Source organism: Oncorhynchus nerka, linkage group LG2 (genome assembly GCF_034236695.1).
Source record: "Oncorhynchus nerka isolate Pitt River linkage group LG2, Oner_Uvic_2.0, whole genome shotgun sequence".
Classification (NCBI taxonomy): Eukaryota; Metazoa; Chordata; class Actinopteri; order Salmoniformes; family Salmonidae; genus Oncorhynchus; species Oncorhynchus nerka.
In genome coordinates, this window is record NC_088397.1 from 66,709,959 (window position 1) to 66,765,693 (window position 55,735).

At 40.6% G+C, this 55,735-nt stretch overlaps 2 protein-coding genes and 2 pseudogenes across 2 annotated transcripts; 3 read left to right on the forward strand and 1 right to left on the reverse strand.

Annotated features, from left to right (window-relative positions):
* The first annotated feature begins 6,972 nt into the window (after positions 1-6,972).
* On the forward strand, positions 6,973-10,738 carry LOC115140116 (ER membrane protein complex subunit 3). Its single transcript, XM_029678231.2, has 9 exons — positions 6,973-7,081; positions 7,793-7,949; positions 8,091-8,148; positions 8,277-8,370; positions 8,570-8,674; positions 8,945-9,026; positions 9,158-9,237; positions 9,660-9,742; positions 9,852-10,738. Exons 2-9 carry the CDS (start codon positions 7,795-7,797, stop codon positions 9,978-9,980), a joined length of 786 nt encoding a protein of 261 aa, XP_029534091.1. The 5' UTR covers positions 6,973-7,081; positions 7,793-7,794; the 3' UTR covers positions 9,981-10,738.
* A 462-nt stretch (positions 10,739-11,200) lies between these two features.
* Positions 11,201-44,510, forward strand: LOC115140123 (ubiquitin carboxyl-terminal hydrolase 4-like). The gene is made up of 22 exons (XM_029678245.2): positions 11,201-11,375; positions 20,679-20,806; positions 20,990-21,120; positions 21,196-21,322; positions 21,449-21,594; positions 22,177-22,238; positions 24,422-24,568; positions 25,778-25,895; positions 27,453-27,626; positions 27,870-28,028; positions 28,161-28,385; positions 30,432-30,515; positions 32,112-32,206; positions 33,828-34,010; positions 34,182-34,399; positions 34,627-34,839; positions 35,043-35,113; positions 35,252-35,367; positions 35,503-35,652; positions 38,220-38,323; positions 39,604-39,692; positions 42,652-44,510. The coding sequence occupies exons 1-22, from the start codon at positions 11,224-11,226 to the stop codon at positions 42,775-42,777; spliced, it is 3,018 nt and encodes a 1,005-aa protein (XP_029534105.2). The 5' UTR covers positions 11,201-11,223; the 3' UTR covers positions 42,778-44,510.
* Positions 44,511-46,595: 2,085 nt separating this feature from the next.
* Positions 46,596-48,245, reverse strand: LOC115140130 (glutathione peroxidase 2-like; annotated as a pseudogene).
* Positions 48,246-51,586: 3,341 nt separating this feature from the next.
* On the forward strand, positions 51,587-54,078 carry LOC135572676 (general transcription factor II-I repeat domain-containing protein 2-like; annotated as a pseudogene).
* The last annotated feature ends 1,657 nt before the right edge of the window (positions 54,079-55,735 follow it).

The following is a 55,735-nucleotide window of genomic DNA, read 5'->3' on the forward strand; positions in this document are numbered from 1 at the left end:
AATCTTTGGCTACATGAAATCTTTATTCACATAGCCAACATACTCATATTTTGCCTATTCCGCTTTGATTTAGAAAATACAGTTGCACAAACATGCTGATTTAAGCCTCCACCAGTACTTGCTAGCTACATTTGCTCTGACTCAGTACTCAGCTAGCTAACACAATTTAGCTTAGCTTGCTAAGAAAATACAAACTAGCTGTTTGCTGATGTAAGAAACAAACTAATATTGTAATTATAGAACGCTTGTGGATTGATATTAAGATCAAAGTGGAAACATAATTGTCATCAACATTGTTGCATGTGTTGCATTGACCATGCAGACTGAACGAAAGTGTCTCATGGTCAAGCAACAACAAATCAAAGTTTATTTGTCTCGTGAACTGAATACAACAGGTGTTGTACAACAGGTGTAGACCTTACAGTGAAATGCTTACTTACAAGCTCTAACCAATGGTGCGGGAAAAAAAGGTGTGTGTAGGTAAGTAAAGAAATAAAACAGTAAAAAGACATCTGGGAAAAAAAAAAAAGAGTAAATAAGCTATATACAGACACCTGTTTGTCAGGCTTATTGAGGTAGTGTGTACATGTAGGTATCGTTAAAGTGACTATGCATATATGATGAACAGAGAGTAGCAGAAGCGTAAAAAGAGGGGTTGGCGGGTGGTGGGACACAATGCAGGTAGCCCGGTTAGCCAATGTGCGGGAGCACTTATTGGTCAGGCCATTTAGGTAGTATGTACATTAATGTATAGTTAAAGTGACTATGCATATAAGAAACAGAGAGTAGCAGCAGCATAAGAGGGGGGGGGGGGGGGAACACAATGCAAATAGTCCAGGTAACCATTTGGTTAGATGTTCAGGAGTCTTATGGCTTGGGGGTAAAAACTGTTGAGAAGCCTTGTTGTCCTAGACTTGGCACTCCGGTACCGCTTGCCATGCGGTAGTAGAGAGAACAGTCTATGACTGGGGTGGCTTGGGGTCTTTAACAACTTTTAGGGCCTTCCTCTGACACCGCCTGGTGTAGAGGTTCTGGATGGCAGGCAGCTTTGCCCCAGTGATGTACTGAGCTGTACGCACTACCCTCTAAAGTGCCTTGCAGTCGGAGGCCGAGCAATTGCCATACCAGGCAGTGATAGTAAACTATGCTCTCGATGTTGCAGCTGTAGAACCTTTTGAGGATCTCAGGACCCATGCCAAATCTTTTCAGTCTCCTGAGGGGGAATAGGCTTTGTCGTGCCCTCTTCACGACTGTCTTGGTGTGTTTGGACCAATCTTGTTTCTTGTTGATGTGGACACCAAGGAATTTGAAGCTCTCAACCTGCTCCACTACAGCCCCGTCGATGAGAATGGGGACGTGCTCGGTGCTCCTTTTCCTGTAGTCCACAATCATCTCCTTAGTCTTGGTTACGTTGAGGGATAGGTTGTTATTCTGGCACCATCCAGCCAGGTCTCTGACCCGGTCTCCTTGAGTGATAGGGGGTGGGACTAGGTCTGTATGGAAAGCGACATGGAGAGAGAGAGCAGAGAGGGATGACTCAAGTAGCGGAGTAAACTATAAAAATGACGTCACACACAGCACATTTAACACACCAAACATTAAAAATACCGTTATAAAAAGGTAAAGTAAAAACCCAAACCGGTCCTGCATCAATTCTATTATATAGTAAAATACAGTATACCGCCCAGCCCTAGTTCCAAGTACTCAACAATGATGTTGAGCATGTCTTTGTCTGAAAGTCATGTCTCCATCGTAAGTACTATCAGATCGCTGTGATGCTGAATACCTGTTGTGGATATAGAGCAAATTCACCTTCAACTGCGCTAATGTTTCAAGATGCACCTCAATGAGAACTTTCTTCAACAGCCTCCTCCATTCTTCAGCTGCCGAGGGACCTGGATCTTCCTTTTCTGCTATGGTGGATGAGCAACCTTTTCTAGTAAATACAGGGGTATTTCTCTTTCCCACCGGAAAATGGAAGCTGCAGATCCGAGTGTTGTCACTGGGTTTCCGGTCTAACCGGAAAAAAAAGTCACGATTTCTAGGGTAACTTGGTTGACTACCAAAATGGAAACATATTTAAATACCATAACCCACAGAATTGACTATAGTAACAGTTAAGTAGACTGGGCTTTGGTCTATCAGCACATCTAATATTGTACTATGTGGATGGGAAATTTCTTTGGGATGGAGGAATTATCTGGAATGCTCAAACAAGATGATCAGGACAGTCTAGGGTACCATTTGCCCGAAGAGGTTAAGTATTGCGATGAGCTATACAGCTGTACTTATTCTAATTCTCAAGAAAGTTAAAACCCTCTTCTGTGAGGTCCCTGAGGAGGACCAACAGTGGTAGGGGGAAAGTCTGAAAGGTACTGAGATGCAGGGATGGAACATAAGGATTTTGGGCACTGGCCAGAAGACCACCATTTTTCTTCTAGCCCAGGTAACATTCAGGTCATAAGTCTGTGGCATGCAATGTTTGCAAAGGCAACATTTCACTGCTGTGCCACGCTAGTTTGGCATAGTCTACTAGCCAATTCTGAAAAGTACTAGCCTTGGGCTAGCTTACTTTCAATCGCGGGTTGACATTTCTAATGGACTTCACAAATCAAATCAAATTCATTTGTCACATACACATGGTTAGCAGATGTTAATGAGAGTGTAGCGAAATGCTTGTGCTTCTAGTTCCGACAATGCAGTAATAACCAACGAGTAATCTAACAATTCCAAAACTACTACCTTATACACACACAAATGTAAAGGGATAAAGAATATGTACATAAAGATATATGAATGAGTGATGGTACAGAACGGCATAGGCAAGATGCAATAGATGGTATCGAGTACAGTATGAGATGAGTAATGTAGGGTATGTACACAAAGTGGCATAGTTTAAAGTGGCTAGTGATACATGTATTACATAAAGATGCAGTAGATGATATAGAGCACAGTATATACATATGAGATTAATAATGTAGGGTATGTAAACATTATATTAAGTACCATTGTCATTTGATTAGTCATGTACAACAGATGCACTCGTGGAACAAAACCATTTCTGTATTTTGTATGGGGAAAATATTGAGCCCACAAGTCCTTTGTGAGCCAGCTAGCCACTTTTCCACGTGGTAACATGCTAGCTAATTTTAGACCACTAGGGTAGGGATAATTAGCTAACGTTTAGCTAGCTAGTTACGTTTGCTCATCATTCGTGTAGTCAGTCTTTTCCCCAGAACCCACGGGTGGTGACACGCTAGCTGGTCCACAATGTTAGCACTAATCGCTCATTTTAGGCACATTCCCTAGTACGCCTGTCAGGAATGTCCAAATACACCACTGAGATACAGTGCAATGTTAGCTAGCTAATGTAGTGTTAGAGTTGCGTAAATTAAAATCTGGTATCAGGATAAATATAACAATGAGTCACCGATTTTATACTATGTATTTTTTATTAGCTAAGTAATAAATGGCAAATGCAACTTTCGTATATACGGGCTCACTGTAATACCACGCAGGGCAGAACAGAGAACTGACAAGACATATGTAAAACAGTATTCTTTATACTGTGATAGACATAGTTCCGACCCGTCTGTTGGCCTATCACAGTAGAGACTGGGCGTGGTTTAAACTTGCTCAGCCTATTGCAGGCGCTCAGGCGGGTCCCCGCCTCTTGGCGCTTCTGTTGATAGATGTAACTTGCTTGTGAAGAACATCCAGGCTCTCATGCTCCATACCGTTATCTCGCACCTGGCTCCTGTTATCTAACAAAAGACCGCTTGTTCTCGCAACACCCCGCTCTGAATGTGCCCCCCTCCCAACTCATTTGAACAGTTCGTCTTCATGCTACTCTGTATTTTTCCATCATGAGAAAGGCCCATGGCCCTGATACTTTTAACAATGTTTCAAATCAGCTAGGTTGCATAACACATACATACATCCACACAAGCCAACAGCAGATAATATTCAATCATATATATGGTAATGGCTATAATGTAAAATACAGGATCCAACAGTAGCCAACTAGTCAACCAAGGTGCCTAACTACCTAGCCCAACAAGCGATATTTAGCTAGGGGGCTAACGTTAGCTAGCATGTCACCATGTGAAAAAGTATGACTCCACAAACGGTGAGCTAACGTTAACTAGCTGGCTAGCTCACAAAGGACATGTCAATAATAAGTTCACAACAGTCATTATGCTAGCCTATGTTGATAAAAAAAAAATAAAAAAAAGTTTTACTTTTAAGGAAGGTTACTTAACGTGAGTTAAGTACATGTACAGTTGAAGTCGGAAGTTTACATACACTTAGGTTGGCCCCATTAAAACTTGTTTTTCAACCACTCCACAAATTTCTTGTTAGCAAACTATAGTTTTGGTAAGTCAGTTAGGACATCTACTTTGTGCATGACACGTCATTTTTCCAAGAATTGTTTAGACAGACTATTTCACTGTATCACAATTTCAGTGGGTCAGAAGTGTATATACACTAAGTTGACTGTGCCTTTAAACAACTTGGAAAATTCCAGAAAATTATGTAATGGCTTTAGAAGTTTCTGATAAATTATGTCAATTAGCCTGAGTCAGTTGGAGGTGTACCTGTAGATGTATTTCAAGTCCTACCTTCAAACTCAGCGCCTTTTTGCTTGACATCATGGGAAAATCAAAAGAAATCAGCCAAGACCTCAGAAACTAATTGTAGACATCCACAAGTCTGGTTCATCCTTGTGAGGAATTTCCAAATGCCTTAAGGTACCACGTTCATCTGTACAAACAATAGTACGCAAGTATAAACACCATAGGACCACGCAGCTGTCATACCGCTCAGGAAGGAGATGCGTTCTGTCTCCTAGAGATGGATGTAATTTGGTGCGAAAAGTGCAAATCAATCCCAGATCAACAGCAAAGGACCTTGTGAAGATGCTGGAGAAAACAGGTACAAATGTATCTATATCCACAGCAAAACGAGTTCTATATCGACATAACCTGAAAGGCCACTCAGCAAGGAAGAATTTGTAAGTCGCTCTGGATAAGAGCGTCTGCTAAATGACTTAAATGTAAAATGTAAATGTAAGCCACTGCTCCAAAACCACCATAAAAAAGCCAGACTACAGTTTGCAACTGCATATGGGGACAAAGATCATACTTTTTGGAGAAATGTGCTCTGGTCTGATGAAACAAAAATAGAACTGTTTGGCCATAATGACCATCGTTATGTTTGGAGGGGAAAAAAAGGGGAGGCTTGCAAGCCGAAGAACACCATCCCAACCGTGAAGCACGAGGGGTGGCAGCATCATGTTGTAGGGGTGCTTTGCTGCAGGAGGGACTGGTGCACTTCACAAAATAGATGACATCATGAGGAAAGAAGAGTATGTGGATATATTGAAGCAATATCAAGACAGGAGTCAGGAAGTTAAAGCTTGGTCGAAAATTGGTCTTCCAAATGGACAATGACCCCAAGAATACTTCCAAAGTTGTTACAAAAATGCTTAAGGACAACAAAGTCAAGGTATTGGAGTGACCATCACAACGCCCTGACCTCAATCCCATAGAAAACTTGTGGGCAGAACTGAAAAAGTGTGTGCGATCAAGGAGGCCTACAAACCTGACTCAGTTACACCAGCTCTGTCAGGAGGAATGGGCCAAAGTTCACCCAACTTATTGTGGGAAGCTTGTGGAAGTCTACCCGAAACGTTTGACCCAAGGTAAACAGTTTAAAGGCAATGCTACCGAATACTAATTGAGTGCATGTAAACTTCTGGCCCACTGGGAATGTTATGAAATAAATAAATAAATAAATAAAAGCTGAAATAAATAATTCTCTCTACTATTATTCTGACATTTCACATTCTTAAAATAAAGTGGTGATCCTAACTGACCCAAGACATGGAATTTTGACTAGAATTAAATGTCAGGAATTGTGAAAAACTGAGTTTAAAATGTATTTGACTAAGGTGTATGTAAACTCCTGACTTCAACTATACCTACAGTCAGTGTTAATCTAGCTAATTTTCTAAAGTATCTACCAAACAACAGCTCTTTGACCTAAACAAAATAGCCTGTAAGCAGCTAGCAAACAGGGCTGACCTTATCGCGACAAAATGCATGTGTGCTTATTGGAATAGTGGTTACAACCCGCTACATAGCACAGAACCACCCTTGCTACTAATCGACGGAGATACCCGAGGTTAGTTACAAGTCCAGGGCAAAACTTTTTTTCATGCAAAAGGTAGCTAGATAGGTAATTTGAAAAAATGCTAAACAAGAATACTCACAAGAAATACACTACCAATTATTTACATGAGAAAAAACTAAGGCTATAATATCTACTTGCTATGTTACTTATCGATGAGTTTGCATGGAGAAATTGATGTTTCTCCTCACCCTGCACTTTAATAAATATTTTTTCTTCTGTTATATCATGGAGGTCACGTTTAAGGTGTATGCCTCCCCCTACTGTGCTGGAGTGTGCAATTAATACCAGTCTTCCTAATTCTACACTACGAAGATAGAATGTCAAAGTCAAATAAATCCCTACTATTACCGCCATCATTCCACACTGTAGCTCCACCAATCTGTTTTACAGCCCTTGCATACGATATAGATCCAATCATGATGCATCTCTGAGCCTCTCTCTGCACCTGGCATCCACTAAATGTTGCACTATGTTCCCCCTCGCAATAACAAGACTTAACCTCCACATTGCTCCCACATTCACCGAGAGTTCTGTATTAAAGTCACATTAGCGGTTAATTAGCGGTACATTTTTTAGGGTTAATTACAGGGGAATATATTGATAAAAGTTACCTTGTCCCATAGAAATGTGCACGGTTAAACAAAACGTCACGCCTGGGTAAGCCTACACGAAACACAGACCTTGCATGAGGTAGTTCTAAAATCCGCTACGGAAAAATGAATGGTGGAAAACAATTGGAACCATTTTTCGGGTTTTGCCGCTAGGTTTTATGGGTATTATGACGCATCCACTGTGCCGGACTATAGACATTACCCTAATTAGCATAGCAACGCCCGAGATATGTAACCACGACACAAGTCTTTGCCAAACGAAATAGCTACATTTGGTAAGATAAACATCAAACACGGCAGCGTTTTGTTTCCTAACCGGTTGAATCGTGTATTATTAGCTAGCTGTAGCATCTTTCAACCTACTCATTCTCTCTCGGCTAGCTAACAGTCAGTAGTAGCTAGATAGTTGCTAGCCAGCCAGCTCTTTCTAGCAGCTCTTCTAGCTAGCTAAAGTACTGTTATTCTGTTTTTGGAAATTGGCAAGAATGCCACGATGGTACATGTTAACAGTATAAGTTATATAGTTAGCTGACTAGTTGTGCATTCACACGTAGCTTGCTATACGACCAAATTGACAGTAACGTACTGACAGGTATTTGATCTAGCTACTGTAACTAGCTAACGTTAGCTCGTAGTAGCTAGCTAACATGGTGGTGCCAGTGAATCAGTCAGTAAGCTAAAATATGCGATTCATTGTTCGCTAGCTAGCTAACGTTAGCAACTTTGGAAACAGGAGTAACGTTATATTGCTGCACTGTCCAGTTTGTTAGACGCCAAAATGCTTGTGCAATGCATTCACCAGGGCCCTGTTTCCCAAAGGTGTCTTATTAAGTTAAGGATAAGTTCGTCGTTGGGAAACCGGGCCCAGTTCTCTTGAAACATAGTGCTGATATTAACTTACTTCCATTTTCAAGATTTTGTCATATCAGAAGTTATTCCTATGAAACCTGTTCTTACACATGTTCTCTGTCTTATCACCTTGCTAGATATGGCTGAGCCTGAGCTTCTGCTGGATTCCAATATCAGACTTTGGGTGGTCTTGCCCATTGTCTTCATCACTTTTCTTGTTGGGGTGATTCGACATTATGTCTCCATTTTGCTTCAAAGTGACAAGAAGCTGACATTAGAGCAGGTATCAGACAGGTAAGGGTATTGTAAGCATGTAGCCTAGATGGTCTGTGCATTGCATTGACCGTTTCTAAAAAGGCTTTCAGAACATGTAGGGTTAAAGTAGAAATGTCTTACCGTAAGTTTGTTTTTGACATATTCCTCTCCAATATTCAGCCAGGTTCTCATCAGGAGCAGAATCCTCAGAGAGAATGGGAAGTACATTCCAAAACAGGTGAGATCAATGTTGGATATACCATAAAACACTGATTTGCACTGTTTGACTCTTCAAGTTTAAAAAATTTTTTTTTTAAGTGTAGGCTAGTTGCGCTCAGACTTTGAGAATTCTCTCTTTTACTTCAGTCATTTTTGATGAGGAAGTTTTACTTCAATAATCAAGAAGATGGATTCTTCAAAAATACCAAAAGAAAGGTTGTTCCTCCCTCCCCAATGACAGGTGAGCATAAGAGAATCACATCATTCCTTCTCATATAATCCTATTCTCATACCATGATAGGCAGGTATTGGGCCGTGTATCACTATTAAACCCTGACACATGATATGGAGCATATCATTTCTAATAGTGTTTACCATTTACAACTCAGTTTGTTTGCGATTGTACTCTGTAAAGCCACGCTAACTGTTTCTTTGTCCAGACCCCAGCATGCTGACAGACATGATGAAAGGCAATGTGACCAATGTTCTTCCCATGATCCTCATCGGAGGCTGGATTAACTGGACCTTCTCAGGGTTTGTCACAAGTAAGTGACATCCTCCTCACTCACTGCACTGAGACGGGGTTGTTTGGATGATGATTGTCACTAGAGAGCTTCGATATCAACTTTATTTTATGGTACAGAAATTACCAGGTATTTACTAAGAAATTGCATGGTTAAATTGTTATTACATAGAAATAACCTATGAATAACAGTAGTATATAATTAAGTTAGTTTCTTTGCTATAAGCAGTTTGTTCTACATTTGAATTGCCAAACTTACAATGTTCTTTAACTATTTTCTTGTTCCTCACAGCCAAGGTTCCATTTCCTCTCACCCTGCGCTTCAAGCCCATGTTGCAACAAGGAATCGAGCTACTCTCACTTGATGCATCCTGGTTAGTTGAGGAAATACATACTTGTTAAATTATCTGAGTTCCGTGAAGTTAATATGGTATTATTGCCTCTAAGTCCTTTTGCTAGTGTAAGCATTGATGAATTATAACCTCACCCTCATTTATGTTTTAAGGGTGAGCTCAGCGTCGTGGTATTTCCTGAATGTGTTTGGGCTGCGAAGCATGTACTCCTTAATTCTAGGACAAGATAATGGTAATTTTCAACAAACTTCATAATTCAGTTTAGTTTTTCCTGCAAAGGTTACTGATGCATGTGTTTCTGTAAACTAGATGTGACAGTATTGAATCATAGTTTGTAACCAACTTACAGCAGTATTTGTTATCAAAAGCAATAGGTCATTGACAGAAGGTCATTGACTTGATTTGAGGCAACAACAAATCATTTGGAGAAATGAGACTTCTAGTAGGCAAGCTGTCATGCCTTGATTTGATAATAGGCATGTCTGCAACCATTCAGTGTCATGTCAGCAGCAAGGCTGGTTTGAATGGAACATGATTCCATAATGTCAACTATGTTGAAGTGGCAGGCCTCCAATTCTTAACAGTCCAGGTTTTGTCATTAAAGCGATATGAAATAACAAGAGTGTTGATGCTGGTGTAATGTGACACATGCAGGTGCAGACCAGTCCAGGATCATGCAGGAGCAGATGAGTGGTGCTGCCATGGCCATGCCTGCAGACACCAACAAAGCCTTCAAGGTAGAGTTGTCTCCTCTTGATAACATTGACTTACTCTCCATGGTGAATTCAATTCCTACAGGTCCCAGCAGAATCATCTGACAGACAGATGTTTATTTCCTCCTTTTAGGCAGAATGGGAGGCACTTGAGCTAACTGACCACCAGTGGGCACTGGAGAATATTGAGGAGGAGCTGATGAGCAGGGAACTGGATCTGGATGGAATGTTCAGTAAGGAGTTACCAACAGGTATCTTCTGATTGCCAGTTCATTACTGCAGGGAACCTGCCGCTGGACAACATTTTAGTTTTAGTGGCTGACTTTTGAGTTTTTCTAGGAAATGATATAGAGAATGATGTCTACATTAATTTCAGTGCCATCATTGTCCATTTAGCTTTAATTTGAGATTAATAGTAGATTAATTAACAGAAAACATTATAGTACCAAGTTCAATTAATACTTTTAACTATTTGGAAGATTCAGTGTCAGCTATGTAAAACTCATTACAAAAAAGGATAATAGTAATGGAAAATTTAGAAATAATGTACTGTTAAAAACAAAACATTGAAAAGGTGAATGAGAATGTGTTGTATCACCACTTTGAATCATGTTTGACCTTGTAGTCTGATTCCACCTACCTGCCATTTGTTTGGTCATACTTGTTGGTTATTTGTGAGCGTGTCGTAAAAAAAAAAGTTTAAATATTATTAATAACTAAACCCATTTGTAAGAGTTGGCTCTTAGCAACATAACACAACTAGGTGTTGAAGTAAAAACAACAACAATTAAATATGGTCATTGCTGATGATTAAATTCCAGTTAACAATCTTTTATCATTCCTCTGAGTTTGTGTGTAGCATCCTGTCATGGCTGACATGAGGCAAATCTAGACATTGGGTGCTGGAAAACTACTGTTTGTGAAAGTTTTATGCAATGTGTTATTTTTTTATATTTATTTCTCCCAATTTATTTTTTAACATTTCCCTTGTGTTTTTGTATAAAGACTGTTTTGACTAAATTGCAGTTGAGTTTTATTTACCTCTTAATTGCAAAGAGACACAAGGAACCCAGTTGTCATGGTAATGGCTTGGGACCTTTCTGAAGACAGCAAACACTGAAGGCATCATTTAGCTATCTGACTGTCGTGAACTTTGAATCTAAGAAAATTGTAAGCAAAGTATTTGCCTACCAAGTTGATGATAGTAATTACAGATAGTTCCAATACATTAAGAAGTTGCTGCTACTTTAGTGGAGCCCTATACCGTATACTTTCTGCGGTTTCTACTAGATATCACAGCCACAAAGTAAAAATTGGGTAGGGTTAGGTTTAAATATGAATTTTAAGAAATGTAATTTAAAAAATGGGGGTGTTAATGACTTTGTGGCTGTGGTAACTAGTGATGACCCCCCAGATCACGGAAACAGCAAATCTCACCAACATTGTGGTGCTCGTGCATCCGCGGTTCTTCTACTGCGCGTTCACGACTCCGGCTCACTCACTGCATGATGGCCGAGGGAGGCGGACCCGAGTCGGGTAGCGCGGCAGACCCCGAGCCCGAGTCTGTAGCCGCTCAAATACCGACACCTTCAACCGAGAGTCAAAAACAGAGTATTGGAACACTTCTCAAAACAACTCTACGAAAGAGCGACGAGTGGTAAGGAAGTGTTTTGAATGTATCTTTAGCAGCTAGACAATAGATACGGTAATGTTAGCTAGGCTAGCTACTTTTCAGTTCACGGGAACTAACGTTAGCCAGCTAGCTACCGAGTAGCATAGGCCTGTCAAGAGACGGGTAAACCGGTTCCTATTGCATTGAACGGGAAATCGTTTGATTTGTGGGGTTAGTTGGGCCAGAGTAGACATGTGACTAACATTAACAACTTAACGTTTCTTCTCGCCCGATAGTTACTGTAGCTAGTGCAAGCTAGTTAGCTAGCTAGTTGTACTTAGTTAATAACTAAGGTTAGCTAGCCGGCAAGCTATCCAAGCGAAGGCATTACGCAAGTTAACTGTCTACTCACATTAGCTTAGCCGGCTAACTAGTTACGACATGACGAGGTGTCGTCAAAAGGCCCCTGTTCAATGCGATAACGAGTGACTGCGAAGTTATGTTATCTAGCTAACGCTAACAATTTTACAAGCTAGCTAATGCTTTGTCATTGAAACTGGATAACACCCAGCGACTGGCCCTCTCAGATATTCAGTTGCCAAGGCCACAGGTTTCCAGTTAAGATCTTCGCAAGGTTTTAACTTTAACTAGCCATATCCATACTGAACAACAAGGGACGGGAAACAACCAATGTGGGCTCAGTAGAGCAAGGCTAACCAGACAGGCACTACCAGTACCTGCGACTATTAAACACTGAATCCCTGAACACGTTGTCTTGAGACAGCAAGCTGCCGGGTCATAACGTTGGGTTTGTTATGGTACATCTAAATAACCTTAGCTAAATTCACAACATGTTTATTTAGGTTAAGTAAGCAATCGTTTTAGTTGGGATCGATGACAAGTATGATATGTTTTTGGGGCAAGGCTACAGACAACTTCGATTGTTTTGGCCTTCGAGTCTTTCTAAATAGGGTAATGTCAACTGGGTAGGTGTTTTTAGCAACGCAGGTGTACAGTGCCTTCAGAAATTATTCGCACCCCTTTACTTTTCCCACATTTTGTTGCTACAGTCTGAGTTTAAAATATATTACATTTAGATGTCTCATTGATCTACACAACACCCAATAATGTCAGTGAAATTGTGTTTGTAGAATAAAAAAATAATAGTAATACAATGAGAAGCTGAAATGTCTTGAGCGAATAAAGTATTCTACCCCTTTGTTATGGTAAAATTGTTATTAACAAATTGCATCATATGTTGCATGGACTCATTCTGTGTTGATTAATAGTGGTTAACATGATTTTCATTTAACCAGTCCATCTCTGTACTCCACACAAGCAATTATCTGTAAGGTCCCTCAATCGAGTAGGGAATTAAAAGCACAGATTGAACCACAAAAAGACCAAGGAGTTTTTTTCAATGCCTTGCAAAGAAGGGTTAAAAACAAAATAAAAAAAGTAGATGCTGAATATCCCCTTGAGCATGGTGAAGTTATTAATTTAACTTTGGATGGTGTATCAATACACACAGTCACTACAAAGATACCGGAGTCCTTCCTAACTCAGTTGCCAGAGAGGCAGGAAACTACTCAGGGATTTCACCATGAGGCCAATGGTGACTTTATAACAGTTAGTTTAATGGCTATGATAAGAGAAAACATTGTGAATAGATCAACAACATTGTAATTACTACACAACGCTAAGCTAATTGACAGAGTGAAAATAAGGAAGCCTGTACAGAATAAAACATGCATCCTGTTTGTAACAAGGCGCTTAAGTAACACTGCAATGAATGTGGCAAATAAATTACTTTTGTCCTGAATACAAAGCGTTATGTTTGGGGCAAACAACACATCTCTGAATACCACTCTTCATAATTTCAAGCATGGTGGTGGCTGCATCATGTTATGGGTATGCTTGTCATCAGCAAGCACTAGGGTGTTTTTTGGGGGGAGATAAAATGAAACGGAATAAAGCTACGCACAGGCAAAATCATAGAGGAAAACCTGGTTCAGTCTGCTTAGTGCTTTCCAACACACACTGGGAGACAAATTCACCTTTCAGCAGGACAATAACCTAAAACGCAAGGCCAAATATACACTGGATTTGCTTACCAAGACGACGTTGAATGTTCCTGAATGGCATAGTTACAGTTTTGACTTATCGGCTTAAATCTATGGCAAGACTTAAATACATAACAATGAACAACAATCAACTTGACAGACCTTGAAGAATTCAAAAAATAATTATGTGCAAATATTGAACAATCTAGGTGTCTGTTCACATTAGCTTGCTAGCCGGCTAACTAGTTACGACATAACGAGGTGTAGTCAAAAAGCCCCTGTTCAATGCGATAACGAGTGACTGCGAACTAAAGTTAACTAGTTATTTTACATGCTAGCTAATACTTTGTATTTGAACTGGATACCCTAAAAGACTCTCAGCTGTAATCACCACTAAAGTTGCTTCGACAAAGTATTGAATACTCTACATAGTGAATACTAATACAAATTAGATTAATGTATTTAATTTTCAATACATTTGCAAACATTTCTAAAAACATGTTTTTACTTTGATTATGGGGTATTGTGTGTGTAGATGGGTGAGAACGGAAAAAAACTATTTAATCCATTTTGAACTAACACAAAATGTGTAAGTGTATGAATCCTTTCTAAAGGCACTGTATTTACATACACTAGCATTGGTTTAAACTGTATTGGGTTGCACAAAAACAGTTAATGGGAAGCGAAGTTAAATACAACTCCATTTCAACTTACTGTGCCGGAGGGCAGGATTGTTGGGTATTTGAGGCCAAATATTTTAAAGGATGGTATTAATAAACATACTTTCCAGACGTTGGTGTGTTGTAGACCCACTCCCTCTGCTTACCTCATGAGCTCCCAAGTGGCACAGTGGTCTTAGACACTGCATCTCAGTGCAAGAGGCGTCACTGCAGTACCTGGTTTGAATCCAGGCTGCATCACATCTGGCCATGATTGGGAGTCCCATAGGTTGGCGCACTATTGGCCCAGTATCGTCCGGGGTAGGCCATCATTGTAAATCAGAATTTGTTCTTAACTGACTTGCCTAGTTAAATATAAAAACATGTAAAAAAAATAAGTCCCCCACAAGTTGTTTCTTTTTTGTCTTCATATGATGCACGTGCAGGACTTTTATTTTGACATGAGGTAAACAGACCCACTTTTGGAAAATCTGGTAATACGATCCTTTAGATATTTTGTCTGAAATTCCCCCATTATAATGACCAACTCTCCTGCCCACTGGCACAGTAAATTAAAATGGAATTCAATTTCACTTCTGGCTTCCCATGGAATGTTTTTGTACAACCCAATACAATTGACAGCAACGCTAGTGTATGTAAATATACCGCGTTGCTAAACACACCTATCAGCTGGGCAGCTATGGGCTATCTGACAGACTATGGCTGAATTTACACAGGCAGCCCAATTGTTTTTTTTGTTGCCACCAATTCATCTTTTGATCTGATGTTTTGTCAATAATTGCGCAAAAGATCAAAATTGGCCTGGCTGTGTAAACAGAGCCTAATATGCTGACTCCTGACCTCATTTTAAACGCAGCTGAGATGGGTATTGTAAAGGCTTTAGTTGCATTACCATGTGTCTCATTTAAAGTACACCTAGCTAATTTAGTCACAAAGTTCTCAATTCTAATAACGGTTCTTTAGAAATAAAGTTTCCCTTGCCTGGGCTTTGGACCATGTGTAATCCTGCTTGAGATGAGATTAAAGACATCCTAGCTCACTGTTACTATATGTGAATGTGACCTAGAGCGCGAGACAGTTTGTTTTGGAGTTGCATAATATGTTGACAGATTAACACTAACCAGGTTTCCATTCAACCTTTTTATGCAAGTAAAGTACATTTTGGATAAATGTCATGATGGGCCTGATGGAAAAATTAATTTTTTCGTTAAACTTTCCTAATGCCAAAAATACTAAATACGCTAGACAACGTGTCATCCTTTTTGTGTCAGTAAAATCAATAATGCAAGAAATGTTGGTGTAAAGTTTTTTTTAATGCACAAATATTGATATAACATTCATATCGAACATTCACACGATGACGTGTGGTCCTCCCACTATGGCTCTTCGAGGAAGCATGCAGTTTATTAGGCTACAGATTAAGTAAGTTATGATCAACTTCAGGGTGGTGAAAGTGCAACGTGTAGAGCTTGATGCTCCTTTCCAATAAATATCGAGTGTCTTATTCTGGTGACATGATGCTTGGATGCTGTTTGAAGAAAAAAAATATCTTGCTCTTTTGTCAATAAAAGTCTCATGTAGGCTTTACGTGAGTTTTAGCCATTGGCACGCACAAAGAGCTGTTGGCTAGAGCGCATGTGCCAATACCAGAGTGGGCACACTCGCTATATAAAGCAACATTTTTGTGAGAAAACCATCGGAGTTGAAAATGCGCTGGAAACCCATTTTAACTACACTGAACAAAAATATAAATGTAACATATTTGGTTTCATGTGCTGAAATTAAAGATCCCAGAAATGTTCTAAACACACAAAAAAGCTTCTCATTTTGTGCACAAATTTGTTAACATCCCTGTTACTGAGCATCTCTCATTTGCCAAGATAATCCATCCACCTGACAAGTGTGGCATATCAAGAAGCTGATTAAACGGCATGCTCTTTACACAGGTGCCCCTTGTGCTGGGGACAATAACACAATGCCACAGATGTGGCAAGTTTTGAGGGAGTGTGTAATTGGCATGTTGACAACAGGCATGTCCACCAGAGCTGTTGTCGGGATTTAATTTCTCTACCATAAGCCTTCATGTGGGCGAGCAGTTTGCTGATGTCAACATTGTGAACAGAGTGCCCCTTGGTGGCGGTGGAGTTATGGTATGGGCAGGCATACGCTACAGACAAAAACATAATTGCATTTTATCGATGGCAATTTGAATCGGATGTCGACCGATTATGATTTTTCAACGCCGATACCGATTATTGGAGGACCAAAAAAGCCGATATTAATCGGCCAATTTGTTTTATTTGTAATAATGACTATTACAACAATACTGAATTAATATTAATATTAATATAAAACATCAAAATCAATTTAGCCTCAATAAATAATGAAACATGTACAATTTGGTTTAAATAATGCAAAAACAAAGTGTTGGAGAAGAAAGTAATGTGTGCCATGTAAAGATGTGTGCCATGTAAAAAGCTAACGTTTAAGTTCCTTGCTCAGAACATGAGAACATATGAAAGTTGGTGGTTCCTTTTAACATGAGACTTCAATATTCCAAGGTAAGAGGTTTTAGGTTGTAGTTCATATAGTATTTATAGGACTATTTCGCTCTCTACCATTTGTATTTCATATAACTTTGACTATTGGATGTTCTTATAGGCACTATAGTATTGCCAGTGTAACAGTATAGCTTCCGTCCCCCTCCTTGCCCCTGGGCTCGAACCAGGAACACATAGACAACAGCCACACGAAGCATCGTTACCCATCGCTCCACAAAAGCCGCGGCCCTTGCAGCGCAAGGGGAATAACTACTCCAAATCTAAAAGCGAGTGACGTTTGAAACAGTATTAGCGCACACCCAGATAACTAGCTAGCCATTTCACATTGGTTACACCAGCCATTAAGCTGATAGGCTTGAAGTCATAAACAGCACTGTGCTTGCGAAGAGCTGCTGGCAAAACGCACGAAAGTGCTGTTTGAATGAATGATAACGGGCCTGCTGCTGCTCAGTCCAACTGCTCTATCAAATCAGACTTAATTCTAACATAATAACACACAGAAATACGAGCCTTTGGTCATTAATATGATCAAATCCGGAAACTATCATTTCGAAAACAAAATGTTTATAATTTCAGTGAAATACGGAACCGTTCGGTATTTTATCTGACGGGTGGCATCCCTAAGTCTAAATATTCTTGTTACATTGCACAACCTTCAAAGAATGTCATAATTACGTAAAATTCTGTCAAATTAGTTCGCAATGAGCCAGGCAGCCCAAACTGTTGCATATAGCCTGACTCTGCGTGCAATGAACGCAAGAGAAATGACACAATTTCACCTGGTTAATATTGCCTGCTAAACTGGATCAGTAGTTATAACTAGTGATTATGATTGATTGTTTTTTATAAGGTAAGTTTAATGCTAGCTAGCAATTTACCTTGGCTTCTACTACATTCGCGTAACAGGCAGGCTACTCATGGAGTGCAATGGTTAGAGCGTTGGACTAGTTAACTGTGTGGTTGCAAATTGGAACCCCTGAGCTGACAAGGTGAAAATCTGTCGTTTTGCCCCTGAACAAGGCAGTTAACCCACAGTTCCTAGGCAGTCATTGAAAATAAGAATGCGTTCTTAACTGACTTGCGTAGTTAAATAAAAGGTATAACTTTTTTTAAAAATAAATAAATAATAATAATCGGAAATCGGTGCCCAAAAAAACCATTCCGATTAATTGGTCGACCTCTAATTTGAATGCACAGAAATACCTTGATGGTATCTGACCAACCGATGCATACAGTGCATTCGGAAAGTATTCAGACCTTCACCTTTAACACATTTTGTTATGTTACAGCCTTATTCTAAAATAGATGAGATCGTTTTTTTCTTTATCTACACACACTACCCCATAATGACAAAGGAAAACAGGTTTTTAGAAATGTTGGCGAATTTATTAAATATACTGAAATCTCATTTACAAAAGTATTCAGACCCTTTACTCAGTACTTTTTTGAAGCACCTTTGGCAGCGATTGCAGCCTCAAGTCTTCTTGGGTATGATGCTACAAGCTTGGCACACCTGTATTTGGGGAGTTTCTCCCATTCTTCTCTGCAGATCATTCTAAGCTCTGTCAGGTTGGATGAGGAACTTTGCTGCACAGCTATTTTCAAATCAAGTTTTATTGGTCACATGCTTAGCAGATGTGTTTACGGGTGTAGCGAAATGCTAGTGTTTCTAGCTCTGACAGTGCTGTAATATCTAACAAGTAATATCTAACAATTTCACAACATATACCCAATACACACACATTTAACTAAAGGAATGGAATTAAGAAAATATCAAATATATGGATGAGCAATATCAGAGTGGCATAGACACAGTAGAATAGAATACAGTAAATACATACGAGATGAGTAATGCAAAATATGTTAACATTGACATGATTTATGTTCCATTTATTAAAGTGGCCAGTGATATCAAGTCTATTTATATAGGAAGCATCTTCTGTGCTAGTGATGGTTATTTGAACAGTTTAATGACCTTGAGTTAGAAGCTGTTTTTCAGTCTCGGTCCCAGCTTTGATGCACCTGTACTGACCTCACCTTCTGGATGATAATGGGATGAACAGGCAGTGGATCGGGTGGTTGTTATCCTTGATGATCTTTTTGGCCTTCCTGTGACATTAGGTGCTGTAGGTGTCCTGGAGGGCAGGTAGTTTGCCCCCGGTGATGCGTTGGGCATACCACACCACCCTCTGTGTGTCTGTAGAAGTTGGTGAGGGTTTTAGGTCCCAAACCAATTTGTTTTCAGCCTCCTGGGGTTGAAGAGGCTCTGTTGCGCCTTCACCACACTGTCTGTGTGGGTGGACCGTTTCAGTTTGTCAGTGATTGTGTACGCCGAGGAACTTGAAGCTTTCCACCTTCTCCACTGCAGTCCTGTTGATGTGGATAGAGGGGTGCTCCCTCTGCTGTTTCCTGAAGTTCCACGATCATCTTCTTTGATTTGTTGACATTGAGTGAGAGGTTATTTTCCTGGCACCACACTCTGAGCCCTCACCACCTTCCTGTAGGCTGTCATTGTTGGTCATCAAGCCTACTACTATTGTGTAGTCTGCGAACTTGATGATTGCGTTGGTGGCGTGCTTGGCCATGCAGTCATTGGTGAACTGGGAGTACAGGAGGGGGCTGAGTACGCACCCTTGTGGAGCCCCAGTGTTGAGGATCATCGTAGTAGAAGTCTTGTTTCCTGCCTTTCAGGTCTCTCCAGAGATATTCGATCGTGTTCAAGTCCGGGCTCTGGCTGGGCCACTTAGGGACATAAAGAGACTTGTCCCAAAGCCGCCACTCTGTTGTCTTGGCTCTATGCTTAGGGTCAATGTCCTGTTGGAAGGTGAACCTTTGCCCCAGCCTGAGGTCCTGAGTACTCTGCAGCGGATTTTCATCAAGGATCTCTCTCTTGTACTTTGCTCTGTTCATCTTTCCCTTGATCCTGACTAGTCTCCCAGTCCCTACCCGCTGAAAAACATCCCCACAGCATGATACTGCCACCACCATGCTTCACCGTAGAGATGGTATTGGCCAGGTGATGAGCGGTGCCTGGTTTCCTCCAGATGTGACGCTTGGCATTCAGGCCAAAGAGTTCAATCTTGGTTTCATCAGACCAGAGAATTTTGTCCATTCTGTGCCTTTTGACTATCTCCAAGCAGGCTGTCATGTGCCTTTACTGAGGAGTGGCTTCCGTCTGGCCACTCTACCATAAATGCCTGATTGGTGGAGTGCTGCAGAGATGGTTGTCCTTCTGGAATGTTCTATCTCCACAGAGGAACTCTGGAGCTTTGTCAGTGACCATCAGGTTCTTGTTCACCTCCCTGACCAAGGCCCTTCTCCCACGATTGCTCAGTTTGGCCGGGTGGCCGACTCTAGGAAGAGTCTAGGTTCCTAACTTCTTCCTTTTAAGAATGATGGAGGCCACTGTGGTTTGGAGACCTTCAATGCTGCAGACATTTTTTTTGTACCCTTCCCCAGAACTGTGCCTCAACAAATGATTTAATCCACTTTAGAATAAGGCTGTAGCGTAACAATGTAGTAAAAGTGAAGGGGTCTGAATACTTTCCGAATGCAGTGTATCTATATTCCCAGTCATGCGAAATCCATAGTTTAGGGCCCAATACATTTATTTCAATTGACTGATTTCCTCATATGAACTGTAACTCAGTAAAATCTTTGAAATTGTGGGATGTTGCGTTAATTAAATGTATTTTTATTTTTTATTCTGTAATATTTTTTTATTTGGTACATGGGAATATAACCGCAAAATGTATTTTTATATGCACTACGTCATCATTCAGACTTATCTGCAAGAAGTCAATTTGACGGAAACATCTCTGGTTTAAAAATGCGCATATTGCTTTTATGCAGATTTGGGAATATTCACTTGATAATGTCACCGATTGAAACCTAGCAATTGTTAGACATAATTTAGAAACTAGTCGCACAGGTTGTCTGCATGCAGGGCAAGTTTATATAAAACATTTGTTTTACTGTTGTGTGATATACATTTTAACCTGCAAGTTATCATTCCACTCAATACAGTAGCACTTCTTTTTGCAGGTTTCTGATTGATAGTCGATGGTTCAAGCAGTGGAAGAAATATGTGGGATTTGACAGTTGGGATATGTACAATGTTGGAGAGCACAGTCTCTATCCCGGCCCTGTTGACAACTCTGGCCTGTTCTCAGGTAATGCAGGCATCATATTCACTTCCACAAAATGTCACATTGTATTTTAATCTTTGTGTAGGCCTGTGTTGTCTTTTGTCTCTGCTGTGAGCATAATTCTAATAAGTGCAAAACTAGTTATAAACGAGCACTCTAAATACTTGTTGTCATAAACTTACCTTGACACACTCTCTTTCTCCTTAGACCATGAGACCCAGATCCTGAAGGAGCACCTTATAGATGAGTTGGACTATGTCCTAGTGCCCACTGAGGCGTGGAACAAGTTTGTCAGCTGGTATGGTTGCCTTGAGGGCCAGCGTCCCATCGTCAGAAAGGTGATACCATTTAAAAATGTATATTTTCACTCTTTTGCTTTAGTCTCTCTCTTTAACCTTGTGCTTTCTATCTAGGTGGTTGAACACGGCATGTTTGTCAAGCACTGTAAAGTGGAGGTCTATCTCTTGGAGCTCAACTTGTGTGAGAATGACAACATGGACAATGTGGTCACACGCCATTTCAGCAAAGCTGACACTATAGGTGAGAGAGAACAGTGTACTGTACTGTGAGCCAGAGAGCAAACTAACGTGTGAACTAACTAAATATGTATCATCTTCAGTCACTTCTGACTTTTAATTAACTAAATATTGTGTGTGCCCTGTCCAGACACCATAGAGAAGGAGATGCGGTCACTATTTGAGATCCCAACGGGGAAGGAGACTCGACTGTGGAACAAGTACATGAGCAACACGTATGAGCAGCTGAACAAGCCAGACAGCACCGTACAGGATGCTGGTCTCTTCCAGGGCCAGGTAGAGTACTGGCTCCACCCCAACATCCAAATCCGCTCACTCACTACTAGGCCACACACAGATAGAACTAGACCCTTTGCCCACTGGCACTTACTTCTTTAGACACACCGCACACGTGAATATTTTTGAGGGGAAGCTGCAATGGTGTCGTAACTTATAATCTCATGAGCAGGGTTCGCTTGAGGTGCTTAAAGTACTTGAATTTGGCACTTTGAAATTACAATACTGGAATACCTAGATACTTTAAAAGTACTTGAATTAAAATGAGAGGAGAACAGAAAATCTGAAAAATATTAGGATAATGTATTGGTTTTACGAATACATTTCCAGGCAGACTGCCAAATTTGATTTTCTCAGGTGTTTTTCACGATCTGCTTGCCAGGCTCATTCCACTGCCACTCAGTCAGGCAGGCTTATAACTGACTAACTATGTGCCCCCAAACATCACATCATAGCTAAAATGCCGGTCAAATGTACATTCATACATGTGTATGAGTATGTTATGACACATGTTATGTTATGACACAGTTGTTGAAATCAGCTGGGTTCAGCACGGCTCTCACTAGTGTGATGCCCACACAGGTGCTCGTGATTGAATGCAAGAACGAGGACGGCACGTGGCCCAGACAAGCCTCCCATCCAAAGTAAGTCTATCGTTATATGGTTACCCATCTGCAATTCTAGGACTTTGACTAAGGTTGCAAAGCGGCACTATATTACTGGATCTTTCGAAGTTCATCAGGAAAGTACTAGAATTTTGTTATCTTTCAAGTATATTATGTTATCTAGCACAAGATGTCTAGTGGCCATTTTGGGTACTACAGATTATCACAGGCGTCTGTAATATTATCTTTAGCCTTATTTCATGTCAAATTTAATAAATAATTAAGATTTTTAAATAAAAAAGAATAGAATGACCAAGCTGTGAAATTATCCTAAATATTAACCATCAACATAGTGAAACCCATTGGTGTTTTAATATGGGGGTTTCAGCATGAAATATCCTTTACAATTTTTTTTTTTACACACATTGTTTTTACAATGTCCATATGTATTTGTTTTCAATGTTTTGGCCTCAAACTGGTGACAGGTGTGAAAAGTAAATAGTTGGAATAGTTGCAGAGTTTATTGAAAATAATGCCATTGTTGATAATTTTTTAATTATTAGGCTATTTTCTCTTGAACCATACTAGATACCGTCTTGAATGTCTAGTGGAAAATATCAGGGAAAAAATGAATATTATATATGAATACATAAAAAATAAAAATAAATTCCAAGTATAAATTACGATAGATTGTCATAGATTTTCTGTTTATTACAAAAATTACAGAAGATTCACGTAACTTTAATAAATTACCTGTAGCTTTGCAACACCACTTGTTGACTAAAATGGCTTAAATTGTCACATTTACGATTTTCTGTCTGATAGGCTTGGGCGATATACTATATACCAGGGTATTTGGTAATAGCCACGAGATAGTTTCAACGGTGTTGAAAAACCTTTGAAGTTTTAATATTTGTAGCTACTTTTTAAGTAAATACCTGTAGTCCACTTGTGCAATATGTTAGGAGATAAAGCAGATCACGTTCTTTATTTTACCTGTCACATTATTTTACATTTACATGAAGCCATGATTGCCATAGTTCCCCAGAACAGTTGAGCCAGTCATGTTTGTTTGTAAATAGCACAATGGGAGAAAGTGGGAGCAGGTGAGTCCAGCTATGTATTGACAGGAGTTGCTATTTATATAGAAAGTGTTTTATTTACTTCAATAGTCTAATCAGGGATATGCAACTATAGTTTTCCTTTGCAGAAAATACTTTAGGGCAACACATTTGGCAGATAGTAGCTTCATTTTCATCAGATAACAACCGAAGTACAACAGTATTTGGCTGGCAGCCACCCAAGTAAATGAGCTTACAATGAAAAAGCAAGGTCTTTTTTGCAAAAACTATGCATGGCCATCATATTTCCAATGTTTTATCGTAGAAAGAATGTAGCGGACTACATTTCCTAATGTTTTTCTGACAGAGAAAAGTAGGCTGACTACACCAAACACATCAGTCAGAGGAGTGCTGTCTGCTAATACAATGCCCATTCGTGAATTTTTATCTGAGTGGAGAAGTGTAACGGAAGCACAACATTTGTTTGATACTGAGCAGAAATTACAATTTAAAAGCATTTTAGATATGTGTTTACAAAAGGCAGCAATATATTTCTTATACACTTTATATTTTTTGCCTTGTGGAAAAACACAGAATTCCCTTAAGTTTAACTTGCTAGTTATCAAAGTAAGTGACTTAATTAATAAGGTGACAGGGCATCAAATTGTGCTAGCTTTCTGCTGTGTTTCAGAAGTCAAAGCCCGTTTGGATGGGTTATCTGTACAGCTGGTGCTGCCATCTTGGTTTTCTGTGTGTGTTTTCTTTCCTCCTCTCTGTTCTCGGCCTGACTGCTCCCCCCATAGAATCTCTCTCGTTCACATTTGCTTGTAAATTTACAAAATTACATTCAGAGCTGGATTGCCTGTCTTTGCTTTTTGTTTATTTTAGTTTGCTCTTGTAAGCATATTTAGCTAGCAACCTCCATGGAAATGAGCTTTTGTGCTGACTTTGTTAGCATTCTGGTAATAGACATCCAATGGGCTTTTTACCATTTCAGTCGCCCCCTTGTGTACTAAGACGGTAATACCGTAATTCCTGGGATGAGAGAAACTATATGAAAATCTGGATACCGCTCAACCCTAATGTTTGAATGCAGAAAATAGTATATATCAGATAATGTGTCTGAAACTTATCCAGTAAGTCTATGTTCATGTTATTCAGATCCAGTACGGCTACATCCAGGAATTTCACTACCTCTCCAAAGCTCTCTTCCAACTCGTCGACAACCATCTCCTCAACAGTAACAAATGGGGACAGCAGCAGCAACTCTGGCTATACACTGAACAACAGCACCTCCTCTGGCAATAGGCAAGCAAACTGTGTTTTTATCACTATGCCATAATATGCAGTCACTGGGATATCACTAGCCAGTCAGACCAAGTCAATGGAGTCCCATTTACACTACCGGTCAAAAGTTTTAGAACACCTACTCTTTCAAGGGTTTTTCTTTATTTTTACTATTTTGTACATTGTATGAAATAACACATGGGATCATATAGTAACCATATTTTATATTTGAGATTCTTCAAATAGCCTCCCTTTGCCTTGATGACAGCTTTGCACACTCTTGGCATTCTCTCAGCCAGCTTCACCTGGAATGATTTTCCAACAGTCTTGGAGTTCCCACATATATGCTGAGCACTTGTTGGTTGCTTTTCCTTCACTCTGCTGTCCGACTCATCCCAAACCATCTCAATTGGCTTGAGGTTGGGTGATTGTGGAGGCCAGGTCATCTGATGCAGCACTCCATGATTCTCCTTCTTGGTCAAATAGCCCTTACACAGCCTGGAGGTGTGTTTTGGGTCATTATCCTGTTGGAAAAACAAATGATAGTCCCACTAAGCGCAAACCAGATTTGATGGTGTATCGCTGCAGAATGCTGTGGTAGCCGTGCTGGTTAAGTGTGCCTTGAATTGTAAATAAATCACCAACAGAGTCACCAGCAAAGCACCATCACACCTCCTCCGTTCTTCACGGTGGGAACCACACATGCAGAGATCATCCATTCACCTACTCTGCATCTCACAAAGACACGGCGGTTCGAACCAAAAATCTCAAAATTGGACTCATCAGACCAAAGGACACATTTCCACCAGTCTAATGTCCATTGCTTGTGTTTCTTGGCACAAACAAGTCTCTTCTTCTTATTGGTGTCCTTTAGTAACTTTTTAAAATTGAAATGCAATCCAGGTGAAGCTGGTTGAGAGAATGCCAAGAGTGTGCAAAGCTTTCCTCAAGGCAAAGGTTGGCTATTTTGAAGATGCTCAAATATAAAATATATTTTGACTTGTTTAACACTTTTTTTTTTTTTTGGTTACTACATGAATCCATATGTGTTATTTCATAGTTGTGATGTCTCCACTATTATTCCACAATGTAGAAAATAGTAAAAATAAAAAGCCTTGAATGAGTAGGTGTTCTAAAACTTTTGACCGATAGTGTATGTTTTGGAATATTTGTACAATCCATTGATGTTTGACCTGTTAAACAGTGGACTAAACCTTACTGTTTCTACAGATTGGGAGGTTACAATTCATATAGCTCCTCCTACAACTACAGAGAGTCACCATCCCAACCTGGCCTCTGTGGTCTCAGTAACCTAGGCAACACCTGTTTTATGAACTCCGCTCTTCAGGTACCACACACACACACACAAGGTCTGTGTGCAAACTCACATAAGCATGTACTGCACAAAGAATTCATATGGACCCCACAGCAAATATTGGGTACTGTAAAACTAAATTAAACTCAGTCCATAGCCACCTGTGCCTTTTTTTAATAGCTGGGCAATGGCACGCATTTCAGCAAATAAAAGCCCTTTTCAAAGAAATAAACACCAGTCTAAATGAATTGTTTACGAGTTTACCATGAATTGTTTACTTGGTTTAATGTTTGATTTATTACATCAAATAATTCCGTAATGACACAAACATTTTGGCAATCTGTTATCTCTAGTAAGAAACTGCTGACAGCTGAGAACGGCTAGCTAACTGGCAAGCACAAAAACAGTAAACGTCTTCGGGAGTAAAGACAACCCCCCGAAACCTGACAGTGTGTAAATGCTAACACATTTAATGCAGGAAAGAAAGAAATGGATTAAAATGCTGAAATTAAACAAATCAAATTATGTCATATGCTTCGTAGACTAATAGTGAAGTGCTTACTTACGGGTTCATTTCCAACCATGCAGATTTAATTCAAAATATATAAATAGTCACATGAGAAACAAGTACACAGTGACTATCTTTGCTTATTTGAGCTGTTCTTGCCATAATATGGACTTGGTCTTTTACCAAATAGGGCCATCTTCTGTATATCACTCCTACCTTGTCACAACACAACTTATTGGCTCAAACGCATTCAGAAGGAAAGAAATTCCACAAATGATCTTTTAACAAGGCACACCTGTTAATTGAAATTGCACTCCAGGTGACTACCTCATGAGCTGGTTGAGAGAATGCCAAGAGTGTGCAAAGCTGTCAAGGCAAAGGGTGGCTACATTGCAGAATCTCATATAAAATATATTTTGATTTGTTTAACACTTGGTTACAACATGATTCCATATGTTGTTTTATATGTTGTTTCACTATTATTCTACAATGTACAAAATGGTAAATGTAAAGAAAAACGCTTGAATGAGTTGGTGTGAGCAGGCAAGCAGAACCTCAAGACTTTCTTATTATTAGGATTGCACATCAGCTGTTGTTAACAAAGAGACCCTTGAGTTTACGAGAAGCTGCTGTTCTGTCCTGCCGATGCATACAAAAACCAGCTAGATTTATGTTAACCGTGTCCTCGTTCAGCCACGACTCCGTGAAGCATAGGATATTACAGTTCTTCAGTTAACTATGCAAATGAGCAAAAGCTGTGTGCCTTAAGGAAATAGACGCCTGGCTCGAATAGAAGCCGGTCTCTAATAAGCTCCCGCTGGGATCAGTGATTTAAGCAAATGAATGCCTGACTATTGATTTAAATTTCAGGATATGTCTTGCTATAGAGCATATTTCCCTTGTCTAAGACATCCAATTATCCCTTGTCTAAGACCGAGCTGTACTTACCTCTCTAAATCAGTTGATGGTGTGGAAGAGCAGGCCACAGACTCCCAGACATAGACAGGCTCTCTGACTCACACACACCAAACAAAGTTTGAACTGTATATTTCCCCCTTATTCACCTCACTGTTTTGTTGCAGTGCCTGAGCAACGCGTGTCCTCTCACGGAGTACTTCCTAGATGACCAGTATGAGGCAGAGATCAACCGGGAGAATCCATTAGGAATGAGGGGGGAGATCGCAGAGGCCTATGCAGACCTGGTCAAGCAGATGTGGCTTAGCCGCAGCAGCTATGTGGCTCCCCGCACCTTTAAAGTGAGCATCACCACGGATACATGAGACTGAATTTCTATAGGTTACTGCAATGTAGTTCTGTTGGAGTGCACCTTCCTCATCCTCTTTTTGACCAGTAGATTTTCCAATTGTCAGCTCTCTAATTTACAAACTCATTGCAGACAGCAATGAGCATGAAACACTCTGTCATAATTACTAGAACACGTGTGACTAACAAGCTGCACAGTCTGCTAACCTCCACCCTGTGTTCCCCTTCTATCTCAGACCCAAGTGGGTCGCTTCGCCCCCCAGTTTTCAGGGTACCAGCAGCAGGACTCCCAGGAGTTGCTGGCCTTCCTGATGGACGGGCTCCATGAAGATCTGAACCGTGTTAAAAAGAAGCCTTACCTGGCCCTGCAAGATGCGGGGGGGCGGCCAGACGAGGTACACATACACACAATCTTGGTGATGCTAGAAAGGAGGATTTCCCATAGCATTGTCATTAAGTCCTATCTCGTTTGTGATCACCTCTGTACAAATCTCTTAACAGTTTATTTTCCTTCTTCTGACTGACAGATTGTAGCTAAGGAAGCATGGACTAATCATCGCCTGCGCAATGACTCAATCATCGTGGACATATTCCATGGCCTGTTCAAATCCACTCTGGTGTGTCCAGAATGTGCCAAGATCTCTGTGACTTTTGACCCATTCTGCTACCTCACACTCCCTCTGCCCATGAAGAAGGACCGCACTATGGAGGTGTTCTTGGTCCGCATTGACCCCCAGTCCAGACCCACACAGGTAACACACACACACACATACACACACACTGGATGTGTGCTGCGTTTCCCCCTCAATGTCGTTACACTGTCATTATTATAACAATATGTTTTTATTTATTAAGGATTTCACAACAACGACGAAAAGGACAAGACAAACACAGAGTAATATAAAACCAAACAATGATATCAGACACACCAAAAACAAGAGAAAACGAATATATAATAAATAATAGCACCACTGCTATACCCCATTATAAACTGACTTTAGATACAGTTCACCTTTTAAAGTCCATTTGAGCAAGCAATGAAAGGGGCCCCAAGTATATTCAAAGTAGTTTATCCAGAAGCGAGTAAGAAACTCTCATAGCTAGCCAGCTGTGCTATGGTACTGGCCCGTTCATCAAAGGGAGGGGGGGGGGGGGGTCTTCTTTCTTCCAATGCCTTAAGAGTAAGTGCTTAGCAGTTGTGATGGCCAGGATAAGCCATCTCTTTTCAAAGGAAGTGAAAACATAGGCTCAACAGCTGAAGATGATGACTAACATATACAGTTTTACTGTGATCAGGAACTTTCTTAATAGCCTCAAAATCAACTTGTTGTATATTATTCCACCAATCTCTTAGCACTTGACATGACCAGAGATGTGTATTAGAGGCATCATCACCTTTACATATCCAACTTTGGTCTTCTGGTATTAACTTTGTGAAGTCCAATTGAATAAATGTGTTTACCATTTCTTTATACATAGTATTCAAATTAGACAAGCATTATTTCCACTCTTCGTGGGATATATGTAGAGCCAAATATTTTGCCCATTTGTACTTGATCCTTATTTAAAGGATCAGACAATTGCTCCTGTAGCAGATTATAAATGATTTATTTTATCGGGCTGGCTATGGGACATGTAAGGGTGTTTCCCAACCACTTTGACAAATAACTTCGTAGCTGGAGGTGTCTCCAATATTCAATATGTGGCATCTTATATTTCTCTGTAATTTGGGTAAAGCTTAAAAGTTGCTTAGAATTCTCATCAAATAGATCTAACAGATAATGTATTCTGTACCTCAAATGTATTACATCCAATTAGGATACTCTTTTTGTGCCACGGAGGAGATTTATACCCCACAAGGTTCTAGTGTTTGTAACAGTGGGGTGATTGTTCAGTTGTGGTCTTACTCTGCCAAAAATTCCAAGCCAGGTCAAAATCTGGTACCAGCCGGGTTTTGCCCCTCCCTTCCAACATGACAACTAAATACTGATATGTTTGACATTGATAGCCCAGTAGTACTTCCTGAAGTTATGGAGACCAGATCCACCTTTTTTGGGGGAAGACTGACTTATATAAAAATATATATATGTTTTATACCTAAACTGCTGAGAGTTACCCCAAATAAAATCTAGAACATGCCTGTAAATATCTTCAAAGTAATTATCTGGGATATATAGAGGGAGATGAGGTAGAGGATAATATATTACAGATGCCAGCATCATGTTAATAGAATACATTTTACCCCATAATGAAATGTATATATTTGACCATCTAGCAAAGTCCTTCATTTTTAGAAGAAAGGGTTTCATATTCTCTCCAACAATATCCCTGTGGCTGGGTGTTATTAGAATGTCAAGGTATCTGATACTCTTAGTGGACCATCTACACTACCGTTTCTAAGTGACCCCAAACTTTTGAACTGTAGTGTTAATATTCTTAAGCACAGCCTCAGACAAAACATTCATTAGTTTAAATCTGGGCTAGTTGAATTTTATTCAAATATAGTGTCTGTGTATGGTTAATGTTCAGAGGTGCCCCTATTGTGTTTCTGTTTTCGTGATGAGGTCTGCAAAGCAAATAAGATATTTGCCTATACTCATTGAGTCATTGAGGTGGTTCTCAAAACAAGACCAGTTTTTTAATGGGGACCTAGAAACAGTGGTCTTTGTACATACTGCTGCGACGCCTTCGATTTCAGAGTGGACGGCAGTCATACCATCTGTGTCGAAGTCAAAATATTTGTGTCTCCATCCTTCTCTTTCTCTCCCTCTGCATCTCTTTTTTTTTCTCATCTCCAGTACCGAGTGGTGGTCCCCAAGCTTGGCTCAGTGACAGACCTGTGCAGCGCCTTGTCCCGGCTTTCTGGAATCCTCGCTGAGAATGTGAGAGCTTTACCCTTTATGTGCTGCTAGTTGAATAAGGGCCATTGTACTTTTAGACTCTCTTTTTACAGTCCCTGCCTGGCATTTGCACACATGTCCTTTATGCTTGTGTGCTCATGATGACATTTTTTGTTGTGACTTGATAGGATTAAGTATCGGTCAGTAGGCTTGGCAATACTCTGGCATATATTTAGACATTTCAATACAGTAAAAAAATTAAATAGGGGGGATTTGGGGCATCCATGCCTGGTGTCAAGATCAAGCTTCTTGGTTACAGCAGAGACATTCTAGCCTGAGTACCAGTCTCTTTAGCGAACAGAGACGGGCCTTTCTTCCATCTACAAATATCTTCTATTGTTAATAAGCTCAAGGAGATCAGAGGAGTTGATCCTGATTCGATAACCCTCAGCTATTCTTCAATCACAATGATTATCCAAATATTTGGACTATATCACCGTTAAAATTTTTTTTTAACACTCCTCAGAACAGAGGTATCGGGTTTGCTAAGCAACCGTTTTTTGTTTGTCCACACAGCACGTCTAAATTCAGAAACTACGAGTGCTTTCGTAAATTCTGGCTATCTACTCTGATTTCAGAGCACTCTCGTCTGAGTTGTGCCAGAGTGCAGAATAACTGATGAATTTACGAACGCTCAACACCTGTTGATAATGGCCTGTGTTAAGTAAATGTTGGCAAAAAAAGCGTAATTAAATTGTTGGCAGCACCACAGCTACACTCCCCAATGCTATGGATAACATGAAAACAGCTTAACCAGCTCTGCTAGGGCAAGTAAAATTGGCAGAGTGAGTTGTTTGGAAGTAGCTAGCCAACATTAGCCAGTTAGCTTGGGTGCTTGACTCTCTTTGTGGGGTCAGAACTCTCGGATCAACCCTTCTCCTCGGCCAGAGCGTCCAGTGTGCACTCTGAACGCTCCGAGAGCGAAACACTCTGAATTTACGAATGGACAATCTGACAACACTCTTAAATTTACAAATGCCCAGAGCGTACTCTAGCACTCCAGATTGAATTTACGAACAATCTAAACACATTGCAATTCCAACCACAAAACCTATTTGCATTGATTTTAAGCCTCAAAATACAACGTCTTGCCTATCTAACAGCTAAATATTTGTTTTTGACATTGTTATAATTCTAATTCCTATTTTAAGGTTCAACATGTTGCCATGGAAAATATTAATGTTATTTCTAACAACCAATGAGCAACTCTGAGGTATATCCAGTTGCATATTGAATGTTGTGATTGCCGAAATGCCAGTCTCTTTGGCAATGGCATGGAGTGGCAAGGAGTGGAACGTTAGCTAAAGACTGGTGCCCAGACTAGAGAAATTCACACACCAAAAAAAAAAAAAAGATAGCTTCCGGTAATACTGTATACCCCAGTAAAGTACAGAAACGGTATGAAAATGTGGATACCACCCAACTCTATCGGCCAGTAAATGTGTAGATTAGATTAAAATTATTTAATGCTTTGTAGCCTTTTTTCAATTGTGAGGATAACATTTTGTGCCACTGACGGGTCTGATAAAGGTACTCCAGTTGAGAGGAAACCATAAATGCTCCCTCCTGTCTTCCTAGATGGTGGTGGCTGATGTTTACAATCACCGGTTCCACAAGATCTACAGACGAGATGACGGACTCAACCAAATCATGGAGAAAGATGACATATTTGTGTAAGCCTGGTCTCTTCTCTTGCACTGGAAGATAACATATTGAACAGTGGTTGGGTATGAGCAGATGTCAAACAGTATCTTTATTGTCCCAGGGAAATTAGTTTACAGAATAACCACTTACAGTGCCTTCAAAGTATTCACAACCCTTGATTTTTTTTAAACGTTTTGTTACAGCCTGATTTTAAAAAGGATTAAATTGAGATGTTGTGTCGCTAAGGGTTACACAGATAATACCCAATAATGTCAATGTGGATTTTTTTTTTTTTTTATGTTTACAAATTAATTAAAAGCTGAAATCTCTTGAGTGAATAATTATTCAACCCCTTTGTTATGGCATGCCAAAATAAGTTCATGAGTAAAAATTTGCTTAACAAGTCACTTAAGTTGCATGGACTCATTGTGTGAGCAATAATAGTGTTTAACATGACTTTTGAATGACTGCCTCATCTCTGTACCCCACACATACAATTGTCTGTAAGGTCCCTCAGTCGAGCAGTGAATTTCAACCACAAAGACCAGGGAGGTTTTCCAGTGCTTCACAAAGAAGGGCACCTATTGGTAGATGGGTAAAAAACAAAAAAAGCAGACATTGAATATCCCTTTGAGCATGGTGAAGTTATTAATTACGCTTTGGCTGGTGTTTCAATACACTGTCACTACAAAGATACAGGTGTCCTTCCTAACTTCGTTGCCAGAGAGAAAGGAAACCCCTCAAGGATTTCACCATGAGGCCAATTAAAACAGTTACAGAGTTGAATGGCTATGATTAGAAGAAAACTGAGGATGGATCAACATTTTAGTTACTCTGCAATACTAACCTAAATTACAGTGTGAAAAGAAGGAAGTGCATCCTGTTTGCAATAATGCACTAAAGTAAAACTAAAAATGTGGCAAAGAAATTAACTTAATGGCCTGAATACACAAACACAACACATCAGCATATCACTCTTTTATATTTTCAAGCATGGTGGTGGCTGCATCGTGTTATGGGTATGCTTGTCAGGAAGTTCTTTAGGATAAAAAGAAACAGAATAGAGCTAAGCAGAGGCAAAATCCTTTGAGGAAAACTGGGAGACAAATTCACCTTTCCGCACGATGGTAACCTAAAATACAAGGCCAAATATATGCTGGAGTTGTTTACCAAGACGACAGAATGTTCCTGAGTGGCCTAGTTACAGCAACTAAATTGACAGAGCTTGAAGAATTAAAAAAATATATAATGTGCACATATATTACAATTCAGGTGTGGAAAGCTTTTAGAGACTTTACAGTTGTCTGTCTTTCTGGGCATCACTGCCAAATGTGTTCTAACATGTAATAACTCAGAGGTGTGAATACTTAAGTAAATTAGATATTTCTGTATTTTCAATAAATTTGCCAAATTTTTCCAAAACATTTGTGCTTTGTCATTATGGGGTATGGTGTGTAGATGGGTGACAAATGTGTTTTTATCCATTTTGAATTCAGGCTGTAACACAACAAAATGTGGAATATGTCTAGAGGTATGAATACTTTCTGGAGGCACTGTACAGTATCCACCACAGATACAAAATGTATTAAAATCGTAAAAACGGAACACCCTAAGTGTGCTACTGTATCATTCTCCATGTTTGTGGTCCAGGTATGAGGTGGCGGAGGAGGACAGGGAGAGGATGAACCTGCCTGTGTACTTCAGAGAGCGCCACTCCAAACACACAGGCGGCTCCACGGGAACCATGCTGTTCGGCCAGCCCCTCCTCATCACTGTTCCCCGGCAGAACCTGGCTGCTGACATGCTCTACGAGAAGGTGCTGGAGAGGATCGGGTGGGTACACTGTCTGTCTGTGGGCCTGCTTTTGTTTCCACTTCTGCTCATATGTACAGTATGCAGCACATAGACTTGAGATATTGAACATGTACTTAGTGTGCTAAATGTGGGAATAGCACGTGGCAAAAGGTTAATGTGCGATATTTACCCACTGTTTTCCCGTTCCAGGCGCTATGTGAATCGCGCTCAGAGCTCCACCAGTGAGGGGAGGGTGAATGCCTCTGCCTCCTCGGCCAGCTGCAGCCTGGCAGCTGAGTGCTCCGCATCATCCTCCAATCACAACACTGCAGGTAGCCCCCTGTCAGAAGGGGCGTCCTGCAGCTCCAGCAACGGCAGCAACCACTCCGGGACCTCCAACAGGTCCAACGGGAATGGTGTGTGTGAGGGTAAGCAACAACATGGATCAGAGTGCTCCAGCAGCAGTAAAGGCAGCACAGTTATTTACATCTCGTACACCTATTGGTTTCTTTATTATCCCATGATAAATTGTGTACTAAGCACATTTTAGTTTTGCATTCATGTAGAAGTGCAATATTTCATTGCCACGGGCTGACATGACATGGCTTGTGTGAATCTGATATTGGGATTTCAGACTTGTGTGTGTTGCTTCCAGGTGAGGAGGAGGCCATGGATCACCAGGTGAGCCCGGAGCCAGAGAACGGACAGTCGGGGGAGGAGGAGGAAGCCTCAGACCTGGAGAATGGCCCTAAAACCAAACAGTGCTCCAGCACCCCGCCCAAACTCTTCTCCTTCAGCATGGTCAACTCCTACGGAACGGCCAACATCAGTCCACTGCCTTGTGACGGAAACTTCCTCAAACTCAATAGTTAGTATTCAGTCTCGCCTCTGGTTTTCAGTGTTTTGACCAGTTACAAGAGGAGAAAATGTCTTGAAATACATGTTTTAAACTTTTTTCACCATGTTTATAGTTAAAGTCATGTGGTTAAAATATGTTTGTTGAGTTGCCATTAGAAAACCGTCTTTCGATGTGTGTTGAGGGCTGACCAAACTTCCTAATCTCCTCCATAGCACATTCCACAGTGGCGATTGACTGGGACTCGGACACAAAGAAACTGTGTTACGACGATCAGGAAGCAGAGGTCAGTACAGTTTCAGTTGACTTGATTAGGATGACCTAAAGCCCTTTTATTAATGTCAAAATGTGGATGCCAGTCTATGTCTATACAGTGTGTATCTGTCTGTGTGACTCAGTCCTCTATCCTCTGTGCGTACTGTAGGCCTATGAGAAGCACGAGAGCATGCTGCAGGCCCAGAAGAAGAAAGCCACAGTGGCTCTGAGGGAATGCATGGAGCTCTTCACCACCATGGAGACGCTAGGAGAGCATGACCCATGGTGAGACCAGGCGCAAGAGAAACAGGCCTTCATTACTCTACTCGCTAAATCATTGAAACCACTACTTTATAATGTTGTTTTCTGTGTTTCTGTCTGTTTCACTGATATCAACGATGCCTCACCTTGTCCTAACAGGTATTGCCCGACCTGTAAGAAGCACCAACAAGCCACAAAGAAGTTTGACTTGTGGTCGTTGCCTCGCATCCTGGTGGTCCACCTAAAGCGTTTCTCATACAACCGCTGCTGGAGGGACAAGCTGGACACTGTGGTGGACTTCCCTGTCAGGTACAGGCAGCACTATGCCAAGAGGTTCTGACAGATACGTGTCCTCTTTTAGTTTAGTTTATTTGCACACATATAAATAGTTAGTAATAGTAAAAGTCCAGCTACTGGGGATGTAGAACTGTGATGTACAGTAGGTACTCTTTAAAAAAGAAAATCAAACAATGACGGGATAGCTTGGCAAAATCAGTTGGGAGTGAGTGCCAGATCATAGAGCCTCTGTAGGTAATTCAGAATTGGTTGTTCTTGAATGTGGGTGACGTAGATGTTGTCTGTTTCTTGTTGAGTACTTATTGAATTTATATGTGGTGGTGAATTAGAAGAAAGAGTGTAAAACTGATTTTAAAGAGCCGTAAAAAAAAATGGAGCAACTTTTTAAAGAATTAATTTTCTAAATATTCAGGAGTTCTCTTTTTGTTTTTAAAGTCATGTGCAGTATGGTCTAGGGAGGGGCATAAGTAATTGAGTATTCGAACCTAGTCAAAACTCAGTCTTTACCAGATATAAAATATAAAAAATACTGAACCTATTTTGTCAATGTTGTCTTGAAGACAACTTTAATATACTTTGACTCTAGTGTTCCATTTGTACATGTGGTGTTTGCGGGACACAACAAAAAGTAAGCCAAGCATCACAAAGTTCTGCTCCCTATATTCCCTTTCCCCTCCATGTCCGACTCACTCAATTGTGTTCCGAATGCTGCCTACACATGCGTGCTGTGTGCGCTTACACAAAATAAATGCCTATATAAATGTATCTAACTGATGGGATACACAAGCTACATTCCTTGCCAAATTATGACAGTTTTATCACAAATTCAAAATGGACTGGTTGACTGAAGTGGGGAAATATGTGTTCCAACATGGGGATGAATTATGATTGTATCAGTTTGGAATAATTGCATCCCCCCTAAAAATTAAGGTTCCACAATAAAAATAATCAAAAACATTAGTTTGATAAAGACTAAGCATATTTTCATCAGAATCATTAAGCCTGGGCCTACTCACCAAGCAGATGTCCTGGCCATAATTCATTCCCATGCCATGTTCAATGTATAATTGTTTAGAAATTCCAAGGAACAGGCATAATAAACTCAACTGAATGTCTCTATATCGCAAAGAAGACTGATTTTGGTTTGTAACCCTGACAAATGTCTTTCATCTTGTCATTTCAAATGATCACTCTTTGAGAAAATCTATTCCAGACCTGAGATCCGAATCACTTCGCGCTATTTTATTCCATTATACATGTTTTAGTTTTTTTCCAATTATTAAAAAATCGGCCCTGTACTCGAACAGTCAAAAAAGGTAAAATGCCCTTCCCTAGAATGGTCTCTAAAACCGGCAGGTGTTATTATTCTTACAGAGTGTTTCTGCAGGTGACAGATTGATAGTAGTTTGGTATGGTGTGCTGGCCCATATAATGTTAAGTAACTGATGAACGGGGAGATCATTATGTAATAGAGACAGAGAAGTGCTTCTGTTTGAGATATCTAATTTTGCCAAGTATCCTGGCATTTTTGCTGATCTTGGAGGTTGTCTTTGTGTTTCCATGACAATTCATCAATCAAAACACCAAGAATGCGTGTTGTACTGGGTGGATCAACAGGTATATTATCAAAATGGACACCTATATAGTCTCTTGTATTTTCTGTTCTTTGGACCAGATAGTAAAACATTTGTTTGTTTTAGATTTAGTGATAATTTGTTGGTTTGTAAACCACTCTTATTCATCAATTCATCACATTAAGAAGGGACATTGTGCTCTTTATTCTTTGTACTTTAAGAGGTGAAGTTATGAAAGCATCCTTTTGATTTTGTAGTAAACTTTTATGGACCCACGGTATTGACAGCTTTTACACTAGAGGGTGCTGGTTTGCTAGATATGTCAGAAAAAGGTCTTTGTCCATTTTGAGGAAATCATGGTCACATATTTGTGAAGTGTGTCTAAACTGTCAGGGAGATTGACGTCACACTCCAACAGACAAAGATAATTCTAACCATATATGCTATCCGGTAATAACTGCTCACAAGAAAATTTCACAATCACAAAAAAGGCCTTTCAACTAAACCATAAAAATAAATGTATTTTCCAATTGCAGAATACCCAAGTTATTCTCCAGGTGGTGACATGAAGCCAGTGGAATGCTGTGCCGTGGTATAAAAGCAACCTGTGTGGAGGTTGTCTCGCTGAATGCCTGGGAGCCTCCCTGTGTTCACTGACCCCTACTGAGTCACATTATCCAGCAAGATGTAGAACTAAATGTTGCTGACATAGACAACCACTGCTGCGTCCAAGAACCTGACTCATGCTTACTGAGGAGTTTTGAGACCGACAGAGCCATCTGTTGTACCTCACCCCTCTCACCATCATATCAGCTGTAGTTCTGGCTGACCATCATCCCCCCCACACTGGGTTCAGTGCTGATGACATGTCCAATATTAATCACATTTGATATAATAAAAAATGTATTTCTGTACAGCCCTGTGCTTATGTTTCTAGCTGTCAGTTATTGTATATGGGTGTAAAAGGCAGGTTTTGCTGATGACATGTCTTCTCTCTCCACACAGGGACCTGAACATGTCTGAGTTTGTGTGTGACCCCAAGGCCGGCCCCTATGTTTATGACCTCATAGCAGTCTCCAACCACTATGGAGGAATGGGAGGAGGCCACTGTGAGTAATGTTTGCCTCTGCTAGCAACACCCTGGTCAGGTCCATCCTTATTGCAGACCTAGATAATGAGATACACAGTACACACACCCTACCCCACCCACATGAATGACACAGTCCGCTCTCACTTTGTTACATTTTATATTTCTGTTTACCTGGGAAATAGTGTGAAGCAATTGGTGCTTTTTGAGGTTGGTTCAGATTCGATTATTTAAAAAAATCACATTTCGGTTTCAATTTTTGTTCAGCATTAACCCACATAATGCTTAGTGCATTTAAGTGCTGTAACACAGAATAAAACAATTAATAAAAGTACCATGATGGTAGTGACTGCCTATTACTGTTTATCACTTATTAACCATCATTAAGTCACATTCTATTTCAGTTGTGTATTTTACATTTGTTTTGTTTTTACATTTACACCTCATCTCTATAGAGCTGACAAAAATCACAATTTTATTAGTTCTTCAAAGTAAATAAGGCATACTTTTATGAATACCATCTATTGATCACTTAGATAATGTATCTCCAGGTAGATGCCTTGCAAAGCAACTGCTTTCTACCCCTCTCGATCGCATGTGTTCTGTCTCTTCTCTCCCTCTTTGTCTGTCCACAGACGAACAAGTAGGCGCGCAATGGATGATAGTCATTGTAGTTAATTACCATGTTTTCTGTGCTAAACTATGTAAAATATTGGCCTGTTGGAAACTACAACTCCATACTACATCACACAGTTTGGGCTTGATCTGATTCATCTCTGGAGAAATTGTGAATTGAACTCATAGAAAGAAAAAAATGAAATAACCGAAATTGGAGTTAATCGCTCTGCACTGCTGGGAAAACAGAGAACAGTTTGCTGAAAGGCAGGTTTAACTGCAGTTGATCGGAGGCCATTGTTCTTTTTATATTCACTCTGTTCCTGTTATTTGAATACTACTATCTGCTAACATAGGTATTTGTTTTAGTACCTGGCAACCTGAAGCAGGCCAACTATGCAGAATGTATGATAACAGATAAGGTGTCTGGCTTATGCCTTCTCTCTAAGGAAACTGAGCTTATAATCAGCAGTATTTAATTAGGCTGTTGGTTCCCACTTACTCACTGTCAACTTTGATGTCAATTTCGATTTGCTCAAACCTTTTTGTGTGTTTTAGCCAAGCTCTTGTTTGGTGACTAACCAGGCCTGCTAGTGGAAACCAGTTCATCAGATAGTCATCCTAGCTCAACTTTAGTCCACCATGACCATAGTTTTATAATGTTCCTCCAATATCTTTTACCTGCAGACACAGCCTACGGCAAGAACAAAGCTGATGGGAAGTGGCATTACTTTGATGACAGCAGTGTCTCAGCTGCCTCAGAGGATCAGATTGTGGTGAGTGAGCCACCTCAACCCTTACTTTCATGTGTAACTCTATATGTTTTTTTAGAAAATGTGATTATGAATATACATTTCTATGACGTGGGACTCGTTATTACCCGTTTGAAAGCTATACACAGAGTATACAAAACATTAAGAACACCTTATCTTTCCATGACAGACTGACCAGGTAAATCCAGGTGAAAGCTATGATCCCTTATTGATGCCACTTGTTAATTCCACTTTAATCAGTGTAGATGAAGGTGAGGAGAGAGGTTAAAGAAAGTTTTTTTTAAATAATTGAGGCATGGGTTTTGTAAGTGTGCAATTGAGGGCGAATGGGCAAGACAAAATATATAGTGCCTTTGAATCAAATCAAATTAATCAAAGTTTATTTGCCATGTGCTCTGAATACAACAGGTGTAGTAGACCTTACAGTGAAATGCTTACTTACAGGCTCCAACCAACAGTGCAATTATTATTATTTTTTTAAGAAGGTATTCGGTGAACAATAGGTATGTAAAGAAATAAAAAGACTGTGAAAACAGTAGCGAGGCTATATACAGGCACCGGTTAGTCGGGCTAATTGAGGTAGTGTATGTACATGTAGATATGGTTAAAGTGACTGCATATATGATAACCAGAGAGTAGCAGTAGCATAAAAGAGGGGTTTGGCAGGTGGTGGGTGGCGGGACACAATGCAGATAGCCCGGTTAGCCAATGTGCGGGGTCACTGGTTGGTTGGGATAATTGAATGTAAAGTTAAAGTGACTGCATATATGATAAACAGAGTAGTAGCAGCAGCAGCATAAAAGAGGGGTTGTTGGGGTGCAGGCAATGCAAATAGTCCGGGTAGCCATTTGATTACCTGTTCAGGAGTCTTATGGCTTGGTGGTCAAATCTGTTGAGAAGCCTTTTTGTCCTAGACTTTGCACTCCTGTACCACTTGCCATGAGGTAGTAGAGAGAACAGTCTGACTGGGGTGGTGGGGTCTTTGACAATTTTTAGGGCCTTCCTCTTGACACCGTCTGGTGTAGAGGTCCTAGATGGCAGGCAGCTTAGCCCCAGTGATGTACTCGGCCGTACGCACTACCCTCTGTAGTGCCTTGCTGTCGGAGGCCGAGCAGTTGCCGTACCAGGCAGTGATGCAACCAGTTTTTCAGCTGTAGAATCTTTTGAGGATCTGAGGACCCATGTCAAATCTTTTTAGTTTCCTGAGGGGAATAGGCTTTGTTGTGACCTTTTCATGACTGTCTTGGTGTGTTTGGACCATTCTAGTTTGTTGGTGATGTAGACACCAAGGAACTTGAAGCTCTCAACCTGCTCCACTACAGCCCCGTCGATGAGAATGGGGGTGTGCTTTGTCCTCCATTTCCTGTAGTCCACAATCATCTCCTTTGTCTTGATTACGTTGAGGGATAGGTTGTTATTCTGCCAGCAACCGGCCAGGTCTCTGACCTCCTCCCTATAGGCGGTCTCGTTGTTGTCTGTGATCAGGCCTACCACTGTTGTGTCGTCTGCAAACCTAATGATGCTATTGGAGTCGTGCCTGGCCATGCAGTTGTGGGTGAACAGGGAGTACAGGAGCAGACTGAGCACGCACCCCTGAGGGGCTCCAGTGTTGATGATCAGTGTGGCAGATGTGTTGCTACCTACCCTCACCACCTGGGGGGCGGCCCACCAGGAAGTCCAGGATCCAGTTGCAGTGGGAGGTGTTTAGTCCCAGGATCCTTGGCTTAGTGATGAGCTTTGAGGGCACCATGGTGTTGAATGCTGAGCTGTTGTCAATGAATAGCATTCTCACATAGGTGTTCCTTTTGTCCAGGTGGGAAAGGGCAGTGTGGAGTGCAATAGAGATTGCATCATCTGTGGATCTGTTTGGGCGGTATGCAAATTGGAGAGGGTCTAGAGTTTCTGGGATAATAGTGTTGATGTGAGCCATGACCAGCCTTTCAAAGCACTTCATGGATGTGAGTGCTACAGGTCTATAGTGATTTAGGCAGGTTGCCTTCGTGTTCTTGGGCACAGGGACTATGGTGGTCTGCTTGAAACATGTTGGTATTACAGACTCAATCAGGGAGATGTTGAAAATGTCAGTGAAGACACATGCCCGGAGCACATGTCCTGGTAATCCGTCTGGCCCCGCAGCCTTGTGTATGTTGACCTGTTTAAAGGTCTTACTCACGTCGGCTACGGAGAGCGTGATCACACAGTCGACCGGAACAGCTAATGCTCTCATGCATGTTTCAGTGCTACTTGCCTCGAAGCGAGCATAGAAGTTATTTAGCTTCTCTGGTAGGCTTGTGTCACTGGGCAGCTCACGGCTGTGCTTCGCTTTGTAGTCTGTAATAGTTTGCAAGCACTGCCACAGAAGACGAGCGTCGGAGCCGGTGTAGTACGATTCAATCTTAGCCCTGTATTGATGCTTCGCCTGTTTGATGGTTCGTCGGAGGGCATTGCAGGATTTCTTATATGCTTCTGGGTTAGAGTCCTGCACCTTGAAAGCGGCAGCTCTACCCTTTAGCTCAGTGAGAATGTTGCCTGTAATCCATGGCTTCTGGTTGAGGTATGTACATACAGTCTCTGGGCACGACGTCCTCGATGCACTTATTGATAAACCCAATGACTGATGTGGTGTTATCCTCAATGCCATCGGAAGAAGAACAGGGTGTGGTAGTAGGTGCCAGGCACACTGGTTTGTCAAGAACTCTAACTCTGCTGGGTTTTTCATGCTCAACAGTTTCCCGTGTGTATCAAGAATGGTCCACCATACAATGGACATCCAGCCAACTTGACACATCCCAATATTAGGAAGGTGTTGCTAATGTTTGTTATGCTCAGTCTGTTGTTCCATGTGTCCCGTGTCTATTAATTAATAACGTCAGCAGTGATGAAAGCTCCCATTGACTTCCTGTCCTTTGGTGTTGTCAGTGTTGCTACAGTGTAACACTATCTCCACCTCTCCCCTCCACAGACAAAAGCAGCCTACGTGCTATTTTACCAACGCAGAGACGCGGGCGACGTCCCTGCCAAGCCTCCGCCCTCTGCCTCTCTCGGGGGTGTCACCGCTGAAGCAGCCGATCACATGGATACCAACTGAGCAGCGCTGATGTTCAGGGACATGCACTGAAGCAGAAAATAATGACAAAAGAGATACTTTGATGCACACACCAAGCTACTTCAGTGACATAAGACTTCTCAGTCGATATTATTAACTCCCCCCAGCCCTGTGTTTTATTTTGCTCATACATCGTCACAAAGAGCCAAAAGCCTTGTTGGATGCGTGACCCTCGAGACTCCCTCCCAGAGCTGGTGGCCTGCTGATGTATGAAACCTAGTTTACTCGTTTGGAAAAAATAAGGGGAATAGAAGGCAAAGAATCCTCTCACTGGACAAACAGAATGTTAGTTGTACCCTAAAATGCATAGGTATTATTAACACAAACTTTTCTGTTACCCACTAGAAAAGTACAAAATAAAAAAAGCCAAATGAGAATCTTGTTTTTACCAAAGTGTTCCAAATTGTACATCGTAAAGAACTGTACCAACTTCACTGACGGATTGGGGGAAAGAGAAACCTCTCCTTGAGTTCTCTCTGAGTGGTATCTGTGATGATAACGCTCCAGTGCAGGGGTGAATTTATGCAAAGTTGTATTTAACATTGAGATATGCACACAATTCAACACATGACACCGGTGGATCCTGTGACCTTCTACCTCCTGTGAATGGATCCAGTTAGAAAGTCACACTGGATGTGTTCCCTCTACACACTCACAGAAACAAACACACTCAGGCCCTCTCATTTTAGTCTTCCTCTGGGTTGGCTTGCAGGGCCTGTGTTTAATTGATCACGGTCCTGTTTACTGGGCCTTGATGTAAGCTGTGGCAGAGGCTATTTATTTTCATAGACGAGTTCAGTCAGACCTTAGCGCCTGCTCTTTATGAAGCCCAGCATGCTAACTCTCTCATTCATACACTGCCCTCTGTATTTATTTGGACAGTGAAGCTAAAATATGTACATTTGCTCTATTTTCCAGCATTTTGGATTTGAGATCAAATGTTTCATGAGGTGACAGTACAGAATGACACTGAGTGATATTTCGTACATCTGTTTTATCATTTAGAAATGAAAGCACTGAGTCTAGTTTTTTTTCCTTCTCCGCAAGTGCACAAATTCACTTATAGGGTGTTAAAGTAGTCAAAAGTGTAGTATTTACTGGAACAGAGAACCAAATGTACAAATGTTTGCTTCACTGTACAAATAAATATTGTGGGAAGGGTACCCCTTTTTCTCTGAGAAGTCTCATCCTGATAAAGGTGTGCTGTGCCCACTCGTCACACAAAAGCAACAGCGGCCTTTTAATCCTGCAACCTGTTTAAAAAGGAGGCACTTTTAGTTTTACTTTAGTCACATCTGAAATTTTAAATATGTATGACGTGGCGAGGCCCTGACCATTCGTACATTTCTGGATAATATTGCTGTAGTTTAGGAGAAAATTTGATTGCTGACTGAATGGACCCCCTCGACTGCCCCGCTATGACTTATCCTTAGACTACCTGTCCTGTATGGTATTACGGTCCTGCATTGAAATTGCTTTTGTTTTTTCTTAAAAGCACACTGCGTGATGCAAAATGTGATGTGTATGAAAGGTGCTAAATTTATGAAACTTGAAATTGTTGCTGTTCACAAGGCTCCTATCCGTTAAATAGAATTTGGACAGCAATAACTTAAAGGGGTCCTCAGTGTGTTTAGGACTGCAGGCATCTGTGTTCTCCCAACAATGGACTTTCAGACAACCAATCAGCTGTTAAATAAAATATGTTGGTGACATGACAGTTTGTTCATCAATGGATGGAACAAGGACTCCTACAAATCGGTCTGCTTGTATGTTGGACTGTTGCTACGTAGCTCTATATTCTTAACTGACACTTAAATGTGTCCCATTGAGTAGTAGTAGTCTTCAGTAGTAGCTGTTCAGCTTGTGAGGGCTAGTGGTGGCAACACAATACATGATGGCAGGAACCAGTGTCTCTGATACCAGTTACCCAGATTCAACACCCTGACCGTACCGTAATATTTCTCTATGTCGCCAAGTGTCTTGTAAAGGTTCATACGGAGCTGTACAGTATATGGCTCTGCCAGTAACTACTTCATGGATCAATTTCCCGTAAGATCATTTCTAGCTCAGTGGCATTTGTCTTGTTTTTTCATGTGGCACAACAGCATGTAAATGTCTTTGGGATTGCAGATGTCATACTTGCTGGTCAGTCCATTTCTGATTATGCCCTCCTAAGATGATTACATGATTAATATAACCATATTTATGCCAATGAATAGAAACTCTTTATATATCTGTAATTATTATTATTCTATAGCAAATGAAAAAGACATCCAGCTGTCCAAAACAGATTTGATTTTAAAGTTGATTTTCTTTACAATCCTCACGAGAAACCTAGCCTTTTGAGCATCAATTTGATGTCAAATATCTTGAATAGATCTAAATATCAAATCAAAGTTTGTTCCCATACACAAATTTGCAGATGTTACCGAAGGTGCATCAAAATGATTGTTTCTAGCGCCGACAGTGCAGTAATGCCAAGCAAAACAATACACATAATACAAAAAAGTAAAATTAAGAAATATAACGAGCAATGTCATAGTCCGGAATATAAATATATATATCATATGGTGTATAGACAGTATCAACAGTATATGAATGGAAACGATGTGTACAGCAGTAGTTATATAGAATGGGCCATGACTATAATACAGTATGTAAATATTATTAAAGTGACCCGTGTTAAATTACTATGTACTTAGGGCAGCAGTCTCTTAAGGTGCAGGGAAGAGTACCGGGTTGTAGCCAGCTAGTAACATGTTACTAAGGTTCAGGGCAGGGTACTGGCCACTGTAATAATCACACTATTTCAAAAATAGGAACATAACTGTTCTAATAATCATATTGCCAATATCTGCAATATACATTTTTAATGGAGAATTATTTGGAATGAAAATACAATAAAGACTGGAAGCCTAAAAGGGTGTCTTGTTTGGACAAGTTGCTTTTCAGAACAGTAAGAATTGGAAGAAAACAGCTATTTCATCACATTAGACATTCTTGCTTAAAGTGTATTGCGTGAGTACACACTGTTATTCACCATATCCTTAGGCAATAATGTGATGCAACCTGAAATTGCATCCATTTCCTTGGTGTTTTTTACAGAATAACTTCCTGGAGTCGTCGAATGAGCTAAACAAATGGCATTCAAAGCATCTAAGCAAATAAACATATTTCAGGAAATTTTTCCTTACAAGTGATATGTGGTTGTCTCACCTAGCTATCTTAAGATTAATGTGCTAACTAAGATGCACTGGTTAAGAGCATCTGCTAAATGACACATTTTAATATCAGGCTATTTCCTCCCTCAGATCATTTAAATCCCCTCCCCACTCAAACGGTGCTATAAATTCTCAAAAATAAAGTTCACAATCTACTGCCTGTTCACACAACCACACTGGTAACCTTTTTTGGTTGTGTTCCAGATGGGAACTGGCGAGGTAATCCTGCTATGATTCATTGACCTACTTATAGGTCAGCATCAATGATTCAGAATGGCATTCACCTGAGAACCTGAATAACCACATTTTGCCTGTCAGAATGACTTGCACTTCCTCGCCTGGCTATTCTGAGAGAAAAAAAAATCCATTCTCTTTCAGCCTTTTTGGCTCAGGTGCACATCTAGTATCAGCAGCTTCCCCTCCCCCAATCCTTACCTTAACCCTAAGTGGGGAAAATATTAACTGACCAAAGATCCTCATCTAAGGGCAACAGCACATTTTTGCTCATGCCACACTTTCACATTTGACCTGAGCATTAATCACATGAAACTCCTGTAAAAGACTAAGACAGACAACACAAAGGGGAAAATCATTTATTTGCCCAACTTCTTACACTTCTTGAAACACAGTCGTGCTTTACATGGGCCAAAGGCAACTGTTATGTTAAGTCTTTTACATTTCATCAGACATCCCTCTCACAAAAGGCTTGGTTTCAATGGATGCCTTCATTTAATAAAAGTTCAGAACACAGCAGCTTTTTGCATATGAGAGCACGGCACATGATTTGAAAAGATAATGGGTGTGCTGCTGTCACACAGAAGCTAATCTTGTATGGAGGAAGTATTTGTTGAATGGGGAGCTGTTGAAAGTTGTTTCTTTTTTAAGTTATGGCCAAGCACATGTCCCAAAGTGTGACAATACTTAATCATTTGAAAAGACATTACAAGTCATTGACATGATTTCCACTCCCCACCATTGCTTCTGTGTGACCAACATGGACGGTTTAGTTAGCCGTATTGAGAAGCTCCTTGATGTCACCCTCAATGTTGCTGGTAAGGAATCTCCTGCCATAACGCTTGAATGGCTCTCCAGCTGGCCCAATGAGGAACTTCTCAAAGTTCCAGGCGATGTCAGTCCTGCAGACTGGACTCCAGATGATGCACTTGGGGTCATTCATTAAGGCCATGGGCTCGTCGGCTGGGAATGGCAACTTCTCCTTGAGGTACACAAACAGCGGGTGGGCGTCCTTCCCATTCACATCCACTTTCTCAAGGAGCTGGAACTTCGGCTCAAAGCCATTTCCCGGACGGACATACTTTAAGGACATCAGGATCTCTTCGTTATTGCAGTTCTCCTGCAGGAGTAGATGGGAAGAATATGTAACATGTACAGAAAAAAATGTGTTAGATGTTTGATCTCAAAAGTGGCCTAATATCAAGGTGAGTCCATTGTCAAAAGCCATAGCTAGAATCCTCAAATTGGATGGACACCATCTAATTTCATAATTGACAGTGCCCTTTCCCCTTCATTAGGAATTGAGACTAGGCCTATAGCTATATACAGTATAAGGACACTGAAGCCCAACCTTGGTATTTTTTCCCAGCCGATGGCAAAATTAGTAGAATTGCGTGAAATTACTTATAAAATTGCCTTTGCTACAGCAACCAAAGTGATAATGGCTGGGTCATTTTTAACTTGTTTTTGCTGTTCTCAACATAGAATGAGTTTTAAAATTGTATAGAAATGGTTTAGTCCTAAATTAGCTTACATTTTCTAAAACTGGATGGGGGGAGGCTATGATGAGAAAGAATACAGTGACATTAGCCCATATTTAGAATTATAAGAAAATGCATCCCCTCTTACCTGATGTCCGAACTGATTGCAGGGCACCCCCAGAATCACTAGCCCCTTGTCGGCGTACCGTTCATGGAGCTCATTCATCTGGGTGTAATCCCTGGTGGTCGTGCCTCAGAGAGACGCCACATTCTCGATCAGCACCACTTTACCCCGAAGAGACGAGAAATTAAACAATTCTCCTGTAAGGAGCTTTGCTGTCAGGTCGTAGAACGTCTTACATACAGCCATTTGCCTGGTAAATGTCACTCCCCGCTTCTATCTGCGAAAATGCTCTGTTGGACTTTTTATACAAGGTATCAACACGGAAATGGGAGGTACTTCATGAACATTTTAGGGTCTAGAAATATTGGGATATTTTGAACTAAAATCGCACGAGTATGCGTTATCCAGGACAAACAACTATGTACACTTGAAGAATACAATACGATACAAATTATAATGACACCCCTTGGACGTCAAAAGTAGAGACAAAGATTGTTATAACTAAACCAAGATAGACCACTGCTTGTCGTTTCCAATGTGAACAAATGAGTCATAGTGGGCAGAACAAGCAAGGATGGTCGGGCAGAGCCAAGCACGCGCAAGCGATATCCTATTGGCGCATTCTAATATACATCTGCATATTTCCGTTAGGGAACGCCTACTATGTAAAGTGCGCATGTGCAATAACTCCTAAACAGCGCGATTTAAAAAATATTAAAAAACCTTTGCAAAGGGTGAAGTCTAGTTTTGGGAACAGAAAACTGTATTGAGATAAAATGTTTAATTGATGAGAAGATTTGCAGAATGTCGGCCAAAATCCACCTGTTCCATCTTCTCCCACGGCCCACAGTGGGCTTCCTCTCACTACCATATTTGGATTAGTGTTCCCTCTACCATATTTGGTAGTGAGTGGAAACGCCAACCGGATGCTTCGCATTTACACATCCAGTCAAATATCTGTATCATTGTTCTTTCTGTGTTAGAAACCTAGTAGACAGCTAGAGTTTCACTGGTTTCACAATATTGCTACTGTCTTGACTTTATACAAGGTCCCTCACTGCATTGCAAAACACGGGTGGGAGTCTTACAGTACGTTTCATTCTCTATAATCCTTCCTAAGTAAGTAAAATGAACAAATTATTGCAGGCCACGCTTCCGTGAAACATCTGTCTAATTTACAATCTATCAGTTTAGAGCGTTAGCTAACGTTAGTCAATGAATAATTGAGTAACACTAGACTAGTCTTATACTTGTGGCTACTCAACCTCTACAGGATTAGTGCACGCCTCCAACTCAATCATTAAGTTTGCGGACGACACTATAGTGGTAGGCTTGATTACCAACAACGACACGACGGCCTACAGGGAGGAGGTGAGGGCCCTCGGAGTGTGGTGTCAGGAAAATAACCTCACACTCAACGTCAACAATACAAAGGAGATGATTGTGGACTTCAGGAAACAGCAGAGGGAGCACCCCCCTATCCACATCGACGGGACAGTAGTGGAGAGGGTAGTACGTTTTAAGTTCCTCGGGGTACACATTACGGACAAACTGAATTGGTCCACCCACACAGACAGCGTTGTGAAGAAGGCGCAGCAGTGCCTCTTTTCAACCTCAGGAGGCTGAAGAAATTCGGCTTGTCACCAAAAGCACTCACAAACTTCTACAGATGCACAATCGAGAGCATCCTGTTTGGCTATATCACCGCCTGGTACGGCAACTGCTCCGCCAACAACCGTAAGGCTCTCCAGAGGGTAGTGAGGTCTGCACAACGCATCCCCGGGGGCAAACTACCTGCCCTCCAGGACACCTACACCACCCGATGTCACAGGAAGGCCATAAAGATCATCAAGGACAACAACCACCGGAGCCACTGCCTGTTTACCCCGCTATCATCCAGAAGGCGAGGTCAGTACAGGTGCATCAAAGCAGGGACCGAGAGACTGAAAAACAGCTTCTATCTCAAGGCCATCAGACTGTTAAACAGCCACCACTAACATTGAGTGGCTGCTGCAAACATACTGACTCAACTCCAGCCACTTTAATGATGGAAATTGATGTAAAAATGTTTCACTAGCCACTTTAAACAATGCCACTTAATATAATGTTTACATACCCTACATTACTCATCTCATAAGTATATGTATATACTGTACTCTATATCATCTACTGCATCTTGCCATCTTTATGTAATACATGTATCACTAGCTACTTTAAACTATGCCACTTTCATGTTTACATACCCTACATTACTCATCTCATATGTACATACTGTACTCTATACCATCTACTGCATCTTGCCTATGCCTTTCTGTACCATCACTCATTCACATATCTTTATGTACATATTCTTTATCCCTTTACACTTGTGTGTATAAGGTAGTAGTTGTGGAATTGTTAGGTTAGATTACTCATTGGTTATTACTGCATTGTCGGAACTAGAAGCACAAGCATTTCGCTACACTCGCATTAACATCTGCTAACCATGTGTATGTGACAAATAAAATTTGATTTGATTTGAGGTTGTGAGTATTTTTTTTTTACATCCCAGGACATAGACATATCTGATGTCGACATAAAGCTTAATTCTTGTTAATCTAACTGCACTGTCCAATTTACAGTAGCTATTACAGTCTACCATCATCGAAGATGATGGTACAAAAAACAAACAAAAAGCGCATGTTTTTTCTTTGTATTATCTTTACCAGATCTAATGTGTTATATTCTCCTACATTAATTTCCACAAACTTTAAAGTGTTTCCTTTCAAATGGTATCAAGAATATGCTAATCCTTGCTTCAGGGTCCTGAGCTACAGGCAGTTCAATTTGGGTATGTCATTTTAGGCAATTAAAAAAAATTAGGAGTTGGATCCTTAAGAGGTTTTAACTAATTTAGCCACTAGACAATTTCTCAACCCAACAATAGCAGTGTGGCTAGCTAGCTAGTTCCATCTATGTACTTACGAGAACAAATTGGGTCAATAACATTGGGGACTATAAAATGGCTAACCTTGAACTTTATCATCATGTCATCATCCAATCATTTATCTTTTTTGTAAAAGGTAAGGTGCCAGAAACAAAAAGTGAGCGCAAGAGGTAAAGGATCAATATCATGCCAAATGTATTGTGAACACACAGCATGCATTTTGTATTTGTGTATCATGATCTGTACAAATATGTACCAATCCACAAATGTAAATCACCAATCCACAAATGTAAATCACTTTCCACAAATGTAAATCACTTTCCACAATTATAAATCACTATCCACAAACAAACACCTTTTATTTGTATTTGTAAATAAATATATTGCATTAGATTTTTTAAAGAACTGCAGATATGCAGGTAATTTCCAAAGGCCTTAAAAGTGAAATGACTGCCATAAAGATTTGCACATAGGAGAGATATGCGCAAACATGGCAGATATGGCAAAGCTGCAACTCCGTATTTGGAAGCGCTTAGGTCACTTGACTTTTGGCAGCAATTTGATGACAAGAAAATACAAAAAGTTATCATGCGTAGAAAGCGATTTGTAGTCGTAGAAAAAAAGTGTGTATTCGTAGAAAGCGATTTCTATACGTCGCTGGTAGCCTCTCGTTCGGCCATGTTGATGTCTGCCTTTCAAGGCTGCAGAAATTATATGATAACCATAATATGTTAATCATATTACAGTCCCTTGCCGAAAGTATTTACCCCCCTTGGCATTTTTCCTATTTTGTTGCCTTACAACACATATGTCAGAGTCAAGGCCCGCGGGCCACATCCGGCCCGCAAGAAGGTTTTTTACGGCCCCTGGGATGATCTTGATTTATTATTAGAACCGGCCCGCAGCAAGCCGGCAGCCCGCAGATCTTTTACACGCACCAATACTACATTTCCCACAATGCAAAGGTGACGCACCGAGCAGTAGGCTGCTTCATTTCAATATTTATTGGCACAGCAGTCGTCAGCATCACAGTAAAATTAACTTTCAGATACCCATCAAAAATGGCAAAACGGAAGGTGGATACTGAGAACCGGGGGTTTCAAACAAGGTGGGAGTCGGAGTATATGTTCACGAAGGTAGCTGGAAAACCTGTGTGTCTTCTGTGTGGAGAAAGTGTGGCGGTACTGAAAGAGTATAATCTGAGACGACATTATGAAACGAAACACGCGGACAAAAACAAGAATATGGACATGGAACAAAGGCTACAAAAGGCAGAGGAATTAAAACGAGGCCTCAAATCTCGACAGGCTCTGTTCAAAAAAGCCAAATCACAAGGCCAGGCTGCTGTCAAGGCCAGTTTTATTTTGGCAGAAGAGATCGCTAAATCAGCCCGGCCATTTACGGAGGGGATTTCATCAAAAACTGCATGATTAAAGTTTGTGACGAAGTTTGCCCAGAAAAAAGGCAACTCTTTTTAAATGTGAGTCTGAGCAGAAACACCATTGCCGAGAGAGTAGACCAGTTGTCCATCAATCTAAAAGAGCAGCTTGTGAAAAAGGGAAAAGATTTTATTGCATATTCCTTGGCTGTGGATGAGAGCACCGACATTTCTGACATTGCCCAGTTGTCAATTTTCATCCGCGGAGTGGACTCCAACCTAAGCGTGACAGAGGAGTTTTTGGCTTTACGTCCTATGCATGGCACAACTACGGGGCATGATTTGTATGAAGAGGTGTCAAGATGTGTAAATGAGATGGAGCTGCCTTGGGAAAAACTCGTGGGTTTGACAACCGACGGAGCACCTGCGATGTGTGGACACAGGAGCGGACTGGTGGCGAAGATACGGGAAAAGATGCAAGAGGAAAACGCGACAGGTGAGCTGACAGCTTATCATTGTATCATACACCAGGAAGCGTTGTGCGGTAAAGCCTTGAAAATGGAGCATGTAATGAGCATCATCACGCGCACAGTTAACTTTATCAGAGCCAAAGGTTTGAATCACCGCCAGTTCAAGGCATTTCTGACGGAGTTAGAAACGGAGCATGGTGATTTGCCTTATCACACAGAGGTGCGATGGCTAAGCCAGGGAAAGGTGCTTCAAAGATGTTTCGAGCTTCGTGAGGAGATTTGTCTGTTCTTGGACAGCAAAGGGAAAGACACAACACAACTCCGAGACGAAATGTTTCTGTGTGAAATGGCTTTTCTGTGTGACATTACGAGTCATCTGAATGCAATAAACTTGCAGCTGCAGGGTCGGGATCGTGTCATCTCTGATATGTACAGTACAGTGAAGGCATTTAAAACCAAACTGACTCTGTGGGAGACGCAGATGCGGAAAGAAAATTTGAGCCACTTTCCCAGCTGCCAGACCATGAAAGAGAAGCTCTCTACCAGTGCGTTCCCGAGCACACAGTTGGCTGATAAAATAGGTATGCTTGCCGCTGACTTTCGACGCCGATTTGCTGACTTTGAAGCACAAAAAAGCAGGTTGGAACTGCTCGGTAACCCATTTGCTGTTGACGTGGAAAGCTCACCACCAAACCTCCAAATGGAGTTGATTGACCTCCAATGCAATGATGCACTGAGGGCAAAATATGCGGCAGTGGGTGCTGCGGAGTTCGCCCGTTTCCTCCCGGCACAATGCCCCAGCTGCGCATCCAGGCTGCTCAAACGTTGTCTATGTTTGGCAGCACATACCTGTGTGAACAACTGTTTTCTTTGATGAACCTGAACAAAACATCACACAGAAGTCGACTTACTGCTGAACACCTCCACTCAATTCTGAGGATTTCTTCAGCTCAGAGCCTTACCCCGAACATTGATGAACTTGTGGAAAAGATGGGACACCACCAAGTATCACCCTCAACCTCAAACAAGTGAACATTACTGTGCAATCACATATTTAGAGTTTTTACTCAGTTCAAGTTTAAAAGTTAAAATTTAATATTTGTTTTCACTGCATGTTACTTCTCCTTAAACAAAGTGTTGTTTTTGATTAATAGATTTTTGCACTTTATTTTTTTGTATTTCAATCCAATTATATTTTAAAAATATTTCAGTTGAGTGGATGATAGAAAATTGCTATTATTGTTTTTTCTTTGAAGTAAATTTAGCCCACTTTTGCTAAAATAGAAAATATAGTCTACTGATGGTGCCTTGAATACCGGTTTCTTTCATTTAATGTTCATGTTATGGGGATATTTATATAAAGGAAATTTGTCTTTTGTGTCTGTTGAAAATTAAAGATTACTGACAGAGCCATAAGAAAATATTGCTTTATTTATCTGATCATATTGTAATATATTTGTTAGGTTTTCAGTAGGTTCAATTAGGTTCACTAGACTATATGCGTCATTTAAAATTTTTCAATGAACATTCGAACAGTCCGGCCCTCGTCTTGTAGCTGATTTTTTTATTTGGCCCTCCGTCCATTTGACTTTGACACCCCTGCCTTACAACCTGGAATTAAAATAGATTTTTGGGGGGTTTGTACCATTTGATTTACACAACATGCCTACCACTTTGAAGATCCAAAATATGTTTAATTGTGGAACAAACCAGAAATAAGACAAAAAAAACGGAAAACTTGAGCGTGCATAACTATTCACCCCCATAAAGTCAATACTTTGTAGAGCCACCTTTTGCATCAATTACAGCTGCAAGTCTCTTGGGATATGGCTCTATAAACTTGGCATATCTAGCCACTGGTATTTTTGCCCATTCTTCAAAGCAAAACTGTCCACCTCCTTCAAGTTGGATGGGTTCCTGCAAAATAATTAGCTGTAAAGTGGAAAATTTCTTAGCTAAGCTATCTATACTGAACAAAAATATAAACGCAACATGTAAAGTGTCTGCCATCTGCCCTGTACAGTTGAAATCAGGATTCATCTGAGCATACTTCTCCAGCCTGCCAGTGGCCAACAAAGGTGAGCATTTGCCTACTGAAGTCGGTAATGACCCTGAACTGCAGTCAGATCAAGAGCCTGGTGAGGACAACAAGCACGCAGATGAGCCCCAACGCAGCTTTGCGGACTGCTCCATTGACAATTAATGACTTCTGTCAGAACGCAAAGAGTATTTGATGCATTTGGTGGAAATGAGACTTAAAGCTTCGTTTACATTTCCCATAAGCACCATTATGTTGCGCCAGATGTCATGCATTTCAAAGGGGACGTCGGTAACAGAGTGGAATCGCAACACCCCCTTGCGGTTGAAGGCTCTGTTGCGAGACAAAAAACATATTCCAAATTTTGCATCGTCTTCAGTCCAGCCAGAGTCTATCGAAGAACAGGTAGTTATCAACCCATAAGAGAAGATGAAAATGTGGTTTTCCCTGATGTCTTTATGGGATAGCTATCAAATTGTAAACCATTACACATTCCTATAAGTGAGTAGTATTTTAATAGTAATGTTAAATAATACAATGTGTTAAGCCAATTATATGAGTGCTGCCTCCAGTTTAATTTTATTGTGATGGTAATGATGTTTGTTTTTGATGATAGTTGCTCGCTACTGGTTTCTTCAACCTAGGCTAGCTTTTAGCTAGCTAGCTGCTCTGCAGTGCAAACTAGCTTGACTTGATACGAGGTTAGAGAAACATGTTGAGGAATAAGTAACTTAACAAAACACGTTTTATTATCACCTAAAACAATATATTGATCCTGCCTTGAATGAACAGGTCATGTTTTGGAATCTCCCAAAATAAATGTGATCTCTGACTAGACAGGTTCTCTTCAATCTTGCATTACAAACACTACAGTTGTGGCCAAAAGTTTTGAGAATGACACAAATATTAATTTTCACAAAGTCTGCTGCCTCAGTTTGTATGATGGCAATTTGCATATACTTCAGAATGTTATGAAGAGTGCTCAGATGAATTGCAATTAATTGCAAAGTCCCTCTTTGCCATGCAAATTAACTGAATCCCCCAAAACATGTCCACTGCATATCAGCC

Coding starts and splice junctions, on each gene's coding strand:
- LOC115140116 (XM_029678231.2), top strand. CDS start 7,795: ATGGCTGAGCCTGAGCTTCTGCTGGATTCCAATATCAGACTTTGGGTG. Junction 8,371..8,569: donor TCCTCCCTCCCCAATGACAG/GTGAGCATAAGA, acceptor TTCTTTGTCCAG/ACCCCAGCATGCTGACAGAC. Junction 9,027..9,157: donor CTCTCACTTGATGCATCCTG/GTTAGTTGAGGA, acceptor TTATGTTTTAAG/GGTGAGCTCAGCGTCGTGGT.
- LOC115140123 (XM_029678245.2), top strand. CDS start 11,224: ATGATGGCCGAGGGAGGCGGACCCGAGTCGGGTAGCGCGGCAGACCCC. Junction 30,516..32,111: donor CTGGAATCCTCGCTGAGAAT/GTGAGAGCTTTA, acceptor CTGTCTTCCTAG/ATGGTGGTGGCTGATGTTTA. Junction 34,840..35,042: donor AAACTTCCTCAAACTCAATA/GTTAGTATTCAG, acceptor TCTCCTCCATAG/CACATTCCACAGTGGCGATT.